Source organism: Paramormyrops kingsleyae, chromosome 25, assembly GCF_048594095.1.
Source record: "Paramormyrops kingsleyae isolate MSU_618 chromosome 25, PKINGS_0.4, whole genome shotgun sequence".
Classification (NCBI taxonomy): Eukaryota; Metazoa; Chordata; class Actinopteri; order Osteoglossiformes; family Mormyridae; genus Paramormyrops; species Paramormyrops kingsleyae.
Window position 1 is genome coordinate 9,228,557 of NC_132821.1, and position 72,089 is coordinate 9,300,645.

At 42.9% G+C, this 72,089-nt stretch overlaps 1 protein-coding gene and 3 long non-coding RNA genes across 15 annotated transcripts; 3 read left to right on the plus strand and 1 right to left on the minus strand.

Annotated features, from left to right (window-relative positions):
* The first annotated feature begins 687 nt into the window (after window positions 1-687).
* On the plus strand, window positions 688-4,867 carry LOC140582861 (pantothenate kinase 3-like). Its single transcript, XM_072707264.1, has 7 exons — window positions 688-936; window positions 1,069-1,313; window positions 1,395-1,571; window positions 1,877-2,000; window positions 3,720-3,845; window positions 4,258-4,387; window positions 4,468-4,867. Exons 1-6 carry the CDS (start codon window positions 763-765, stop codon window positions 4,306-4,308), a joined length of 897 nt encoding a protein of 298 aa, XP_072563365.1. The 5' UTR covers window positions 688-762; the 3' UTR covers window positions 4,309-4,387; window positions 4,468-4,867.
* Window positions 4,868-11,858: 6,991 nt separating this feature from the next.
* On the plus strand, window positions 11,859-31,281 carry LOC140582714 (uncharacterized). Of its 6 annotated transcripts, XR_011985544.1 has the most exons (8): window positions 12,847-13,112; window positions 13,334-13,451; window positions 14,032-14,118; window positions 27,602-27,792; window positions 28,030-28,122; window positions 28,204-28,359; window positions 30,833-30,933; window positions 31,163-31,281. It is a non-coding gene; the product is annotated as an uncharacterized lncRNA (long non-coding RNA). The 6 variants fall into 6 exon arrangements; XR_011985541.1 differs by lacking the exons at window positions 12,847-13,112; window positions 14,032-14,118 and adding an exon at window positions 11,859-12,368; XR_011985543.1 differs by lacking the exon at window positions 14,032-14,118 and having other exon boundaries at window positions 13,331-13,451.
* Window positions 15,256-23,518, minus strand: LOC140582715 (uncharacterized). The gene is made up of 2 exons (XR_011985546.1): window positions 23,242-23,518; window positions 15,256-17,473 (listed from the first exon to the last, which is right to left on the minus strand). It is a non-coding gene; the product is annotated as an uncharacterized lncRNA (long non-coding RNA).
* Window positions 31,282-43,228: 11,947 nt separating the features above from the next.
* Window positions 43,229-53,006, plus strand: LOC140582713 (uncharacterized). Of its 7 annotated transcripts, XR_011985535.1 has the most exons (10): window positions 44,398-44,484; window positions 44,706-44,823; window positions 47,662-47,730; window positions 48,303-48,373; window positions 48,652-48,738; window positions 50,113-50,303; window positions 50,541-50,633; window positions 50,715-50,870; window positions 51,024-51,196; window positions 52,408-53,006. It is a non-coding gene; the product is annotated as an uncharacterized lncRNA (long non-coding RNA). The 7 variants fall into 7 exon arrangements; XR_011985537.1 differs by lacking the exons at window positions 47,662-47,730; window positions 48,303-48,373; XR_011985538.1 differs by lacking the exons at window positions 44,398-44,484; window positions 47,662-47,730; window positions 48,303-48,373; window positions 48,652-48,738 and adding an exon at window positions 43,229-43,738.
* The last annotated feature ends 19,083 nt before the right edge of the window (window positions 53,007-72,089 follow it).

A 72,089-nucleotide genomic window follows, 5' to 3' on the forward strand; every position in this document is an offset into this window, starting at 1 on the left:
GATATTCAGATCAAGTTCTAGGTCAAACTGGTTTGTTCGACTTTCAAGAAATTCGAGTTTTAGTGAGTTCGAGAACTGAGGTACTACTGTATATACATTTCGCATTGGATAAAAAAAAACACATTTTTACACACGTATGCCCTATACCCTTGAAAGAGTAATAAATAATATGTCCACAGATCAACACTTAAAACAATAATAATTTGTTTTGATTAAATATATGTTTAGTAACATATCACTTACACTTAACAACGGCAGTGCCCAGAGAGCCAGAGGAGCCGACCAAACCCTGCACATCGCCCAGCCCTGCCGGACACACAGCGGAGCTGCCAAGGTTGAACAAGCCACGTAAGTGTCCCCACCACTCCCATCCAAAGGCCTTTCTCATGTTATTTCCCAGGTTTCCCATTTTTATGTAATGTAAGAGATGCTGGTCCAGACCAATAAGCAGATAAGTAAGCTATCCAATGGATGGATGGATAAATTCTTTGATCGTCTTTAGTTATTCTGGTAGTAATTGTTGATCTTCAGATTTATGAATATCAAACAGGAAAGTAATTACTTCCCTTTTTTCTTGCTAAAGCCTTTCCCTGGTTCGGAATGGACATTGGTGGGACCCTTGCAAAAATAGTCTACTTCGAACCAAAGGACATCACAACAGAGGAGGAACAGGAAGAAACGGAAAACCTTAAAAACATCCGCTCCTGTTTGACCTCTAATGTGGCTTATGGCTCTACCGGCATCCGGGATGTCCACCTGGAAATGAAGGGTCTGGAGCTGTGTGGCCGAATGGGGAACCTGCATTTCATTCGTTTCCCCACCCAAGACCTCCCTGCCTTTCTGCGAATGACCCGTGACAAGCAGTTCTCCAGGCTCCATAAAACACTCTGTGCCACGGGTGGTGGGGCCTACAAGTTTGAGGCTGATTTCCAAACGGTGAGTTCAGCTGATGTTTCTGACTCAGATTTTTACAATGTAATGTGATTCACTTTGTCTTTGAAAAGGGGAAATTTCCAGAGGAAATCACAAATCCTATTATCAGTTTTGTTTTCCCCCTAACCCCTTCAGATTGCTGGTCTACAGCTCGTGAAACTGGATGAGTTGGATTGTGTCATCCGTGGGGCCCTGTACATGAACTCCAGTGGACCCTCCGAGTGTTTCTACTTGGAAAATCCAACTCATCCAGAGCAGTGCTTCCTCAAACCTTACCCACTGGAGAACCCTTACCCATTCCTTCTTGTCAACATCGGGTCTGGGGTCAGCATTCTCACAGTCCATTCCAGAGATAATTTCAAACGTGTCTCTGGAACAAGGTGAGCTAGGCTCCGATGATAATTTTTATATCTTCTAAAGCTAACATTGATATAACAGTTTGATTAATGTCTGGCTTTCAGTCTCGGTGGAGGGACTTTCCTTGGGCTGTGCTGTCTGCTGACGGGTTGCTCCACGTTTGAGGAAGCACTGGAGCTGGCCTCACGTGGGGAGAGCACACAAGTAGACAAACTTGTGCGGGACATATATGGGGGCGACTATGAGAGGTTTGGTCTCCCAGGCTGGATTGTGGCCTCCAGGTAGGATGTGGTCATATAATATAGTGTAAGTCAGCCTAGAATGACCTGCAACGCCGGCCCTGATACAAGGCTTAAAATTGTGCTCAAGCAATGTAATACTGTAAGAAGTCACAAGAGCAAGGAAGGATGCCTGGAGGTTTTGGGTGCTGAGTAATCTGAAAAGCAGATTCAGTAACCCTCAGTCATATTTAAACCTAGAGGTATTAGCAATAACCTGCATGATACCTGATGCTGCAGGATTAACCAAGACATGTCAGAGAAGAAAAAAATAGGGTTTATTTATTGCTGTGTACTCTTTGTTTCAGTTTTGGAAACATGATTTATAAAGAGCAGCGCGATTCAGTGTCCAAAGAAGACCTGGCCAGGGCAGCATTAGTTACCATCACGAATAACATCGGCTCCATCAGCAGGATGTGTGCCTTGAATGAGGTAAGCCTTTGTCACAGCTTACACACTAGGGTGGGGTGAAAAAATCTAAATTTCCAATAGCAATTTCCTATAGTGCGGAAAAGTTGTCACTGGACCTTGTTATTAAACGTGCAAAATATCTTTGAAATAGGTTAATATTTTCAGGCTCTGCAACGCGATCGAAGTTTTCACCTGTCACATCAATGCGCAGATCCACGCTATGTATCATCCATATCATAACGCGATGTAAATTGTTACAATTTAATACAAGAACCTAACAGTCAGTGACAATGAATAAGTGGGGAACGACTCATTCAGAAATGTGGAGCATGCTTACACTGACATACTGGCAATATACACTATCCATTATCTATACCATCCATCCATCCATCCAATATTTATACCGCTTTATCCATCTGGGTCTTACCAAAAATATTGGGACGCCACTCCAAATCATTGAATTTGGGTGTCCCAATATTTTTGGTAATATAGTGTATCTGTCATGATCCGCTCCTGATGTGTGCCACGCCCACCTCGTTACCTCGTGTTCAGCCCTGATTGTGATCACCTGAGTCCTGTTATGTCTAGCTTGTCTTCTGTATTTAGTCCGCGTCTGAGTACGTTACCCCAGATCCGTCATTGTAACGTTTGTGGATGTCTTTGTCCTGTCCGTAAATAAACCCGGTTTACCCGCATTTACGGCTTACCTTGCCTGTTTCCTGGCTCGCTCGCTCACCTATCATAACAGTATCTAACCATTTTGACTGTCATGCTTAATACTTTTCATTTTGGTGGCACTGAGGAACAATTTTACATTGCGTTATGATATGGATGATATGTAGCATGGATCTGTGCATGACAGGTGATTAATCGTAATGCACGTAGAGCCGCAGAGCGACGTTATGTATGTGTATGGCTGATACCCAGTAAAAATCTGCGTTACCTGAACGTTGGTATTTTGTAGTGATTATCACCTGAAAATATTAACCTTCAAAATTTCAAAGAAATTTTGCACGTTTAATAACGAGGTCCAGTGACAACTTTTCTGCACTATTGGAAATTGCTTTTGGAAATTTTGATTTTTTTCACCCCACCCTAATACCCACAAACTGGTATTTTGTAGCGATTATCATGTTGTGAAGGTGCACAAACACAACATCGATGAGTATAGATAATGGATAATGTATACTGCCCATTGAGGTGACAGGTGAAAACTTCAATCGCGTTGCGGAACCTGAAAATATTAACCTATTTCAAAGTTACTTGGCACGTTTCATAACGAGGTCCAGTGACAACTTTTCCGCACTATTGGAAATTGCGATTGGAAATTTTGATTTTTTCACCGCACCCTATTACACACACCGTGCCTGTGTACTCTGTTCACATATGATTCACATACGTGATACAGAGTGGGATGAACCGCATTACTAAAGAAATTTCCCACTATGTAGAGCAAAACCATACCTCCAGAACAAAGACTTCTGGCTTATCCCTACTAAACAGCCCTGCTCTCTGTTTTGTTAAGATATTAAAAATTTCTTACTGTGTTTTTGTGTCTAGCAAGTCTCATAAGGCAGTTTCTCTGTAATGTCTCCCATGATGCAAAACCCAAATTCCAGTAGTAGTAAAGGCCTTTCCTTCATGCTGTTCAGTCACCACTGGGGCAAGAAGTATATTTTTGTTTTAAAATGGGGAATTTGTTTAAAACTGCTTGCTAGCTGCTTTCTTTATTCTCTGAAGAACATCGAGAGAGTGGTGTTCGTGGGCAACTTCCTGAGGGGTAACATGCTGTCCATGAAGCTGCTGGCCTACTCTATGGAGTACTGGTCTGCTGGACGATTGAAAGCACTGTTTCTTCAGCATGAGGTATGAGTCATTTTAACCTCAAGCCTCCCTTAATGTTTTGTAATAGCCAGAGGTGGAAATTTCAGGTCCAGAAAGTAAAAATCCAGACCTGGATTTTGTTTCAACCAACCAATTGTGTATGAAGAGTCAATGTCACAGAGTACTCAGCTGGTTGGTTGAAACAAAATCATGGTCTGGATTTATACTTTCTGGATCTGAAATTTCCACCTTTGGTAATAGCTAATTAATGTTAATGGCCGTTAGCTTATGAACTTTTTGTATATGCTCTAAAGAATCAGCCATTTTGTTGATGCACAGTTTTTCATTTCGTTGTTCATGTTTTTTTTCCTCATTAAGCAGTTATTTGCTTGGAGCACCACATAATGAATGTATACTGTTTATAATGTGTATAATGGTTTTTATTTTTTTACAGGGCTACTTTGGAGCTGTTGGGTCACTTCTGGAGCTGTTAAAATCCTCCTAAGCCCAGAAGTATAAATGACCAGAGTGATATTCTACCGCCCTCCTGTACCTCTGCAACTCCATCTTTGCCATGTGGCCAGGTAGTGTATTCTAGTGTCTAATTCAGTTACTGTGTATTCTGTTTTTATTTTTGTCTTCTAAGCTTTTCTTTCTAACGTAGGTCCATCCATCCATCCATTAACTTCCGCTTATCTGGAGTTCGGGTCACGGGGGTAGCAGCTTCAGGAGAGATACCCAGACCTCCCTCTCCCTCTAAGGCGTTCCCAGGCCAACCGAGAGATATAATTCCTCCAGCATGTCCTGGGTCTGCCCCGGGGCCTGTAGGACATGCACGGAAAACCTCTCCGGGTAGCCGCCCAGGAGGCATCCGCACCAGATGTCCAAACCACCTCAACTGGCTCCTTTCGACGTGGCGTGACGTGGTCTCGGACTTAGAGGTGCTAATCCTCATCCCCGCCGGTGTGACCTCACCAAACTCCTCCCACGCCCGGCTACCAGGCGCTGGCAAACGGGCCCCTCCCCCATGCCGGGCTCCAGGGTGGGGCCCCGGTGACCCTAGTCTGGGCAAGGGAAATGAGACCTTGATAGAATTCTTTGTCATAAGGGTTTTTTTGGATTGCTCTTTGTCTGGCCCCTCCCCTGGGTCCTTTTTGCCTTGGGAGACCCTACCAGGGGCTATTGCCCCCGACAACATAGCCCCCAGGGTCACTGAGGCACGCAAACCCCTCCCCCATGATAAGGTGGCAATCCAAGGAGGAACGTAGGTAATGGAGAAAAAGAGAAACAGACCCAAGAAGTTATTTCATAATAAAAACCTTTAAAAATATTTATGAGAGTGTGTTTTACCACTTTTCTAAATGTTTAGTGTCAATAGTAAATTCCATGGTGTGCAAAAAGCTAAAAGCACATGCATTTACACATAGTAGTAATTTGAATTATTTGTTTCTGAATCTATGTTTTTTTTCTATTATAGAAATTACAGCATGGAAATAATTGCACTGTGTTGTGAATACTGTAAATGTAATGAAAATTTCTGTTTAAATCAGTACCATGATCGTCCTGTTACATGGAAACTACATGAAATACTATTTTAAAATCAAGCAAGACCTAAACTGAAAGTCAAAACTGCTGGAGAGCCAACAGGGTCATGCAGATTGGGACTGGAGTGGTGCCGAGGTGTTGACAAGCATAGTGGATAAAAATGGCATGTATGGCAGTACCAGCAGCCATAGTTTCAGTGTGTAATATGTTAAGTTGTGGATAGGCTAAGTTGAAGTAATAGGTATCCAGTTCAGATGTGAAGACTGAGCCTGATTCAGTATCCCAAACATAGGCCGGTAAACCATTCCATAATATAGGGGCCCTGTAGCATGATGCTTTGCCACCAAATGTCACATTATTTATATGTGGAACAACAAGAAAGGATGTTGTTTGACTTTGCAAAACATCAGGGTTTGCGGGTCTCTGGATCCTGGTTCCAGCACCCTCAGCTGCATCGTCAGACTGGGTACCCCTATACTGGTGGTGCAGTGAAGGAGATTGATCACATCCTTGTGGGCAGACACTAGAGGTTCCTACAGAACTGCAGGGTCTACTTAAGTAGCCAGTTGATGAATTCTGAGGACAAACTTGTTGCTACTGAGAGGGTTCAGCTTAGGTCCAGTAGGCTACAGTACCACGTACTAGGAGAATGAGGCTGGAACTGGCCAGACTCTGAGATTAGGCTGCTTCTAATGAGTTTGCCTGCAGCTTGTCTGAGGAAATTACAGACTTTGGTGTGGCTGCTGAACCTCACGTTACGTGGGAGATCTTCCGTGATAAGATCCTGAAGGTTGTGGAGGGTGCGACACACGACAAACAGTACCATGACAGACAAAAACAATGAACAGGTCACTCAATGAGAATGAATGACGCAACCGACTGGCTGCTTCTGGCACCGAGGTGGGTAAAATGGTACGGTCCACATTAGGGGTGTCTGAAATAGTTTTACATAAACTTTTCCTACAAGGTGAGGTTATCGTTTTTTTTTTTTTTTTACAACAAAAGAAAAATGTTAAGACCCCCCCCCCCCAAACTGCTATTTTTGTCTGTTTGGGGGGGGTCTGGGATTTGATCGGGGGGTACAGTACCCCCCGTAATTTGAACCATAAACAAGACCCTGAGATACTTAAACTCTTCCACTTGGTGGAGGACCCCATCTCCGACCCGGAGAGACCATTCTACCCTTTACTGTGGTAGAAAAATTATAAATCAAGCACTTATAATAAAAGTCTGGACGTCTTAGTTTGGTGAGTAAAGAAAATCTCTTTTATTCTAGCAAGTTCAGCAAAGTGCTCCCATCACACTCTGGCCCTTGGTACCAAGTCACCCCCGGCACACAGAGCAACCAGTAGATAAACCATAACTCCCAGGACTTCTAAGTCCTGATTGGTCATGAAACAACAACAAACTAAGCTGAAACTTATAACAAACACAATTCTCCTGCTCCATTGGTTCACCTTGATAGCAAGGTAAAGTTCACCCATCCATCCATCCATTTTCTCCCGCTTATCCGAGGTCGGGTCGCGGGGGCAGCAGTCTCAGCAGGGAAACCCAGACTTCCCTCTCCCCGGCCACTTCCTCCAGCTCCTCTGGGGGAATCCCGAGGCGTTCCCAGGCCAGCCGAGAGACATAGTCCCTCCAGCGTGTCCTGGGTCTTCCCCGGGGCCTCCTCCCAGTGGGACATGCCCGGAACACCTCACCAGGGAGGCGCCCAGGAGGCATCCTAATCAGATGCCCGAGCCACCTCATCTGACTCCCCTCAATGCGGAGGAGCAGCGGCTCTACTCTGAGTCCCTCCCGAATGACCGAGCTCCTCACCCTATCTCTAAGGGAGAGCCCAGCCACCCTGCGGAGGAAACTCATTTCGGCCGCTTGCACTCGCGATCTCGTTCTTTCGGTCACTACCCACAGCTCGTGACCATAGGTGAGGGTAGGAACGTAGATCGACTGGTAAATCGAGAGCTTCGCCTTTTGGCTCAGCTCCTTCTTCACCATGACAGACCGATGCAGCGCCCGCATCACTGCGGACGCCGCACCGATCCGCCTGTCGACCTCCCGCTCCATCGTCCCCCCACTCGTGAACAAGACCCCGAGATACTTAAACTCCTCCACTTGGGGAAGGATCCCATCCCCGACCCGGAGAGAGCATTCTACCCTTTTCCGGCTGAGGACCATGGTCTCGGATTTGGAGGTGCTGATTCTCATCCCAGCTGCTTCACACTCGGCTGCGAACTGTCCCAGCGAGAGCCGAAGGTCACGGTCTGATGAGGCCAACAGGACCACATCATCTGCAAAAAGCAGAGACCTATTCCTGAGGTCACCAAACCAGACACCCTCAACGCCCTGGCTGCGCCTAGAAATTCTGTCCATAAAAGTTATGAACAGAATCGGTGACAAAGGACAGCCCTGACGGAGTCCAACCCTCACCGGAAACAAGTCCGACTTATTGCCGCTCATGCGGACCAGACTCTGGCACCGGTCATACAGGGACCGAACAGCCCTTAAAAGGAAGCCCGGCACCCCATACTCCCGGAGCACCCCCCACAGGACTGCCCGAGGGACACGGTCGAATGCCTTCTCCAAGTCCACAAAACACATGTAGACTGGTTGGGCAAACTCCCATGAACCCTCCAGAACCCTGCGGAGAGTATAGAGCTGGTCCACTGTTCCACGGCCGGGGCGAAAACCACACTGCTCCTCCTGAATCCGAGGTTCGACAATCCGGCGGACCCTCCTCTCCAGAACCCCCGAATAGACCTTACCAGGGAGGCTGAGGAGTGTGATCCCCCTATAGTTGGAGCACACCCTCTGGTCCCCTTTCTTGAAGAGGGGGACCACCACCCCGGTCTGCCAGTCCAGAGGCACTGCCCCCGATGTCCACGCGATGCTGCAGATGCGTGTCAACCAAGACTGCCCTACAGCATCCAGAGCCTTCAGGAACTCTGGGCGGATCTCATCCACCCCCGGGGCTCGGCCACCGAGGAGCTTTTTAACCACCTCAGCGACCTCCGCCCCCGAGATAGGAGAGTCCACACCCAAGTCCCCATACTCTGCTTCCACATCGGAAGGCGTGTCGGTGGGATTGAGGAGGTCTTCGAAGTATTCCTTCCACCGACCCAAAACGTCCCGGGTTGAGGTCAGCAGCACCCCATCCCCACCATAAACAGTGTTGATGTTGCACCGCTTTCCCACCCGGAGCCGCCGGATGGTGGACCAGAATCGCCTCGAAGCCATCCGGAAGTCGTTTTCCATGGCCTCACCAAACTCCTCCCAAACCCGAGTTTTTGCCTCAGCGACCGCCGAAGCCGCATCCCGCTTGGCCTGCCGGTACCCGTCAGCTGCCTCTGGAGTCCCACAGGCTAAATAGGCCCGATAGGACTCCTTCTTCAGCTTGACGGCATCCCTCACCACTGGTGTCCACCAGCGGGTTCGCGGATTGCCGCCGCGACAGGCACCGACTACCTTACGGCCACAGCTCCGGTCAGCCGCCTCCACAATGGAGGCACGGAACATGGCCCATTCAGACTCAATGTCCCCCGCCTCCCCCGGGACATGGGAAAAGTTCTGCCGGAGGTAGGAGTTGAAACTCCTCCTGACAGGGGATTCAGCCAGACGTTCCCAGCAGACCCTCACTATACGCTTGGGCCTGCCAGGCCTGGCCGGCTTCCTCCCCCACCAGCGGAGCCAACCCACCACCAGGTAGTGATCAGTTGACAGCTCCGCCCCTCTCTTCACCCGAGTGTCCAAGACATGCGGCCGCAAGTCCGACGACACGACTTCAAAGTCGATCATCGAACTGCGGCCTAGGGTGTCCTGGTGCCAAGTGCACATATGAACACCCTTATGCCTGAACATGGTGTTCATTATGGACAATCCGTGGCGAGCACAGAAGTCCAACAACAGAACACCACTCGGGTTCAGATCGGGGGGGCCGTTCCTCCCAATCACGCCACTCCAGGTCTCACTGTCATTGCCCACGTGAGCATTGAAGTCCCCTAGCAGAACAAGAGAGTCCCCAGAAGGAATGCTCTCCAACACCCCTTCCAGAGACTCTAAAAAGGGTCGGTAAAAAGGGTCCGCTCGGCGCATAAGCGCAAACAACAGTCAGAACCCGTCCCCCCACCCGAAGGCGAAGGGAGGCTACCCTCTTGTCCACCGCGGTAAACCCCAATGTACAGGCGCCCAGCCAGGGGGCAATAAGTATGCCCACCCCCGCTCGGCGCCTCTCCCCGCAGGCAACTCCAGAGTGGAAAAGGGTCCAACCCCCTTCAAGGAGACTGGTTCCAGAGCCCAAGCCGTGCGTCGAGGTAAGCCCGACTATATCTAGCCGGAATTTCACAACCTCGCACACCAGCTCAGGCTCCTTCCCCATCAGAGAGGTGACATTCCATGTCCCAAGAGCTAGCTTCTGCAGCCGAGGATCGGACCGCCAAGGTCCCCGCCTTTGGCCACTGCCCAGCTCACAATGCACCCGACCCCTATGGCCCCTCCTACGGGTGGTGAGCCCATTGGAAGGGGGACCCACGTGCCTTGTTCGGGCTGTGCCCGACCAGGCCCCATGGGTATAGGCCTGGCCACCAGGCGCTCGCCATCGAGCCCCAACCCCAGGCCTGGCTCCAGGGGGGGGCCCCGGTGACCCGCGTCCGGGCAAGGGAAAACGTGTTTCCAAAATCTTTTTCATCATATGGGGTCTTTTGAGCCGAACTTTGTCTGGTTCCTCACCCCGGACCTGTTTGCCTTGGGTGACCCTACCAGGGGCATAAAGCCCCGGGCAACTTAGCTCCTGGGATCACTGGAACACGCAAACCCCTCCACCACGATAAGGTGTCGGCTCCAGGAGGGGTAAGTTCACCCATTTTACGCAATTTACTGGAGACAGCCTCGGCTTCTAGACTCTACTTCAGATATGTATATAGATATTAATTATATGAATCACTATATTATTCAATATATAAAATATTATATATTGAATCACTGTTAATGTTTGGGTGTTCCATTGATAAATGATTAACATATTGACGTATTGTCCCTGAATTGCTGAAAATACATGGTTAACATATGATTAGTATGATTAACATAAGTATGACTAACATGATGCAATCAATTGCGTAACATATTATATTGACTACTACAACTACTTTAATAAGCTATAACTCTTTGTGCACCAGTTGGGGCGGCTTCGAGTCTCTTCCTGCAAGTGGTTTCTCCCCCCCTTTGCTCCTCTGTCTGCCTCTCCAAGGTCCGAGCTTCTGCGGAGCCAACTGCAGGCAGCTGTCACAAAGCGAGGTCACACAGTATTCAAAATAATCTCTTCTGGCCTAAGGCCTAAGACATAACAGACCCAATATGCCTCCCCTCCCGGGCCTACTAATGTCCAATTTTGCTTCCACATTACGAGAGCCCAACCTTCACTGGGAACGCGTCAGACTTATTACCAGCAATGCAGACCAAGCTTCTGCTCCATTCAAACAGGGACCGAATCGTCCACCATAGTGGACCATGAACCACATACTCCTAAAGCACCTCCCACAGGGCACCTCGGGGAAACCGGTCGTAAGCCTTTTCCACGTCCACAAAACACATGTAGACTGGACAGGCAAACTCCCATTTGCCTCTCCTGGAGCCGACACCTTATCGTGGTGGAGGGCTTTGCGTGTTCCAGTGATCCCAGGAGCTAAGTTGCCTGGGGTTTTATGCCCCTGGTAGGGTCACCCAAGGCAAACAGGTCCTGGGTGAGGAACCAGACGAGATCCCTAATGATGAGAAATATATTGGATCCACGGCTTCCGTTGCCTGGACGCAGGCCACTGGGCCCCCCCCTGGAGCCAGGCCTGGGAATCACGATTTGAAACAACGCGATTAGCAAGTCGCAAAAATTGCGATTTAGGATATACATTATACAGCACGGCGGACCCAGGTTTTAAAACTGCTGTGAGAACTGAGAATAGTTTTACAAATTCATGCTGTGCTCCCTGCCTGACAGTCATTCTCACCAATCACGCGCCGTGCTTCTCGCATGCCAGTCATGCTCATGCACCAATCAGAAGTGGCCCAAGAAGGCGTATAGGCCCACAAACAGCAAACACGTGAAACCCAAGGAAAATGTTACGTTCGCGGTAGTGGTGTGCGATACTACAAGATTTGGTATCGATGCGATACCAAGTAAATACAGGGAAAGTATCGCCGATACGATACCGATATCGATACTTCTTAATAATTAAGGTGGATGCATCATCAAATTGCTAAAACTGAATTAATTTTCATTACCTTTAGGTGTTTTTGTGATTTTTTTTTTATTAATTAGGTAAAACCCAGGACAGAATTTGGGCAAAGTTTATATGTAAATAAATACTGCAGCGCGGAGGTACCGGGCGGTAGCGCGGCATGTTGGACTGATGCCAGCTTGTAAATAGTTCTCAGTAATCCCTTGTGTGATTATAAATGTGCTGTGTGTTATGTCATGTATAGCGGTTAATGTTTATTGTTGTATGTAGTGTGTGTGTGTGTGTGTGTATGTGTGCGTGCGCCAACCATGTGTATGAGTAGTAAACGGGGCGACGTGCACGGTGAGCAGTGCCGGTGTGTGCGTTGTAGTAGTGCGGGTGTAATAAACGCCATCTGATGATTAAACCCCGAACTATCCCTGCTGTTTAATTATTGCGAGCATGACTCAGCCACCCACTATTATAATACTTTATTATAAATATTATAGTGTGTGTCCGCCCGCCTGCGCCTGTTTGCTAGCCTGGCCCGCTGAGTCACGTGACAGCCGGGAGCGGCAATTGAGAGCAGCAGCGCGAACACAGACAGCCGCAGTGCATTCGGGAGAGAGATTGAAACTGAAGTATCGATCTCATTGAACTGGTATCGATCAATATCAATACCAACATTATTATCCATATTATCGATACTTGGATCGATCCGCCCACCACTACAGGAGTCTGCATTTGGTCCACCCTCTCAGTTCACTGGTTTATTCTGGCTGTATACAGTTGTGAACATGCAAAGGGGATATAGTAGGTATGTGAAGAGCGCGACCAACATGGCCGCCTTTTTTGTTCCAGATTCCTGTTCCACCATCGGGTCATCTGAGCGCTGGGTATACCCCGGAAAATACGCATTCTTATTGTATCGCATTGAGGAATTCCGCGGTATTCCCACTGATAACATAGATGGGGAACCCCTCTTCGTCCTCCGTTTTGAATTTTCCTTTTCCGGAAACGTTGAAAAATACACTCGATTTCAACATACAAAAACCACTTCAAAGGATTAAGTGACGCTTTTGAAAGCTAAATTGACATATTGTTTATCATTTCATCTTTCTAATCCTGCAGTTTCATAGCTTTCTATGAATCAGAAAAAAAGTTTACTGACCCGGACCGGCAGCATACAGGATCGTCACGGGTCAAAAATCCTGAAATCTGCTGTATGTTCATCAGTGATTTGTTGCATCAATATGCCATGATATTAGGGAAATAGATGTGAAAAACCTGCGAGTGCAAATTCACACTTCTGACTACTATCTTCCCGTAAATACACCTTCATCTTCTTCAGCATGTTTTTTTACTGGAAGGCCAGGATTGGTTGTTACCTTACCTGCAGCTTTATGATTGGCTAGAATATGAATTAATTTGATTGGTGGCTATGCGAGCAAATATTTATCTGCAAAGCTAGGCAAGTTAGTGCCAAAATTATTTATATGCGCAAGTGTGAATTTGCACTCGCAGGTTGGTATTTGCAAGAGGACTTGGATTTGCAATACAGGTTTTGTACTTGAAAATCATTCTATCTTTGTAAAAAATATTTTTATGAAGATGTTTGGTTTCGCATTTACAAAAAATATTGACTTGTATTTGCAAAATATTTTTTTTTGCGAATGAAAATTGTGTTCAGTGCGAGCAAATTTCTTTTTACGGGTGCAAATAGGAAAGTACACATACAAGTACATATGGCACTATTCTGACTCCATACAATAATGTCAGCAGAATCAAAGCAGCTGCGGGACGGATCCGCGGGACGAGCGCGCGAAGCTTCATTTTCTGGAATCTGACAGGATCACCACAGCTTACGGTCGAGGAAAACCGAGGAAACCGCTTCATTGAGGTACGTACGAGTCACATAGTGCGATCAAAGTATGCTAGAAGACAACTAGTAGCTTTTTGATAATGGTGGGTCGTTAATTGTTAAGTTAATCTTAACATCTGAGACTGTTAGCTATAGCGATCTTACTAAAATAAGCGTGGGTTGGTTAATAAAAGAAAACTGAGAGTTAATATACTGTGAAATATGTTTTTATTTCAATTAATTGTATTCTTCAGGTGAGTTTAGTAGATTTAAAATGTGCAGAAACATTTGACATTCAATAGCACACTGTCTCCATTTTAGGTTCGGCCACATATCCAAGTTTAAGTATTGTTTTTTTATTCTTATTGTGTAATTCTAGCTATCTGGAAAGAGTAGAAATACCATCGTGTAAAACTGTTGTCTGACAATTATACAATACAAATTGGGGGAAAAACGTTTAAACGTTAATGAGTAAGTCAGAATCTCAGTGCACGGAGGAGTTCATTGCAGTAAGTTTATTTGCTTATATACCTTACTGTCTCATTCTTTTTCCCATGTAATGTTTCTCAGTAAATTTAAGAAAACCGTTTTGTAGCAACACAGTTTATTATATTTTCAGGACCCGAACTCGAGCAGCCGCAACTTCAGTCTTTTCCTCTTGATAAAACAATCCCCGTGAGTGTGACTACTGACACCTAGTGGTCAGGTTAATACTGGCAACTCAAATACATTCTATCACCACATCCCCTTTCCTTTAGATGTAAAGAACAAGTTATTCCAAGGAGTTATGCAAACGTATCGATTGAATAACCATTAAACAAACACTGTATAAATTGTAAGACTTAATACAGAAAATGACAGCCTCCAGAATTATTGAGCAGTCACAATCAACAAACCGCATTTTTTTTTTAAACTCAAATGACTCTTTTATGATTAGGCACTATTTACAGGTCAAGTCTATCAGGGGGCTTTACTGTGCGTTTAGATCTTCGCAGTACAGGTGAATGCATGGCTTCAGCTGGTTCCTTGTCAGCCAGTACTGGAAGCGGTTCAGGGGTTTTTGATGATTCTACACAGTCAGTGTCCTCTGCAGACAAATCCGCTAGCACTGTCTCTTTCGTTTTCAACTGACTCCTCCGATTTCTTCACAGGATTTGACCATCTTCTGTCCTGACAGTGTAAGATCTCGGGTTCACCTCCTCTAGGACTGTGGCTCTGCTAGACCATATACTGCAATCCCCAAGTCTTACTGTGCCATTATTGGAGAGTGGTTCCAATCCTTTTGATGTCTTGTCATAATTTGTCTTTTGTCGCTGTCTCAGGAGCTGTTGTTTCCTCTTTAGATTTTTGTTCTTCTTTGGTGTTGCTAAGCAAGGAAGTGTGGTTCGTAATCTGCGTCCCATCAGGATTTCCGCAGGAGACACACCATGTTCTAATGGTGAAGCACGGTAATTCAGCAGAGCTAAATAAGGGTCTGATCGACTGTCTCCTGCTTTCTTGAGTAGTAACGGCACAATGTGTACTCCTTTCTCCGCGTTCCCATTCGACTGTGGATATAATGGGCTCGATGTCACATGTTGAAACCCATACTCCTCAGCAAATCTCTGAAAGTCTTTGCTACTGTAGCATGGCCCATTATCACTACAAACAACCTGTGGGATGCCGTGTCTCGCAAAGATGGACTTCATCTGTGTTACCACACCCACAGTAGATGCTGTTGGGGAGCTGGAGGAAAGCGCCGTAGCTTTGACCCCCTCTCACCCTCACCTATGTGGAGGAAGCGCTGTCGCTTGCCACTCCACACATGCACTTCTCGGACTCAGGACTTAAAGAGACAGCACACTTCTTATCTTTTACTTGCGCAAGGGTGCCCACTCACTTAGATGCAACAGACAGTATCTGCGCCTCAGTTCAGTGTCACACCGGGCAGTCCCTTGGCTTCTTTATTTATACTTGGCGGGAGGGGCTTACATGGGGCGTAGTTTAAACTGTTAATACTGCTAGTACCTTTACAGACAAAGGTTTATCAGGAAACGCTACACAACCCAGGGTAGGCCTCCTTGGCCATGTTGACAAGCCTATCCCCCACCCAGAGTTATAGTTCCTGTTCTCTCATCCTTTGGCGTCTAGGGACCACTTTGTTCTGCCCTGTCTCTAGACGCAGGGGCTGATACATATATATTACATATTGCTAACACACATACTTAATATGATAAAAGTAATACATTTTCCACTCTAACAGTCCCTCCTGTTTATCATGTTAATTGTAAGAAAGCAGAATCACACTGAGGGTCTCCTCGAGCTTCAGGAGTGGTCCACGCCCTTTAGGTTTTCGGACCGTCCGTCATTGTGAGTTACACCTCTCCGGGCTCTTCTTCCATCTCCATATTTTGGGTAAGGGACAACAACATATTGTCTTGAGCTCGAAACGCGGAATGTAGAGCAGAATTAATCAGCATTTTCAAACATGGAATCACAGTGATACAGCAGCAGAAAAATAATATAAAAAACATCAGAAATGGTGCACATATTTTCATCAGAATGGTCCACCATGCTCCGGTGGTGAACCAGGACAACCACGAGAACCCTTGCTGGCTCTTTTCTTCGGTCATCACCGTCCGTAGATCTTTCAGCTTTTGCAAGGCATTCGTCATGTTGGAAGAATGTACATTGTCAGGAATATAAGTACAGCAGGTTTGATTCAGTAATACACACACCCCTCCCTGCGCCGCAGTGAGGAGATCTAGTGCCATTCTATTCTGTATCACCATCTGCCGGGTTATATCCAATTCTTTATTTTGTTGCTGCTCTATTGTTATGGAAGCATTCATGAACAAACCTAATCTGTAGGTCAGAGTTTCTACGCGGAGCAGTAGTTTTCCTACTCCTACTTGTGGAAACAAGGCAAGTATTACTTTCTTCCCTTCGGACCACAACTTTTGATCGTCGGGGACATCTGTTCCCCACACGCTATCATGTTGTTTCACGGTTTCTTCCGTGCTGCGTTTACGTCGTTTAGTTGTGTCCTCGGTGCTTATTATATAGGTGTGATCTGAAACATAAATGGGTGCACAAACTCCGTACCAGCCGGGTGGTAACACAAAATAAGCACGGCTACCACACAACCAGGCTACGCCTTGCACCCAATAGGACCCATTGCTGGGGCCTGACATGTTGACTGGTGCTCCTTCACCTGAAACAACAATTTGATCACAGTTTGTAGTGTTACCTAGGGGGTTTGTGCCATTCATTTGGTCATAGCACATAGTATGGTTGAATGTTCTCGGGTCTTTATTCATAAGGACCGGGAACGGGAATGAACTATTGGACTTGGTGACCTTGAAGTCAATCCAAAATAGTCGATCACAAGTGTTATTGTCGATCCCTGGGGCATATGGGTTTGTGTCATTTATTTTAATACCTATGTGCTGGTATCCGACGCCTCCGAATGAGGAAGCACATTTAGCCTGGGATCTGTTCATAGGTTTCCCGGTTAAAGTTGGGCCTTCACTGTGGTGTGGCATGACAGAGCAAACATAACAGTTAGACAGATTCTTTTGTTTCACAGCGTCATGTACATATCTGTACCAGTAATTCTGTAGGAACGGATGTTGTACATCTCCGTTTATACGGGTGAGGTGAATCCCATCCGGGGTCCACTTTTTCCCTACATCCACATTCTCATCTCCAAATTGTAATATCAGTATTATTAGTATAACGAAAAGACCTGTGATCAGACCTTTAGCCCACCAAGAACACCCTGTCAGAGCCATCCTAAAGGAGTGCAGTTCAGTTGGTTTCTTCACCGGGTTGAGACAGCGAAAACCTATTGTATTTCGTGCCTTTGTAGCGGACTTCCACTGCTACTCCGCGAGTGAGGCGTCTGGCAAGGGCTTTATGAGCTTACAGTGACTTTTGTGAATCCACGACGGTCTTTCCGCAATCTTCAGTGCGGTGGGTGTTGTCAGGAGTACTTGATATGGTCCGTCCCACCGGGGCGTAGTCCAATCCTTTCGTTGCAGGACTTTTATCAGTACCCAATCTCCAGGCTTCACAGAATCCTGTAACACAGACACAGATGCTTCTGGCAAATTACTAGGATGTTGAGCGCTTTGTTTAGCGAGCAGTCTGCTCATCCAATCCGCAAGCGTTTGCTCATGTCCCGCCTTCCCTACGTCAGTGGTTTCCCCTATCAACGGAAACGGTCTCCCGTATACTATTTCAAAGGGGGTCAGTCCACTGACCGCAGGCGTGATACGCATCCATAGTTTCACTAGTGACAAACATTCTGGCCATGGTCTGCCTGTTTCTTCCCTTGTTTTCTTTAGCCTATTTTTTATTGTTCCATTAGTTCGCTCCACTAGACCTGCACTCTGGGGGTGGTATGCGCAATGATTTTTTAGTGTAAATCCTAGTGCTTGTGAGCATAAGTCTAGTACTTTATTTACAAAATGTGAGCCGTTGTCTGATCGTATTATTTCGGGGATTCCATATGTCGGAAAGAATTGTCCCACTAAGCATTTAGCTACTGTGATTGCATCACAGCGTTTTGCTGGGTATATTTCTACCCACTTTGAAAAGGTGTCTATTATTACCAAACAGTATTTTGCACCTTGTGACCACGTCAATTCTATGAAATCCATGTGTATTGCTTGAAACGGCTGCTCCGGCATGGGGAACTGGCCTCGCTTAGGTCTCATGTTCCCTTGTGCATTATGTTTACAGCAAATCATGCACGCTCTGCAATAGTTTTTTGCAAAATCAGAAAAATTTATTGTGTAAAAGTGTTGTTGTATTATATGTACCATCCCTCCTGTTGAGACATGGGTCTTCCCATGACTCACTAAAGCTGCTGTTTTATACAGACTCCGCGGAAGGACTGGCTTCCCGTCCACTTCATACACATTATCTTTTTCTTGTGCCCCCCTTTTTGTCCATCTCTGCTTTTCTGCCTTTGGGGCATTCTGCTGCGCGTCTCGTAGTACATTAGTTTCTATGAGGAAGAGCCCATCGCTCTCTTCGAGCGGTGCGCTTTGGGCTGCTTCCTTAGCTGTTTGATCAGCGAAAGCATTCCCTTTCGCTTCCTCAGTTTCATTGGCCTGATGCGCTTTGCATTTGCAGAGTGCTAGTAGTTTTGGTTTCTGCACGACTTCTAACAGTTTTAGTAGTAACGCCGAATGAGTTAATGTGGTCCCTTGGGACGTCTTGAATCCTCTCGTTTTCCACACAGCTGCATGATGATGCACTGCTGAGAAAACGTACTGACTGTCTGTGTATATCGTAATTTCTTTCCCCTCATGTATTTCACAGGCTCGGATGACGGCATACAGTTCTGCAGCTTGTGCTGAACAGGTCGGCGGCAACGCCTTTGCTTCTATCACTTTGTCTTGGGTTACTACTGCATACCCTACTCTGTTTTTTCCATACTGATCTTTAGATGCAGACCCGTCCACGAATAGGACTGTAGTCTGGGGTATGGGCGTTTGAGAGATGTCAGCTCGGGGTTTTGTTTGTTCTTCTATTATGGTTTTACAAGAATGCGCGTCTCCCTCTGCCTGAGACGGCAGGAGGGTGCTGGGGTTTAATGGTCCACACCTCTGCAAGGTTATATTGGGCTGTGAAAGCAGAAGTGAGACCAGGGTCAGGTGTCTAGCGTGCGTTAAGAAGGGTAGTGGTGTCTGGAGCAATATCAGCGATACGGCATGTGGTACTTTCAGGGTCAGGGGGTGGCATAACACTAGCTCTGCTGATATTTTCACTGCTTCCGCTGCTGCTGCACATGCCTGCAGGCAGCTTGGAAACCCTGCTGCCACAGCGTCTAGTCTTTTAGAGTAGAACGCTAATGGTCTGTGTTTAGTTCCAAACGGTTGTGTTAAAACAGCTTTCATATACCCTTCTTGTGCATCTACGCATAGGGTGAAAGGCAATTCATAGTTTGGTAAGGCCAAGACTACATCTGTCTGCAGCATGTGTTTCAGTTTCTCAAATGCTGCTTCTCCCTTGCCGGTCCATTGTATTTGGTCTTTTAGTGTCATCTCCTTCCCATATATTAACTCCTGCAAAGGCTGTGCTAAGGTTGCATAGTCTGGTAACCATTCCCTACAGTAATTGCACAGTCCCAGGAAGGACATCATCTGTTGCTTTGTCCTTGGTTTAGGCGCCTCTCTAATCGCTTGCTTACGAGTTTCTAGGAGCGCCTTCCCTTCCCCCGTAAGATAATGACCTAAATATATGACCTTCTTCTGGCAATATTGTAGCTTTTCTTTCGAGGCCTTATGTCCTGTCTTGTACAAATGTTGGAGCACAGCCAAGGTCGTCTGCCGGCAATGTTCCTTAGTATCAGCTGCAACTAGGATATCATCCACGTACAACAATACTTGGCTGTGTTCCAGCACTGGGCACGTTTGCATAGAGAAGCGGAGGGCCATTGTGTACACATGTGGGCTTTCAGAAAAACCTTGCGGTAATCTAGTGTAAGTATATTTCTTCCCTTTGTAGGTGAACCCGAATAAATGTTGCGAGTCCTCATGTAGTGGCACTGAGAAAAAGGCATTACTCAAATCTATCACTGAGAACCACTTCTTGTCTCCCGTAAGGGAGTTAAGCAGTAAATGTGGATTAGGCACATCTGGTGCCGCATGCTGAACTATGTTATTTATTGGCCTTAAATCTTGCACCATCCTCCACTTTCCCGTTTGACCTTTCTGCACTGGGAATATGGGGGTGTTGCAAGTAGCCTCAGGTGCCTCTCTCAAGATCCCTGACCTCAACATGTCCTGTATCACCGGTGCTATTCCGGCTTCAGCTTCGGGTTTCAATGGATATTGTCTCACTATCGGTTCTTGTTGTGTTCGTATCTGTACCTTATATGGTGGGAAGTCTTTTACTAGCCCTACATCAGTGGGGGAGGAAGACCACAGCCCTTTAGGTATTACTGACAGCTCTGGGCTCTCAACCGTAGCTATCAATCAGGCTGGGTCCTCCATGTGTGTGACAGGGGTCACAGGCACTCGCCATCCCAAAGGGAATCTCCATATGTTTTGTGTTTCGTTATAGCTCCACTCTGTCCCTGGCTGCGTCGTATATTTAAGTTTTGGGTGTGATGCGCAGCTCACAAACTGTCCCAAATCTTTCCATCTATGCTTTTTCCCTTTTGAAAGAGAAATGTGTGGTGTGTCTTCTAGAAACAATCTCCATTGCCTATTCGTCAGGGTGACGGATGCTGCTGCTAACCCATTTACTGTGTCCACATACAGATATGGGACCGTAATGCATTTATCAGTTTGTGCATGGAACAAGGCGTCATATGCTGGGTCTGGCCCTGGTACTGTTTTGTACCTTATTGTGACGTGCAGCGCATCACTCAGCATATATTGCGTTTGTGGTGCTTTCTGCTGCTGCCTAGTTTTCCTCAACATTTCTCTAGTTTGGTTCGTGTCTCCTAAATCTAAGGACCAATAATAGGTTGGGGTGTTATGTCCTTGTATCACACAAACATCCTCCTCTATTATGGCCTTCATTCCATTTGGGGTTGGCACCACGCCTATTCCTAATGCTTGCATTACATCTCTCCCTACCAGATTTACGGGGCAAGCAGGGCTTATGAGTACTTGTGCTTCGCACTCTTTTCTGGTCTCGACATCTATTATCAGCAGGGGGTTGGTAAGTTTATGGCTATCTGTTTGGCCTCCTGCTGTTTTCATATTCACTGTAGCCGTTGAAAAGGTAGTTTTAGGAGGTGCTGCTGTCAGCACCGTCCTGCAGGCTCCAGTGTCGCACAAACACTCATAAGTTTCCCCATTTATAGACAATTGTCTGCTTGGTAATTCACACCATTGTTTTGACACTAACAGTTGTTGCACTGCTAGCAGGTCTACTTCCTCCTCTCCCTCTATTCGCACTGTTTCAACTTTACAGCGTCTTAGGGTCACGGGGGCACATTCCTCTGTTTCAGTATTTGAAATAGAGTCCCCCGTGGCTGGGAGTCACTGGGGTGGCTCACCGGAGGTGGACCTCCTATCGGGATTGGTTGTGGGGTCCCTTTTTTGTCTTAGTCTGCAATCCCTTGCCATGTGTCCTATCTTCCCACAATTCCAGCAGTCTATTACTCCTGGTTGGCCTCTTCCCAATCCCCCTCTACCTCTTCCTCTGTTCCTACCCCTGAAACCTCCTCTACCCCTTCCTTGGATCTGCGTATAGGCCACTAACTGATCGCTTTGATCTAAGAAAACAGTTTCTGGTTTTGTCTTCTGGGCTTTTTGAGCGTGTTGTGCATATTCTATTGCTTGTTGCACAGTTCCTGTATTCTGGTGCACCCAGTGTTTATCAATGTATCGCTTTAATTCTGGTCGCAACCCAGTTAGGAAGGCTCTTTTTAATTGTTGCTGATATACCCCGTTCTCATCTTCCGCATGAGGAATTCCTGAGTTCGTCCTGAACATAGGCCGTAATCTGTCCAGGAAATCCTCTGGCTCCTCTCCTTCTTTCTGCTTACACTGCGCTATTTTCCCATAATCAGCTCGTCTTGTGAATGTGGCCTCTAACCTTCCTCTCAACTGGTCTAGAGCCTGCTGTAATTCCATGGAGTCATGTGCTAGGGGCTGGTTTCTTGCTCCCTGACCCTTGCTCCCATAATCAGCTCGTCTTGTGAATGTGGCCTCTAACCTTCCTCTCAACTGGTCTAGAGCCTGCTGTAATTCCATGGAGTCATGTGCTAGGGGCTGGTTTCTTGCTCCCTGACCCGTAAAGTCACCAGCTACCCGTCCCCATTTGTGACTTAGGACCTGTCTAAAACAGCGGAATAATTCTCTCCCATTAAGGTGAAAGCTGGTCTGTAGTTCCGTCATAGCTGTCCAGAACTCAGGCACACCGTCCTCTACGGCAGGGATGCCTTTCAGGGCGGCTGCTCTATCTTCTGCTGTCCATGGGCGGTAAACTAATATGGTGGCTGGTGGGGCTATGCCATCATCATCCAGGGCTATTCTTGGATTAGCCACTTCCACCATCGGGGCGAGGAACTCATCTTCCTCATCTAATTCTATTGCATGCCACTGAACTCTCCGATTTTCAGGGTTTATACGTTTTTGCAATTGTGGATCTGTCGCCCTGGTCTGATGTAACCTTGGTCTCTCTCCCTCCGCTCCCTGAGCCGCTTGCAAAGGTGCAGGCTTATTTTGATTATGATAAGGTGGTGGCTGTGGCCCTAGTGGCGCAGCCACAGGCACATGCGGGGGAGCAGTGGGCGATGTCTCCTCATCTATTTTAACCAATGCTGCTTGTAACTTCTCTTTTTTATTTTTCTGTTTCTCCTTCCTCGCTTTATCTCGGAGTTTGCTTTGCTCTAACCAAGCTTCAGACAGCATGTATTCTCTCTTTTTCTGTATTTTATCTTTCTCTGAACGGCAACTAGCCAGTATATCTAATTTTAACTCGGTCTGCAGTTTTAGAATGTCCCCTGTATTCAGATTTCCAGGAAATTTATATCTTTTCTGCCATTTCCGATTACTCACAACTCCTGCTCCTACTTTGTATGCTTCCATAAATTTCTCGTCTCCCGCCAATTCTACTTTGCTCTGACTCTGTCCCATTTTTTTTCCACAAAAAACAACAACCCCTAGGTGCAAGTCCCTGGCATGAGACCTCAGGAGGACACTGACACGGCCTTCTACTGTCTCCTATGGAGACAGTGGTATCAGTTTTCAGGGGTGAAACCCGTCCTTTCTCCCTTGGTCACCAGTATGTTGTTGCACCCAGGCCAGACGTGCAGACCTTCTACTAGTCTCTTAATACACGTCTGTTCTCATTCACGCTGCAGCGTCGTGCTTCTCACCTGATCCTTTCGCGAAGTGCTTCTAGTTCTTGTCCGGAGGCCCATCAGACGTCGCCCCAGCCGTCGGGAACGGTCCTAACCACCGGCCTGTAGACGAATTCACGTCACAGGTCTTTCACACACTCTCTGTGAGTGAGACTGTCGACAGTTTTCGGTGTTGTTCGTCGGCGGACTGGTCGGCGTCTTCTGGTTTCCTCTCGGATCCGGCTCGAAGGACCAAGTTTTATGTTGGGGAGCTGGAGGAAAGCGCCGTAGCTTTGACCCCCTCTCACCCTCACCTATGTGGAGGAAGAGCTGTCGCTTGCCACTCCACACATGCACTTCTTGGACTCAGGAGTTAAAGAGACAGCACACTTCTTATCTTTTACTTGCGCAAGGGTGCCCACTCACTTAGATGCAACAGACAGTATCTGCGCCTCAGTTCAGTGTCACACCGGGCAGTCCCTTGGCTTCTTTATTTATACTTGGCGGGAGGGGCTTACATGGGGCGTAGTTTAAACTGTTAATACTGCTAGTACCTTTACAGACAAAGGTTTATCAGGAAACGCTACACAACCCAGGGTAGGCCTCCTTGGCCATGTTGACAAGCCTATCCCCCACCCAGAGTTATAGTTCCTGTTCTCTCATCCTTTGGCGTCTAGGGACCACTTTGTTCTGCCCTGTCTCTAGACGCAGGGGCTGATACATATATATTACATATTGCTAACACACATACTTAATATGATAAAAGTAATACATTTTCCACTCTAACAGATGCACTGGTAAGCAACGCAATCTCTGGATAGTTTGACAGATAGTCTATCACAAGCAAGTAGTTTTGTCCATCCAGGAAAAATAAGTCAGTCCCAACTTTCTGCCATGGTGCGTCCGGTGGGTCATTGACAATCATTGGCTCCTTCTGTTGCTTAGCTCGATGCTTCAGACACGTATCACAGGTTGACACCATCCTGTGAATGTCGCCGTTTATTCCAGGCCAATAGATTGCAGTTCTAGCCCTTCTTTTACATTTTTCTGCTCCAAGGTGGCCCTCATGTAGCCTTTTCAACATCTCTTGATGCAGTGACTCTGGGATGATGACCCTGTTCTGTCTCAGCAGAAGTCCTTTGACCACACTCAGCTCTGTTCTGATATTGTAGTACTGGGCACATTCTCCTCTAGACCAGCCATCATTCAGATGCGTAATGACCTGCTGCAAGCAACTGTCTTTCTCAGTCTCCACTACAATTTGCTTGAGCTTTGCGTCTGTGACTTTAGGACATCCATGAGCCTTTTGTTGTGCTGTTCTATCATGGAGCCCCACAGTACAATATCATCCACATAAACACGCACACCCTCAATGCCCTCAATTATGTGTTCCATAGTTCTGTGAAACACTTCAGGAGCGGAGGAAATTCCAAATGGCTTCCTTAAAAAGGAGTATCGGCCAAAGGGCGTGTTAAATGTGCAATACCTTGTGCTGCCCTTATGTAGTTTCAGCTGCCAAAAGCCTTGGGATGCGTCCAGCTTTGTAAAGAACTTGGCTCCTGCCATCTCGCTTATGATTTCTTCTCGTGTCGGAATTTGATAATGTTCTCTCTGAATGTTGGAATTTAAGTCCTTTGGATCCATACACACGCGTAGCGCACCATTTGCTTTTTTCACACACACCATTGAATTGACCCACTCAGTAGGCTCTTCCACTTTTTCGATGACTCCCATCGATGTCATTCTCTCCAATTCTTGTCTCAGTTTCTCACGAAGAGGTGCAGGAACCCTTCTTGGGGCAAGGACTACTGGCTGTGCATCTTTTTTCAACTGTATTTTGTAGGTGAAGGGTAATACTCCAAATCCTTCAAAGATGTCTGGAAACTGTGCCACTATATTTTTCACAGTGTCCTTTGTCTCTCCACTATTTATGAGGTATACTCTTTTCACCAGACCTAGGTCTTCACATGCCTTGTCTCCCAACACAGAATCATGTCCACCTGGAACAACCACAAACTTGAGGTGATGTATTTTGTTTCTCATTTTTACCTGTAGTCTGCATGTTCCTTTTGTTGGGATGTGCTGTCCATTATAGGCTTTGAGTCGCACTGTTTTTGGGCCTATTCGTGGCTTAATTTTTATTGCTCTGACATCAGGCTCTGAAATCAGATTGACTTTTGCTCCTGTATCTAGCTTGAGTGACACGATAACTCCATTAATTTCCAGAGCTGTCATCCACTTGTCCTGCGCAACAGTATTTACATCAGTCTGTTCTGTTATTTCCTGACTGGAATCAGCCTGCTCCACCAGGCCAATAAAAAATTTGTCACTGAGATCTGTTTCCTCCACTGCATGGACACGCTCCTTTTGACCCTGTTTGGCTTTGGAAAAGCACTGTTTGGCAAAATAATTCTGCCCTTTACATTTAGCACAGACATTGCCATAAGCTGGACACTGCTTTGGGAGGTGTCTTCTACTACATCTCTGGCAATTAAACAGTTCTTTCTCCTTTTGTTGCTTCATTTTACTCATCACACATCTCTGCATCTTCCCTGTTACTGCAGCTACAGCTGAACTGTCAATTCCACTTGTCTTTGCAGTTTCATAAAATGTTTTAGCATGCTGAAGTGCTATTTCACTGGCATGACATATACGCATAGCACCATTCAAGGTAAGCTCCGTCTCTCTCAAGAGCCTCTCCCTTACTTTTTTATCAGTGATGCCAAACACAATTTGGTCACGAATCAGAGTCCTGCAACTGTCTGAAGTTGCATGTTTTTGCTTTCAACTTTAAATCCATTAAGAAACTGTCAAAAGTCTCCCCCTGTTGCTGCAGACGAGAACGGAAAACATACCTTTCAAAAGTCTCATTCTTTTTCCCATGTAATGTTTCTTATTAAATTTAAGAAAACCGTTTTTGTAGCAACACAGAGTTTATTATATTTTCAGGACCCGAACTCGAGCAGCCGCAACTTCAGTCTTTTCCTCTTGATAAAACAATCCCCGTGAGTGTGACTACGGACACCTAGTGGTCAGGTTAGTACTGGCAACTCAAATACATTCTATCACCACAGTAGGCTATATGCATTGATTATTATGACAGAATTCTGTGGTGGTGTGAAATTGATCTGTGCACCCGCGCAGAGATTTGCGCACTTGTATTTCAATCTTGTACACCCCTGCAACAAAAGGCAGACTCTGCTTGTAATAGAATTCATCACAGAATGTAAAGACATGAAATGACTATTGAAGGATTCAAAAGTGTCAAAAAAGGTAGCAATATTTTATGGATTATGTATTTAAATGTATAACAATTTCTTTAAGATGTTTTTATAGTCGTTGAATTTCTGGAAACCAAGACTGTTAATGTTATTGCTGAGTCATGGTTTGAGGATGGTGTCACTTGGTGGCCAAATTATACTAGTGATGAATGCATAAACAGAGCTGTACAAAAATGTGAGGAACCAGGGACTGGCTTGTCTCTTGTAGAGACAAAATTCAACTCAACTGTGTTCTGAAATATACAGACTGCATAATGAACATAATTAAAATTCTAATTATCAATTTGATTTACCAAGATTTGCTTACTTGATGTATACAAATGCCTGTTACTGTGTCAATAATGTATTCCTTAATTTACATAAATTTAAGTCAGTACTTGGTTGAGTTGGAACACTTGTACTATTTTTTTTTTTTACATTTGGCATTAGTTTCTTTTCAAAGAAAAGGACAGCAGTGTAAATTATTGCTGAAATGGAATCTTAAAAATGTACTCTGCTTAATAAACTACTTAGCTAGTATAGTGACCAAAAGGAAATAATAGTTCAACTAGAGCTCAGTGTGTAAACAATGTGCTTTGTAAGACACAACAGCAGGTAAGGTTGTAGCCTTGCTGTTGGAGTTTGCATGCATGAAAACAGCATTACTTAAAGGATCAGATTATGCCACAAAATGGAACTGCTTGTGTACTTTGTGTAAAGTGATACATTTAAGCATTTCTTACGTGTGAGTTTGCATTTATTGATATTTTGTGAATTCTGATCAGGTGATTATGGAAAGGCAAGAGAGAGCACATACTAGGTGTTGTGCTGCTATGGTAATATTCCATAATTATCAAATAGTTAAGTAAAAGGTAGTTTGTAGTGTGGCTATTAGTCCTGCACAACTTCAAAGGTCAAATGACACAGGGATTCATTGATAAGATCTATAGTGTAGACTAATTGAATGTTTAGTGTCTGGTTGAATTTAAGCAATTCTTACTCATTTTAATGCAGTTTATTGATGTAGTTTAAACAAACTGAACAAGTCTGATACAAGGAGTCTCTGTCGGTTTTGACTGTTTTTACTCATGCCAAAATATTGACTACGCTTGACTGTGATTTGTTTTGTTTGTTAGGCAAGTTTTTGGTGATACAGACTCAGACAATGAACTAGAAGTGGGTAAAAAGAGGAGATGCAGCAATATCTCCTCTGCACCAGCACCACCTATTCCTCCACCTACTCCTGACATACCATCTGATTCAGCTTGCCAGACCTCTACTGGACCTCTGCTAAACCTGAGGCATACTGAATATTCTTGTTTTACGAGTATGTTCCTTTGTTTTCGTTGAATCATTCTGTAAGCACCGGTTATGCTAATATCCACCTATTAAACATTAATATAACTATTCAGTCAGCTTAGTTCCGAAGGACTGACAGTTACTGTAACTACATGTGCTTAGTAGAGCTCAGCCAGATGAGTCATTGAAACTTGTTTAATTTACTGCTATGATAGTGAATTCTTTTATATGGCTGTTTATTTCTAATCATTGTCATTTTTCACAGCTGTACCACCTGCCCCCATTACGACATTTGGCATGCCTTCCAGTCCTCTGCACCACTTCTCCATTAGACATTCTGAACACGGTCGTTACACAGGTACTATACTTTTACGATTACTTTATAAAGCTTTGCTCATCAAAGCGATCACTTGCATGCATTCTACTTGCCTCTCTCCAGCTCCAGTGCCTGCAGTTGTCACCCCCATCTCTCACATGCCCTCAAGCTCTATGAGCCAGGTCTCTGCTACACCTCATTCTGATGAACATCAAGACCATTCATTTAACCCCAGGTTTAGACTGGGGAGGACAGGCACTGGACCTATTCCTTGCTCTGGTAAAATTCTTTCAATTTTCTGGGATTGCTGTAGAGGCTGCTGGGATTGCTGTACTGTGCGGGAGTGGTGTAGTCGCTGTGTGCACTTGTGTTGTGTTGTGCGCCTGTTGAAGCGGTTGATTTGATTTGAATTATCTGTAAAGTATATTTGAGTGTTTGTGTGCCAGCACGGTTACGTGGGTGGTTGTTGTTGTTGTTTCATTTTTAACTTTTATTTTTACGTGTGTACTTGTCTGTCCTTGTTAATTGACAACGTGAGTGTTACCGACAGCTGCGGGCGCGAGTGGCGTTTCTGTCTGCGTCCTTCGCATCAAACACCCGCGGGTAATATTATCGAACATCGGTAACATTAACTCTAAAAGGACAGTTGCTCCTGAGCTTTGCTCGGTCGCCGGTCAGGGCCGGGAGGACATTTTCCACTTTTTTTCCTGCTCCGGCAGTAGCCTGCTTTGAGAGGGGTTTTTTTTGTGGTTTTTTGGCCTCCCTAGAGCAACTTCGCTTTAGTTTAGCTAAACGTGGTTCAGCAGGAAGTTAGTCTCGGGTAAGTAATTGTTAATTTGGTTATTTTAAAAATTTAATTTAAAGGTTGTTATCGCTGACGCTGCCGGATAATTTATAATAAAGTACCGATTTAACGCAAGTGTTAATTTAGTGTTTTAGTGTACTCGGCACTTTGTTTTAACTATACGTTAATTAGATCAACTAAAAGTTTAAATACTCTATATTAATATACTGGGCTGGGAGTAAAGGACGGGGACATAGTGAGTTAGGTAATTATGGGGCCAGCTCAGTGTTGTGTTTGCAAGATGTTTGCCCTTCTGGATGCTTGCGTCCAGTCGGACTTCGTCTGCGAGAGATGTAGGTTAGTTGACTCACTCATGGTCCAGGTTCGTGACCTAGAGGAGTGACTGGCTCTCATCCAACATAACAATGAGTTAAAGGAGAGAGTTAATACGCCTTCTAGGGAGACTGTGTGTACGTCACAAGCGGGGAGGGGGGAGAATGGTGAACAGGTAGGTCGAGAGAGCTGGGTGAACGTAGGTCGTATGCGAAGAAAAGGGCGTACACAATTCACAGAGGTGGCATCACCTGAAGTAACGGTGTCTAACCGCTTTCAGGTGCTTCCAGCTTTAGAGCCGGAAGAGACTGGGGAGGCAGGTGAGCCCTTGGGCACCAAGGAGCCGCCTAACCCCAGTAGGAGGGAGGTTGTGGTAGTAGGGGATTCAATTATAAGAGTGCACCCGTGATAGAGGGTCCCGTACGGTGTCTTGCCTGCCTGGTGCCCAGGTAGGGGACCTTCCAGATCGAGTGGACAGGCTTTTGGCCCCAGCCGGGGTGGATCCAGTGGTCGTGGTGCATGTTGGCACCAATGACATAGGAAAGGGCAGGAGGGCTATTCTGCAAGATACATTTATAGAAGTCGTGGATAAGCTTAGAAGCAGAACATCCACGGTGGTGTTGTCTGGAATACTTCCCGTGCCACGTGCAAGTCAGGCTAAGTTAGCTGAGATAAGAGGATTAAATGTGTGGCTAAAATGGTGGTGTAGGAAAGAGGGGTTCAGGTTTATGGGGCACTGGAAGACCTTCTGGAACAGGTGGGACCTGTTCAAGCCGGACGGGTTACACCTGAGCCATAGGGGAACCAGTGTATTGGGGAGGCGTATGTGCAGAATAGTTGAGGAATGTTTAAACTAGGGACTGGGGGGGCAGGGAGGTCAGTTATGAATTTATGTGGGGAGAGACAGAAAGCCCAAATAAATATTGAAAGTAGACACTGTAAAAGGCCTACCATTAGTGGTCTGTATTTGAATGCTAGAAATGCTCGTCTACAAAGTGACATTCTTCCATTCAGTTCCAGTCCGTTTCCAAGAAGATCTTGGAACAGTAGTTTACGTGCATAAGCTGTTGTTTACGTGCATAAACAGTTGCTTACGTGTGTAAGTTCTAGAACCCAGAGTAGAAATTTGATCGTTGTCGGACGATCATCTCAGTTTGACATTTTCTGCAACACGCATTAACTGCAAACTTCTTTTAGTCACCAAAATGTGCAAGGTTAAGAGAGTAGTCTACCGTGTGGAGGTCTTTTATGAGCAGGGGGGCGTTACACGGTGTATCGAGTTCACCATCACAAAGGGCAGAAAAAGGTGCTTTGTCAAATATGACGCACCAAATGCCATCGTGAAAGCAGGGTCTGAGTGGAAGTTTGCTGGGCAGTACTTTGTGAGAAGTATTGTCCAGAATTTTCTCTCATTGGACCACACTCTGCATCAGTGCCTGGAAGCATGCAGCCCTCCTGCTGACGATGATTTCTGCAGCCCAGCTGCAGAGACTGAGACAGGTAGGCCTACTGCATCACCTGTAGATCACACACCTTTCCACTGAGTGACTAGCCTGTGCCCATGGGCTAAGCTGAGGAAGGAGGTAAAGAAAAGTGGAACAAATGCCTGTTCTCACCATGCAGTATTGTTTTCAGGTGTGGGACCTGAGGCAGACAGTGAGGGAGACGCCACTGAAGCTGTGGGTAACAGACGTGAGAGTTCTGTCCTCGTTGAGGTCCCAGAGACCAGCATCAAGGTACTGAGTTTAATCTTAAGGGGGCAGTTTCCCAGACACGGTTTAAATTAAGTCAGGGGTTGGCCTTAATCTGGAATAGTTAATCATGGTTTTAAAAATGGCTTTCTGAATGACTAATTACTGATTACTGCACTATGGAGTCCTGACATGCGGTAGACAAGATCAATTTAAAATCACCTATACTAGTCTGAATTAGCTGAACTGAGGTTGTCTTATTTGCAATTTATAGGCAAATGAAGAACCCGATCAGTTGGATGATTCACGGCCTGGAATAACGGAGAGCCAGCCAATGTTGGAGAACATCTCAACTGACGACCATCCAGAGGGTTCAGATGAGGTGTCACACACATCTACCTCAAGTATGTGAGAACATTTCACTTTGCCTTTTCTTTCTCTACTTTAAAACTTTCATTTACTTCTGTGTCACCTGATATGAAATATCTCTTCATGCAATCTGCATTTATTTGACCATACATATGGACTTTTCTTGTTTCAAGGACAAAATGATGTGGACAGTACTCAAGACCTGCAAGTTGATTCACCGCTCACATCTGCAGGAGCAACGGTGGCAGTGTCAGCCAGTACTGCTCACCAAAGACTCTCTTTCCAGGAAAGGCTGGCAATTGAATTTTATGAGCAAAAGCTAAAGTATCTGCAGGAAGAGCATGATATTAAAATGAAGATTCTTCAGTTACAATTGGAAATGCTGATGGAGAGAAAGATGCAACCGTCTCAGATGTCTCATCAGTACCAGAAACAAAATAAATAAATATTGTCGTCTTAACTCATGTTGGATGTTATGGCTGTTTCTGTATCATACCAGATAACATGTACACTTCTGCTTTTAAAATGTATTTGCTCATTGAATAAGAAAATTTATCTGATCCGAGTAGAACGATGAAAATGTCACAAAGCTCTTTACGTTTAACCGGCCAGAACCTCAGCAAGCAAGCCTGAGGTGACAGTGGCAAGGAAAAACTCCCTCTAGCAGGAAGAAACCTTGAGAGGAACCTAGACTCGGAAAGGGATCCCATCCTCCTCTGGGCGACCGGGGAGCATGAAACTGTATTAACATTGATATTAATTTGAGTCCATATAGTTTTAAAGTCCCAGTTGGTTTCATGTAGTTATCTCCAAGGAGTCCAGGTGAGGGTTCAAGCGGTGTAGTGTCGGCTCGCGATCAGCTCGGAAAAGAGAAGATGGAGAAGAGTTATTGCCCTACATCTAACCTAACCTCCGGCAGTACTGAAGTAACTATGACAGCCTGGCTAAAAGGGAGACCTGGAAGGAAGCACAGACATGAAGGTTTCCAGGGTTTTTGCCGTCAAGCCAAACTACCATCAACAGTTAAGGTGTTATGGTCACCAGCCCATCACAGGGCAGGGAATAACCCAGGAGTGGGCGCCAACACATCCACCTCGTAACACAATCCTAATTGGCTGCCTACCTGCAAGGATCTATCTGTAGGGGTATGTAGGGTACGCTGAACAATCAGGGCACAGCAGGCTCATCACCCAGGCGGGATTAAAAGCCCTAATGGAGCATTTCAGGCAGAGGGTGAATAGAGATGTATATTATGAGAAAAAATATGTGCTTTTAGAACATTGAAGCATGTACATATATTCTTGTAGACCCTAAAAATTGAATTATGAACAGTGAATATGAGCATAATAATGGCCTTAGGTTATTAGGTTGCTGTCCATGGTGCTGAAAACCTGAATTGGCAAGTTTTACGTGAATTTTTTACCCTCTTTAATTGTGACCCTCTTATTTTGTTGGCAGTGATGCTCTGTGAAGTCTACAGGGGTGGGTATAGAATGGATTACAGTGGGTAATAGGTGATTTACATTAACTTTTTACAATTAACAACCAAAATGGTTTGGACAATCAGTTTAACTTTGAACAATAACACTTCCCAAAAGTTTCTCTCTGTCTCTCTTGCCAGTTATTTATCGTTATACCCAAATCAAGGAGGAATCAACTGCAAAACGCATTGTAGGAGATATAAGATGCAAACCCATTAAATGTTCTTTTTGTTTAAACATTATAAAACAGACTAATATACATTAAGCAGTTTGAAACTTTACATTTAGTCCTACATCACTTAGAAAAAGCAGGCGATGACCAGCCCAACCAGCAGTTCCATCTCTGATTTTGCAGAATCCCTTGTCAGGATAACTTTCAAAGTCATGACTTAACTAATTTTCAGCTCTGTCTTTAACTTCATCATTTAGATTAAACTGATCTTTGCAGAGGGAAATGCAATGAAGTCACGAAACATACTGAATGTATACATTTTGACATGCACAATATGGACAAAAGTATTGGGACACACCTTTCAATCACAGGTGTTTCATTCAGACCCATTGCCATGGGTGCATAAAGTCAATCACCTAACCATGCATTCAGGTTTACAAACGTTTGTAAAAGAATGGGTCGTTCTGAAAAGCTCAGTGAATTCAAGCAGGCTATTGTCATAGGATACCTCCATGGCAATAAGTCAGTTTGTGAAATTCCTTTCCTGCTATATATTCCAGAGTCAACTGGAAGTGGTATTATTGAAATGTGGAAGTGTTTAGGAACAACAAAAGTGACAGAGTGCTAAGGTGCATAGTGCGGAAAATTCGCTAATGTTTTGTTGACTCAATAACTGCAGAGCTCCATACTTTCTCTGGCATTAAGTCTTATGCCAGAAGATTCATGGAATGGGTTTCCATAGCCAAGCAGCTTCATGCAAGCCTCACATCACCAAACGCAATGTCAAGCATTGGATAAAGTGGTGTAAAGCAGCATGTCATTTGACTCTAGAACAGTAGAAATGTGTTCTGTGGAGTGACGAATCAAGTTTCTCTGTCTGGCAGTCTGATGGATGAGTCTGGGTTTGGCAGATGCCAGGAAAACGTTACCTGTCTGACTGGATTGTGCCAAGTTTGATGGAAGAGGGGTAATGGTATGGGGTTGTTTTTCAGGGGTTGGCCTAGACCGTTTAGTTCCAGTTCCTCTGCCCTCCCTGCTGGACACCTACAATAAACACTGCAGGTCCAGAGGTACCAAGATAATTAAGGACTCCTCACACCCCGCAAACTGCCTATTCTGCAGGCTGAACTCAGGCAGACGGTTCCGTTGCCTGATGTCCAGGACTGAGAGACTCAGGAAGAGTTTTTTCCCCCAAGCCATAACGCTTCTCAATTTAAACTAACTCTGGCCTTTCTGTACACTATGTATGTTTGCACTGAATGCACAAATACTGCACATTTGCACTATATTCAGATTTTTGCACTGTATTTTAGATTCTTGATTTTAGGTTGTATATATTGCACTGTATATTTTAGATTATATCTTGGTTCCATAGTATTTATATAATGTAATTTCTCTTTTTACTCCTACTTTACTTCTTACCTTTTTTCTTTTTTTCTCTTCTATTTCTATTTTTGCACAGCCAAATAAGGGTGACACAGAGATACATTTCACTGCATGTTGTACTGTATGTAACAAATAAATCTCTTGAATCTTGGTGTCAAGGTGTATCCAGAGGAGATGCCCCTGGAGTGTGCAGAGTGCTGCCTTGTCCTCTACTACCTGGAGGCCACGGTTATTCTGAAGCATCTCCAGCGACCAGGCGTGGTGGAGCACATGACCGTAACCCATAATGTTTTATCAAAAAAAAAAAACAATGTCCAAGACAATTTGGACAATTCTATGTGTCCCTATTTGTGGGAAAAGTTTAGGGAAGAGGCCCTTTTCTATTGTAGCATTCTGGTAGTAAAATTATAAATTAACCTCTCTGATAACTCTAGTTGAGCCACTTAGAATAAAACTCAGGGCCTCTCACTTGGTGAGCAAAGGTATCTCTTTTATCCAGCAATCCAGCAAAGCGCTCCCATCACACTCTGGCACCAGGTACCAAGGACCCCGAGCACAAAGAGAAACCAGTTGATAAACCATAATTCTCAATTCCAGATAAGGACTTCTAAGTTCTGATTGGTCACAAAACACCAACAAACCAGGCTCAAACGTATAACAAACACAATTCTCCTGCTCTATTGGTTCACCTTGGTAGCAAGGTAAAATCCACCCATTTTGCTCAATTTACCAGAACATGTCTCGACTGCTAGGTTGCTACATGAAATATGAATATACACTCACCTAAAGGATTACTAGGAACACCTGTTCAATTTCTCATTAATGCAATTATCTAATCAACCAAACACATGGCAGTTGCTTCAATGCATTTAGGGGTGTGGTCCTGGTCAAGACAATCTCCTGAACTCCAAACTGAATGTCAGAATGGGAAAGAAAGGTGATTTAAGCAATTTTGAGCGTGGCCTGGTTGTTGGTGCCAGATGGGCCGGTCTGAGTATTTCACAATCTGCTCAGTTACTGGGATTTTCACGCACAACCATTTCTAGGGTTTACAAAGAATGGTGTGCAAAGAGAAAAACATCCAGTATGCGGCAGTCCTGTGGGCAAAAATGCCTTGTTGATGCTAGAGGTCAGAGGAGAATGGGCCGACTGATTCAAGCTGATAGAAGAGCAACTTTGACTGAAATAACCACTCGTTACAACCGAGGTATGCAGCAAAGCATTTGTGAAGCCACAACACGCACAACCTTGAGGCGGATGGGCTACAACAGCAGAAGACCCCACCGGGTACCACTCATCTCCACTACAAATAGGAAAAAGAGGCTACAATTTGCACAAGCTCAGCAAAATTGGACAGTTGAAGACTGGAAAAATGTTGTCTGGTCTGATGAGTCTCGATTTCTGTTGAGACATTCAAATGGTAGAGTCAGAATTTGGCGTAAACAGAATGAGAACATGGATCCATCATGCCTTGTTACCACTGTGCAGGCTGGTGGTGGTGGTGTAATGGTGTGGGGGATGTTTTCTTGGCAGACTTTAGGCCCCTTAGTGCCAATTGGGCATCGTTTAAATGCCACGGCCTACCTGAGCATTGTTTCTGACCATGTCCATCCTTTTATGACCACCATGTACCCATCCTCTGATGGCTACTTCCAGCAGGATAATGCACCATGTCACAAAGCTCGAATCATTTCAAATTGGTTTCTTGAACATGACAATGAGTTCACTGTACTACAATGGCCCCCACAGTCACCAGATCTCAACCCAATAGAGCATCTTTGGGATGTGGTGGAACGGGAGCTTCGTGCCCTGGATGTGCATCCCACAAATCTCCATCAACTCACCTAAAGGATTATTAGGAACACCATACTAATACGGTGTTTGACCCCCTTTCGCCTTCAGAACTGCCTTAATTCTAAGTGGCATTGATTCAACAAGGTGCTGAAAGCATTCTTTAGAAATGTTGGCCCATATTGATAGGATAGCATCTTGCAGTTGATGGAGATTTGTGGGATGTCAAAAGTCAAAGTTGCTCTTCTATCAGCTTGAATCAGTTGGTCCATTCTCCTCTGACCTCTAGCATCAACAAGGCATTTTCGCCCACAGGACTGCCGCATACTGGATGTTTTTCCCTTTGCACACCATTCTTTGTAAACCCTAGAAATGGTTGTGCGTGAAAATCCCAGTAACTGAGCAGATTGTGAAATACTCAGACCGGCCCGTCTGGCACCAACAACCATGCCACGCTCAAAATTGCTTAAATCACCTTTCTTTCCCATTCTGACATTCAGTTTGGAGTTCAGGAGATTGTCTTGACCAGGACCACACCCCTAAATGCATTGAAGCAACTGCCATGTGATTGGTTGATTAGATAATTGCATTAATGAGAAATTGAACAGGTGTTCCTAATAATCCTTTAGGTGAGTGTATATGCACAGCAGTAAAAACGGTGGGTAACCATTTATATCCTTACCTTTTTTATCACTAATGTTAAGTAAACGCTGTTTTGTAAATTTAAAAGGTGCGTAAATGGCGTTTGTGTGCATTTACCCTCCACTACACCACTGAATGAAGGATTTGCGTTAAGTAATCTGAATAATTGCATAAAATAATCCAAAAACTCCACAACGTCACATAATACATCAGTGTCTCTCCGACCTAATTTCAGCTAATTATCATCAAATTCTGGCTTCTAAAACAAGATTCTGCTGTGTCCGCCTCCGCCATTTTTAAACTTTTTTTTCAATTCTCCCAGAATTCATCACGTAAGCTTCTCAAGGCACGCCATTGGTTCTCGTCACCTTTTTCCTTTTATGGCGATCGGCATCCAGCTTAATGGTACTTTACTGCCACCGCGGCTTTGGTTAGCTTACTGCTCCCAAATTAGGAGGTAACCACTGTACTTGCGTGTGTAATAACGTAGACCCAACTAATCGATTATTAAATTAGTTGGCAACTATTTTAATAATCGATTTTAATCGATTAGTTGTTGCAGCCCTAGTTTTGTACAAACAGCATGATATCATCTGCACAGATTATTTTGTGTTGAGGTATCGGTATGAATTCCATTTATTTCACTTTTCTGTCGTATTGCTGCCGCATGTGGTTCTATGAAGATGCCAAACAATGAAGGAGAGAGTGGGCAGTGATCCCATCTGTGACCACTGTAGCTTTGGATGAGGTGTACGGTCAGTGATGGGCGGTAGCCATGTAGCGAAGCTATTTGTTTACTTACATTTTCTAGTAGCTTGCCTGTAGCGTCGCTGATTTCTGAATCAAATGATTTTCCAGTAGTTACGTTATTTTTTTGATAAAGTATAGCGACCTAGCGTCCATAAAAGCTACAATTCCCAGGACATGTCTGAGAAAAGCATCTTTGGGATGTGGTGGAACGGGAGCTTAATGCCCTGGATGTGCATCCCACAAATCTCCATCAACTGCAAGATGCTATCCTATCAACATGGGCCAACATTTCTAAAGAATGCTTTGAGCACCTTGTTGAATCAATGCCACGTAGAATTAAGGCAGTTCTGAAGGCGAAAGGGGGTCAAACACCGTATTAGTATGGTGTTCCTAATAATCCTTTAGGTGAGTGTATATGATGTTATTTATCAAAGACATTGAGCACTAAACAATGGAGATGACAACTGGAAATTCAACTAAAAGTAAGTGATAAGCAGAAGAAAACAAGGGACAGGGAACAGACCACACAGGCAAGTTAGCTGTAGTTGTGAGCAAATTACAATGATGCAAATATTTTTAATCCAACTATTTAGTTACAAATTCCTCAGCCTGGGAGTCATCAGCATTTGAATCAAGCAGGTCAGTTACTCAAGCCGTCAACATCAGCTTCTGAGATGAGGGGACAAATACCTGGATTGGGCTTGCCAGCCTAGGGCTATTGTTTCCTTGATTGCTGTTTTGCACTTCTCTGCGATGCACATGCAGGGCTACCCATCCCCCAACAATCTGCCAACGTAACAATTAGGCTGAGATCACGTAAACATCAGGTCACGTAAACAAACAGGGTGACTCAAATAAATGTATTAAAGAACCAGTAATGCCGAGCAATATACCAAAATATTCGGAACATTATACATTGAGCCTATCCTGCTAATATTGGTAGTCACTGTATGTCATGTCTGTGTCACAACAGTACGGATTAGAACAATTATGTGGTACCATCAATAATGCGATCTGGGGGGTATTCCAGAAAGCTTGGTTAACTTACCATTTGGTAAATCTTAACCTCTGGGTTGATATACCCCAAACCCGCATACCATGAGTATGTCGGTTCCAAAACACCTGAGAAGAGTAAGTTCAATCAACCTCCTATTGGTTACCCAGAGTTAATGCGCGTGCACCGTGCATACATAAAGACGTTTTCAATTGATCGCCGATTTCACGAGTCAGAATGGAAAATCAAAGTGAAAAAAAAGAGAGCGGCATACTTCACAGAGGCGGAGTTGGAAGTTTTAATGCACGCATATGAGGAATTCAAGCCAATAATAATGAAAAAAAGCAATACGGCTGCATCGGCTAAAGAAAGAGTTGGCTTGGCAAAAAATAACGGACAGAGTAAATGCGTGTGTATTAAATTGCAAATTTGACATCGCCTCCCCTTTTATTATAATGCAAAATAATTAAACACATAACCCTTCCGCATCCTTTTTACTGTTAAATCACTATGAAAGCATTTACTTTTCCTGCCATTCATTTCTTTAGGTTAAAATAACAATGTGTATCGACTAGGAATATATGGTTTCTTATTTAATAAGGTGTAATCCTTCTGGAGACAGAAGAACTTTGAGCCAAGTCAAAATGAAACACAAAAACATTCTGCAAAAAGGTAATTGATTACACGATCACTTAACTATTTATTAAACACGATTTAGTATATTCTTTCTGTCATGTAGCTAATAGAAAAAAGGCTGAAGCCCGTCTAACTGGCGGGAGCCGACCACCACCTCCCCTCACCCCATCTGAGGGCAACCAGTGGTAACCAGCATTGTACTGTCCTGTAATGATTACCTATAGTTAGTGGAAAAAAGTAATGAGTTTGATGATTTTAACAAGGCAAAAAATTAAGGATACAAAATCAAGTTACCTGCACATTGATACTATGAATAGATTTCCTCCGCTATCTCGCTGTACTTGTATAGTGACAATAAAAACATCTATCTATCTATCTATCTATCTATCTATCTATCTATCAACATAGTCTCCCTCATTTATTGAAGGAGCTTTAATAGGAATGTAGGTGCCATCAATGCACCCAATTATGAATGAATGAATGAATGCCTTTTATTGTCACTATACATGTATTACATGTATTCCAAATTACATTTGGAAACCCTGAAATAGAAAGTCATATAGGGAAGTATCAAGTGTGTGTGTGTGCAGGATGAATACATGTAGGCTATAGATATAAATAGTATGACTATATATTAAATATGCATCATAGATTTTACTACAAAGGACAAACCTACCATACCTCTTTAGTAACACGCAGAGCTTTATGGACAGGGAACTGTATAAACGTGTGTAAGAAGCGTTAAGTACCAGACATACTGTGCGAACGGCTCTACACACAGTTGTCTTTCCCACATGCTCTGCGTCGCCCATATTGTACAAAAAATGCCCTGACGCAAAAAACCGAAGTGCTATGCACAGAATGTTTTCTGTGCTAAGCGCAGACCCGCGGTTTGGGTTTGTGACATTTGCAATATGCGGTTTCAAGAGATGTTAAGTAAATGAACGATTCTTTTGAAAACTGATAACGCTTTTTCAAATAATCATTAGGAAATGACAAGACATCAATACGCGGTCTTATAACTCTCTCCCGGCGAAAAAAACCTTGTATAATTTATGCCTCCACGTTCACAGGATCGTCATCAAAAGGGCACGCCATGCTCAGTAACCTTCTGCAACAAACTTACCCTGGAACATAACCTGCTCAGTAGCAGGTTATCTTCAGAGAGTAAGCTGCTATGGTTACGTACATACCCAGAAAGTTAACCTCCGTTTTTGGAACCGAAAGTTGAGGTTATCCACTAACTTACCCTTAAACTTACCCGGGTATGGGTAAAAGGCTGAAGCCCGTCTAACTGGCGGGAGCCCACCACCACCTCCCCTCACCCCATCTGAGGGCAACCAGTGGTAACCAGCATTGTACTGTCCTGTAATGATTACCTATAGTTAGTGGAAAAAAGTAATGAGTTTGATGATTTTAACAAGGCAAAAAATTAAGGATACAAAATCAAGTTACCTGCACATTGATACTATGAATAGATTTCCTCCGCTATCTCGCTGTACTTGTATAGTGACAATAAAAACATCTATCTATCTATCTATCTATCTATCTATCAACATAGTCTCCCTCATTTATTGAAGGAGCTTTAATAGGAATGTAGGTGCCATCAATGCACCCAATTATGAATGAATGAATGAATGAATGCCTTTTATTGTCACTATACATGTATTACATGTATTCCAAATTACATTTGGAAACCCTGAAATAGAAAGTCATATAGGGAAGTATCAAGTGTGTGTGTGTGCAGGATGAATACATGTAGGCTATAGATATAAATAGTATGACTATATATTAAATATGCATCATAGATTTTACTACAAATGACAAACCTACCATACCTCTTTAGTAACACGCAGAGCTTTATGGACAGGGAACTGTATAAACGTGTGTAAGAAGCGTTAAGTACCAGACATACTGTGCGAACGGCTCTACACACAGTTGTCTTTCCCACATGCTCTGCGTCGCCCATATTGTACAAAAAATGCCCTGACGCAAAAAACCGAAGTGCTATGTACAGAATGTTTTCTGTGCTAAGCGCAGACCCGCGGTTCGGGTTTGTGACATTTGCAATATGCGGTTTCAAGAGATGTTAAGTAAATGAACGATTCTTTTGAAAACTGATAACGCTTTTTCAAATAATCATTAGGAAATGACAAGACATCAATACGCGGTCTTATAACTCTCTCCCGGCGAAAAAAACCTTGTATAATTTATGCCTCCACGTTCACAGGATCGTCATCAAAAGGGCACGCCATGCTCAGTAACCTTCTGCAACAAACTTACCCTGGAACATAACCTGCTCAGTAGCAGGTTATCTTCAGAGAGTAAGCTGCTATGGTTACGTACATACCCAGAAAGTTAACCTCCGTTTTTGGAACCGAAAGTTGAGGTTATCCACTAACTTACCCTTAAACTTACCCGGGTATGTCACATAACCTGCTTTCTGGAATACCCCCCTGCTCCATTGGTTCACCTTGATAGCAAGGTAAAGTTCACCCATTTTACGCAATTTACTGGAGACAGCCTCGGCTTCTAGACTCTACTTGAGATATGTATATAGATATTAATTATATGAATCACTATATTATTCAATATATATAATATTATATATTGAATCACTGTTAATGTTTGGGTGTTCCATTGATAAATGATTAACATATTGACGTATTGTCCCTGAATCGCTGAAAATACATGGTTAACATATGATTAGTATGATTAACATAAGTATGATTAACATGATGCAATCAATTGCGTAACATATTATATTGACTACTACAACTACTTTAATAAGCTATAACTCTTTGTGCACCAGTTGGGGCGGCTTCGAGTCTCTTCTTGCAAGTGGTTTCTCCCCCCCTTTGCTCCACTGTCTGCCTCTCCAAGGTCCGAGCTTCTGCGGAGCCAACTGCAGGCAGCTGTCACAAAGCGAGGTCACACAGTATTCAAAATAATCTCTTCTGGCCTAAGGCCTAAGACATAACAGACCCAATATGCCTCCCCTCCCGGGCCTACTAATGTCCAATTTTGCTTCCACATTACGAGAGCCCAACCTTCACTGGGAACACGTCAGACTTATTACCAGCAATGCGGACCAAGCTTCTGCTCCATTCAAACAGGGACCAAATCGTCCACCATAGTGGACCATGAACCACATACTCCTGAAGCACCTCCCACAGGGCACCTCGGGGAAACCGGTCGTAAGCCTTTTCCACGTCCACAAAACACATGTAGACTGGACAGGCAAACTCCCATTTGCCTCTCCTGGAGCCGACACCTTATCGTGGTGGAGGGCTTTGCGTGTTCCAGTGATCCCATGAGCTAAGTTGCCTGGGGTTTTATGCCCCTGGTAGGGTCACCCAAGGCAAACAGGTCCTGGGTGAGGAACCAGACGAGATCCCTAATGATGAGAAATATATTGGATCCACGGCTTCCGTTGCCTGGACGCAGGCCACTGGGCCCCCCCCTGGAGCCAGGCCTGGGAATCACGATTTGAAACAACGCGATTAGCAAGTCGCAAAAATTGCGATTTAGGATATACATTATACAGCACGGCGGACCCAGGTTTTAAAACTGCTGTGAGAACTAAGAATAGTTTTACAAATTCATGCTGTGCTCCCTGCCTGACAGTCATTCTCACCAATCACGCGCCGTGCTTCTCGCAAGCCAGTCATGCTCATGCACCAATCAGAAGTGGCCCAAGAAGGCGTATAGGCCCACAAACAGCAAACACGTGAAACCCAAGGAAAATGTTACGTTCGCGGTAGTGGTGTGCGATACTACAAGATTTGGTATCGATGCGATACCAAGTAAATACAGGGAAAGTATCGCCGATACGATACCGATATCGATACTTCTTAATAATTAAGGTGGATGCATCATCAAATTGCTAAAACTGAATTAATTTTCATTACCTTTAGGTGTTTTTGTGATTTTTTTTTTTATTAATTAGGTAAAACCCAAGACAGAATTTGGGCAAAGTTTATATGTAAATAAATACTGCAGCGCGGAGCTTGTAAATAGTTCTCAGTAATCCCTTGTGTGATTATAAATGTGCTGTGTGTTATGTCATGTATAGCGGTTAATGTTTATTGTTGTATGTAGTGTGTGTGTGTGTGTGTGTGTATGTGTGCGTGCGCCAACCATGTGTATGAGTAGTAAACGGGGCGACGTGCACGGTGAGCAGTGCCGGTGTGTGCGTTGTAGTAGTGCGGGTGTAATAAACGCCATCTGATGATTAAACCCCGAACTATCCCTGCTGTTTAATTATTGCGAGCATGACTCAGCCACCCACTATTATAATACTTTATTATAAATATTATAGTGTGTGTCCGCCCGCCTGCGCCTGTTTGCTAGCCTGGCCCGCTGAGTCACGTGACAGCCGGGAGCGGCAATTGAGAGCAGCAGCGCGAACACAGACAGCCGCAGTGCATTCGGGAGAGAGATTGAAACTGAAGTATCGATCTCATTGAACTGGTATCGATCAATATCAATACCAACATTATTATCCATATTATCGATACTTGGATCGATCCGCCCACCACTACAGGAGTCTGCATTTGGTCTACCCTCTTAGTTCACTGGTTTATTCTGGCTGTATACAGTTGTGAACATGCAAAGGGGATATAGTAGGTATGTGAAGAGCGCGACCAACATGGCCGCCTTTTTTGTTCCAGATTCCTGTTCCACCATCGGGTCATCTGAGCGCTGGGTATACCCCAGAAAATACGCATTCTTATTGTATCGCATTGCGGAATTCCGCGGTATTCCCACTGATAACATAGATGGGGAACCCCTCTTCGTCCTCCGTTTTGAATTTTCCTTTTCCGGAAACGTTGAAAAATACACTCGATTTCAACATACAAAAACCACTTCAAAGGATTAAGTGACGCTTTTGAAAGCTAAATTGACATATTGTTTATCATTTCATCTTTCTAATCCTGCAGTTTCATAGCTTTCTATGAATCAGAAAAAAAGTTTACTGACCAGAACACCGGCAGCATACAGGATCGTCACGGGCCAAAAATCCTGAAATCTGCTGTATGTTCATCAGTGATTTGTTGCATCAATATGCCATGATATTAGGGAAATAGATGTGAAAAACCTGCGAGTGCAAATTCACACTTCTGACTACTATCTTCCCGTAAATACACCTTCATCTTCTTCAGCATGTTTTTTTACTGGAAGGCCAGGATTGGTTGTTACCTTACCTGCAGCTTTATGATTGGCTAGAATATGAATTAATTTGATTGGTGGCTATGCGAGCAAATGTTTATCTGCAAAGCTAGACAAGTTAGTGCCAAAATTATTTATATGCGCAAGTGTGAATTTGCACTCGCAGGTTGGTATTTGCAAGAGGACTTGGATTTGCAATACAGGTTTTGTACTTGAAAATCATTCTATCTTTGTAAAAAATATTTTTATGAAGATGTTTGGTTTCGCATTTACAAAAAATATTGACTTGTATTTGCAAAATATTTTTTTTTGCGAATGAAAATTGTGTTCAGTGCGAGCAAATTTCTTTTTACGGGTGCAAATTGGAAAGTACACATACAAGTACATATGGCACTATTCTGACTCCATACAATAATGTCAGCAGAATCAAAGCAGCTGCGGGACGGATCCGCGGGACGAGCGCGCGAAGCTTCATTTTCTGGAATCTGACAGGATCACCACAGCTTACGGTCGAGGAAAACCGAGGAAACCGCTTCATTGAGGTACGTACGAGTCACATAGTGCGATCAAAATATGCTAGAAGACAACTAGTAGCTTTTTGATTATGGTGGGTCGTTAATTGTTAAGTTAATCTTAACATCTGAGACTGTTAGCTATAGCGATCTTACTAAAATAAGCGTGGGTCGGTTAATAAAAGACAACTGAGAGTTAATATACTGTGAAATATGTTTTTATTTCAATTAATTGTATTCTTCAGGTGAGTTTAGTAGATTTAAAATGTGCAGAAACATTTGACATTCAATAGCACACTGTCTCCATTCTAGGTTCGGCCACATATCCAAGTTTAAGTATTGTTTTTTTATTCTTATTGTGTAATTCTAGCTATCTGGAAAGAGTAGAAATACCATCGTGTAAAACTGTTGTCTGACAATTATACAATACAAATTGGGGGAAAAACGTTTAAACGTTAATGAGTAAGTCAGAATCTCAGTGCACGGAGGAGTTCATTGCATTCATTGTTTATTTGCTTATATACCTTACTGTCTCATTCTTTTTCCCATGTAATGTTTCTCAGTAAATTTAAGAAAACCGTTTTGTAGCAACACAGTTTATTATATTTTCAGGACCCGAACTCGAGCAGCCGCAACTTCAGTCTTTTCCTCTTGATAAAACAATCCCCGTGAGTGTGACTACTGACACCTAGTGGTCAGGTTAATACTGGCAACTCAAATACATTCTATCACCACATCCCCTTTCCTTTAGATGTAAAGAACAAGTTATTCCAAGGAGTTATGCAAACGTATCGATTGAATAACCATTAAACAAACACTGTATAAATTGTAAGACTTAATACAGAAAATGACAGCCTCCAGAATTATTGAGCAGTCACAATCAACAAACCGCATTTTTTTTTTAAACTCAAATGACTCTTTTATGATTAGGCACTATTTACAGGTCAAGTCTATCAGGGGGCTTTACTGTGCGTTTAGATCTTCGCAGTACAGGTGAATGCATGGCTTCAGCTGGTTCCTTGTCAGCCAGTACTGGAAGCGGTTCAGGGGTTTTTGATGATTCTACACAGTCAATGTCCTCTGGAGACAAATCCGCTAGCACTGTCTCTTTCGTTTTCAACTGACTCCTCCGATTTCTTCACAGGATTTGACCATCTTCTGTCCTGACAGTGTAAGATCTCGGGTTCACCTCCTCTAGGACTGTGGCTCTGCTAGACCATATACTGCAATCCCCAAGTCTTACTGTGCCATTATTGGAGAGTGGTTCCAATCCTTTTGATGTCTTGTCATAATTTGTCTTTTGTCGCTGTCTCAGGAGCTGTTGTTTCCTCTTTAGATTTTTGTTCTTCTTTGGTGTTGCTAAGCAAGGACGTGTGGTTCGTAATCTGCGTCCCATCAGGATTTCCGCAGGAGACACACCATGTTCTAATGGTGAAGCACGGTAATTCAGCAGAGCTAAATAAGGGTCTGATCGACTGTCTCCTGCTTTCTTGAGTAGTAACGGCACAATGTGTACTCCTTTCTCCGCTTTCCCATTCGACTGTGGATATAATGGGCTCGATGTCACATGTTGAAACCCATACTCCTCAGCAAATCTCTGAAAGTCTTTGCTACTGTAGCATGGCCCATTATCACTACAAACAACCTGTGGGATGCCGTGTCTCGCAAAGATGGACTTCATCTGTGTTATCACACCCACAGTAGATGCACTGGTAAGCAACGCAATCTCTGGATAGTTTGACAGATAGTCTATCACAAGCAAGTAGTTTTGTCCATCCAGGAAAAATAAGTCAGTCCCAACTTTCTGCCATGGTGTGTCCGGTGGGTCATTGACAATCATTGGCTCCTTCTGTTGCTTAGCTCGATGCTTCAGACACGTATCACAGGTTGACACCATCCTGTGAATGTCGCCGTTTATTCCAGGCCAATAGATTGCAGTTCTAGCCCTTCTTTTACATTTTTCTGCTCCAAGGTGGCCCTCATGTAGCCTTTTCAACATCTCTTGATGCAGTGACTCTGGGATGATGACCCTGTTCTGTCTCAGCAGAAGTCCTTTGACCACACTCAGCTCTGTTCTGATATTGTAGTACTGGGCACATTCTCCTCTAGACCAGCCATCATTCAGATGCGTAATGACCTGCTGCAAGCAACTGTCTTTCTCAGTCTCCACTACAATTTGCTTGAGCTTTGCGTCTGTGACTTTAGGACATCCAAGAGCCTTTTGTTGTGCTGTTCTATCATGGAGCCCCACAGTACAATATCATCCACATAAACACGCACACCCTCAATGCCCTCAATTATGTGTTCCATAGTTCTGTGAAACACTTCAGGAGCGGAGGAAATTCCAAATGGCATCCTTAAAAAGGAGTATCGGCCAAAGGGCGTGTTAAATGTGCAATACCTTGTGCTGCCCTTATGTAGTTTCAGCTGCCAAAAGCCTTGGGATGCGTCCAGCTTTGTAAAGAACTTGGCTCCTGCCATCTCGCTTATGATTTCTTCTCGTGTCGGAATTTGATAATGTTCTCTCTGAATGTTGGAATTTAAGTCCTTTGGATCCATACACACGCGTAGCGCACCATTTGCTTTTTTCACACACACCATTGAATTGACCCACTCAGTAGGCTCTTCCACTTTTTCGATGACTCCCATCGATGTCATTCTCTCCAATTCTTGTCTCAGTTTCTCACGAAGAGGTGCAGGAACCCTTCTTGGGGCAAGGAATACTGGCTGTGCATCTTTTTTCAACTGTATTTTGTAGGTGAAGGGTAATACTCCAAATCCTTCAAAGATGTCTGGAAACTGTGCCACTATATTTTTCACAGTGTCCTTTGTCTCTCCACTATTTATGAGTTATACTCTTTTCACCAGACCTAGGTCTTCACATGCCTTGTCTCCCAACACAGAATCATGTCCACCTGGAACAACCACAAACTTGAGGTGATGTATTTTGTTTCTCATTTTTACCTGTAGTCTGCATGTTCCTTTTGTTGGGATGTGCTGTCCATTATAGGCTTTGAGTCGCACTGTTTTTGGGCCTATTCGTGGCTTAATTTTTATTGCTCTGACATCAGGCTCTGAAATCAGATTGACTACACACTTCACTGTATCTAGCTTGAGTGACACGATAATTTCCAGAGCTGTCATCCACTTGTCCTGCGCAACAGTATTTACATCAGTCTGTTCTGTTATTTCCTGACTGGAATCATCCTGCTCCACCAGGCCAATAAAAAATTTGTCACTGAGATCTGTTTCCTCCACTGCATGGACACGCTCCTTTTGACCCTGTTTGGCTTTGGAAAAGCACTGTTTGGCAAAATGATTCTGCCCTTTACATTTAGCACAGCCTTTGCCATAAGCTGGACACTGCTTTGGGAGGTGTCTTCTACTACATCTCTGGCAATTAAACAGTTCTTTCTCCTTTTGTTGCTTCATTTTACTCATCACACATCTCTGCATCTTCCCTGTTACTGCAGCTACAGCTGAACTGTCAATTCCACTTGTCTTTGCAGTTTCATAAAATGTTTTAGCATGCTGAAGTGCTATTTCACTGGCATGACATATACGCATAGCACCATTCAAGGTAAGCTCCGTCTCTCTCAAGAGCCTCTCCCTTACTTTTTTATCAGTGATGCCAAACACAATTTGGTCTCGAATCAGAGTCCTGCAACTGTCTGAAGTTGCATGTTTTTGCTTTCAACTTTAAATCCATTAAGAAACTGTCAAAAGTCTCCCCCTGTTGCTGCAGAAGAGAACGGAAAACATACCTTTCAAAAGTCTCATTCTTTTTCCCATGTAATGTTTCTTATTAAATTTAAGAAAACCGTTTTTGTAGCAACACAGAGTTTATTATATTTTCAGGACCCGAACTCGAGCAGCCGCAACTTCAGTCTTTTCCTCCTGATAAAACAATCCCCGTGAGTGTGACTACTGACACCTAGTGGTCAGGTTAGTACTGGCAACTCAAATACATTCTATCGCCACAGTAGGCTATATGCATTGATTATTATGACAGAATTCTGTGGTGGTGTGAAATTGATCTGTGCACCCGCGCAGAGATTTGCGCACTTGTATTTCAATCTTGTACACCCCTGCAACAAAAGGCAGACTCTGCTTGTAATAGAATTCATCACAGAATGTAAAGACATGAAATGACTATTGAAGGAAAATGTTTACCATAGATTCAAAAGTGTCAAAAAGGGTAGTAATATTTTATGGATTGTGTATTTAAATGTATAACAATTTCTTTTTCAGATGTTTTTAGTCGTTGAATTTCTGGATACCAAGACTGCTAATGTTATAGCTGAGTCATGGTTTGAGGATGGTGTCACTTGGTGGCCAAATTATACTAGTGATGAATGCATAAACAGAGCTGTACAAAAATGTGAGGAACCAGGGACTGGCTTGTCTCTTGTAGAGACAAAATTCAACCCAACTGGGTTCTGAAATATACAGACTGCATAATGACCATAATTAAAATTCTAATTATCAATTTGATTCACCAAGATTTGCTTATTTGATGTATACAAATGCCTGTTGCTGTGTCAATAATGTATTCCTTAAATTACATAAATTTAAGTCAGTACTTGGTTGAGTTGGAACACTTGTACTATTTTTTTTTTACATTTGGCATTAGTTTCTTTTCAAAGAAAAGGACAGCAGTGTAAATTATTGCTGAAATGGAATCTTAAAAATGTACTCTGCTTAATAAACTACTTAGCTAGTATAGTGACCAAAGTGAAATAATAGTTCAACTTGAGCTCAGTGTGTAAACAATGTGCTTTGTAAGACACAACAGCAGGTAAGGTTGTAGCCTTGCTGTTGGAGTTTGCATGCATGAAAACAGCATTACTTAAAGGATCAGATTATGCCACAAAATGCAACTGCTTGTGTACTTTGTGTAAAGTGATACATTTAAGCATTTCTTACGTGTGAGTTTGCATTTATTGATATTTTGTGAATTCTGATCAGGTGATTATGGAAAGGCAAGAGAGAGCACATACTAGGTGTTGTGCTGCTATGGTAATATTCCATAATTATCAAATAATTAAGTAAAAGGTAGTTTGTAGTGTGGCTATTAGTCCTGCACAACTTCAAAGGTCAAATGACACAGGGATTCATTGATAAGATCTATAGTGTAGACTAATTGAATGTTTAGTGTCTGGTTGAATTTAAGCAATTCTTACTCATTTTAATGCAGTTTATTGATGTAGTTTAAACAAACTGAACAAGTCTGATACAAGGAGTCTCTGTCGGTTTTGACTGTTTTTACTCATGCCAAAATATTGACTACGCTTGACTGTGATTTGTTTTGTTTGTTAGGCAAGTTTTTGGTGATACAGACTCAGACAATGAACTAGAAGTGGGTAAAAAGAGGAGATGCAGCAATATCTCCTCTGCACCAGCACCACCTATTCCTCCACCTACTCCTGACATACCATCTCATTCAGCTTGCCAGACCTCTACTGGACCTCTGCTAAACCTGAGGCATACTGAATATCCTTGTTTTACGAGTATGTTCCTTTGTTTTCGTTGAATCATTCTGTAAGCACCGGTTATGCTAATATCCACCTATTAAACATTAATATAACTATTCAGTCAGCTTAGTTCCGAAGGACTGACAGTTACTGTAACTACATGTGCTTAGCAGAACTCAGCCAGATGAGTCATTGAAAGTTGTTTAATTTACTGCTATGATAGTGAATTCTTTTATATGGCTGTTTATTTCTAATCATTGTCATTTTTCACAGCTGTACCACCTGCCCCCATTACGACATTTGGCATGCCTTCCAGTCCTCTGCACCACTTCTCCATTAGACATTCTGAACACGGTCGTTACACAGGTACTATACTTTTATGATTACTTTATAAAGCTTTGCTCATCAAAGCGATCACTTGCATGCATTCTACTTGCCTCTCTCCAGCTCCAGTGCCTGCAGTTGTCACCCCCATCTCTCACATGCCCTCAAGCTCTATGAGCCAGGTCTCTGCTATACCTCTTTCTGATGAACATCAGGACCATTCATTTAACCCCAGGTTTAGACTGGGGAGGACAGGCACTGGACCTATTCCTTGCTCTGGTAAAATTCTTTCAATTTGAAAACTGAGTCTGTGACTAAACGATGTTTAAAAGAACTTGGTAGATAATATTGTCCTTCTGACCACATTATGAATATATATGTAATAAACCTAAATCAACAATTTTAATTAAATACTTTCCCAACTCTTTGTAGCCGCTCAACTGCACATCCTAACACTGTTGGAACATATCAAGGTACAGCAGATGCAGCTTGCTGCTGCCATTAGTAATCTCACTGCACGTATGGCGACAGACACCATGTCTGAAGTTGAGGAGTTGGAGGAGTGGCTTAAAGATTCAAGAAACTCGCATGCTAAGCAAACCATGGTATTGTAACCTTTTTTAATTTAAATAATTTTAAATGTAAATAAAACTGCATCATTACTGTGCCAATATACTGCTTATATTGTATCAGATCTCTGAATATTGACTACTTTCATCGTTTACCATTAACATAGTTCATGAAAACGGCAAAACCGAATAATAAATTAGGTTTAACGTTCAGATAAACCCTGAATTGTTTGTATGACATGATTTGATGCACAATCAGGAGCTCCTACAGTTGGTTTTCACAGTTTGTATGTACAGTCGAACCTCGTTACAACGTACCCCGTTTATAACGTTTACACCAATACGACGTTCAAATTTCTATGTCCCGAATTCGCGTAATGCATTATTCCATTTGCCGGTATCGCTTAGAACATATACCTTTACAGCGTAAACTTCGATATAACGTATGATTTTCAGAGGAAAATAGGCAAACTGACCTTCGTTACAACGTACAGCCTCATCTTCCGAGCGTGCGCACAATTCAGAATCGGCTGTTGCCGGCCATCTACATCGCTTAGCAACGCCTAACTGTATGAACCTATCCTCACGAAGCATTCCACGCCAGCCGGACTCCTTGCATGCAGCCCCCGTTTTTTCATGGTTTTGCATGGTGTCATGCTGCCGCATATCAAGCAAGATGCCTGCTAAAAGGAAACGGATTTCGCTGACCGACAAGGTGGAAATAATTCAGAATTATACATGGCAGACTTATACTGCCGATGCGAACTAAGTTCTGAAACTGTGTGGTTATTGGGGTAGTTGTGTGACATATAGTGAAAGAAATTAACAAAAGACAGATGTCTAACACATGTATCGAAATTTATTTCAGCCAATTGAATCATATACAGGTGCATAATTTCGGTTTGACATTAGGTTACAGTAAGGCGATTTGAACGATAACGCAAAATCCACTGCCAGCTTATGTCGGCTGTCTATGAGTAACTGATATTAACCTAGTTTGAAGAATATAGTTCCTATTATATTCTTCAAACTACACAAGCTGTATGTCATAGTGTCAACTTGAGGGGCGTTTTCTAAAAGTTTTTTTTATATACATTTTGTGTTCTATCATTCATTTTGAGGGACTTGGTTACAACGTATTATGGTTATAACGTACAAATTCTTAATGTCCCCCGAGGTACGTTGTAACGAAGTTCGACTGTATACTTATCTTTGCCTTTTTATATGAAATATTTTTCTCTTCTCAGATTTCTGCTCTGGGTACTACAGGAGGACAAACACTAAGTCACATGGAACATACTTTCAAGGTTTTTCTCAGATGCAGTAGCCAAACAAATAAACTGTAAAGGAGTTAATGGGAAGAAGTGCTTTAAAGAAATACATACAAGAAGTTTGTTGATCAGTAAGTATGGTATATACACAGAAGCTGGGTATTAGACACCTTTCCTGCAGGGCTGTTTATTTTATGGTACATAGGGCAAAGATACTACTTTTTTTTTTAATCAGTTTTTTTTTTTTTAACTATGTGAGTTTGTGTTTCTTTTAAACATTTCAACATTGCAAGAACTCAGAAATAATTGGACAATTGGCTATGAATGTTTCTTGGGCAGCTATGTTTTATTTCAGCATTAGGTCACGCATGTCTTTGAGTTGACTGATAGTTGAGAGTTTCTATTTAGATTATACACAACAGGTAAAATATAATGCAAAAAGTCCATACACCTCTAACTCCGTCCCTGCAAACAGAAAGGCACAGCATGTAGTAATTCATCATGTGTAGTAATTCCTCAAGTTATGCCTCACGTGACCAATTTTGATCAATTAAAATTAATATTTTAATCACTGACATAGCTGTTTTTTCCTTAGCTGATCTGCATTACACCAAAGCTTTCAAAATACAGTGTAGCAGATACTGAGAGAGATTCTTACGCCGTCCATTGGTTTAACCGGGCATCTGACTGGAGGTGGCCGGAAAGAACGTGCAAGAGCCAAAGAGGCTTCAACTGAGGTCAAATTTAGAAGGAAGAAGCATTATGGCTGTGTGTGTTTTTTAGCTTTGAAGATTTTTGCACTTGGTTCAATTTTAAAAATGTGACTTGGGTTGTCTTGGTTAGTCTGAGGCTTGACTCGTGTTCACAACATAGTAAGTATGTGGAATCGTATTTTCTGAGCAATAGCTGCTAACCTCCAAAAAGAAAATGGGACTGAAAGAGATAGGTACATTGGGTTTGCATTTTGAGGTAAAGATGGTGACATTTTAAGAATATCAAGTCTGGGAGCCCAGGGGGGTATTCCAGAAAGCAGGTTATGTGACATACCCGGGTAAGTTTAAGGGTAAGTTAGTGGATAACCTCATCTTTCAGTTCCAAAAACGGAGGTTAACTTTCTGGGTATGTACGTAACCATAGCAGCTTACTCTCTGAAGATAACCTGCTCAGTAGCAGGTTATGTTCCAGGGTCGGTTTGTTGCAGAAGGTTACTGAGCATGGCGTGCCCTTTTGATGACGATCCTGTGGACATGGAGGCACAAATTATACAAGGTTTTTTTCGCCGGGAGAGAGTTATAAGACCACGTATTGATATCTTTTCATTTCCTAATGATTATTTGAAAAAGCGTTATCGGTTTTCAAAAGAATCATTAATTTACTTAACATCTCTTGAAACCGCATATTGCAAATGTCACAAACCCAAACCGCCTGTCTGCGCTTAGCACAGAAAACATTCTGTACATAGCACTTCGGTTTTTTGCGTCAGGGCATTTTTTGTACAATATGGGCGACGCAGAGCATGTGGGAAAGGCAACTGTGTGTAGAGCCGTTCGCACAGTATGTCTGGTACTTAACGCTTCTTACACACGTTTGTACAGTTCCCTGTCCATAAAGCTCTGCGTGTTATTAAAGAGGAATTCCACAGAGTGGTAGGTTTGTCCTTTGTAGTAAAATCTATGATGCATATTTAATATGTAGTCATACTATTTATATCTATACATGTATTCATCCTGCACACACACACACTTGATACTTCCATATATGACTTTCTGTTTCAGGGTTTCCAAATGTAATTTGGAATACATGTAATACATGTATAGTGACAATAAAAGGCATTCATTCATTCATAATTGGGTGCATTGATGACACCTACATTCCTATTAGGCTATTAAAGCTCCTTCAATAAATGAGGGAGACTATGTTAATAGGAAATCTATTCATAGTATCAATGTGCAGGTAACTTGATTTTGTATCCTTAATTTTTTGCCTTGTTACAATCATCAAACTCATTACTTTTTTCCACTAACTATAGGTAATCATTACAGGACAGTACAATGCTGGTTACCACTGGTTGCCCTCAGAAGGGGTGAGGGGAGGTGGTGGTGGGCCCCCGCCAGTTAGACGGGCTTCAGCCTTTTTTCTATTAGCTACATGACAGAAAGAATATACTAAATCGTGTTTAATAAATAGTTCAGTGATCGCGTAGGGAGTTTTTCCTTGCCACTGTCGCCTATGGCTTACTCACTGGGGGCTTTGGGTGGGGATGCTGTAAAGCGCTTTGGGACAATGTAATGTTGTGATAATGCGCTATACAAAAATAAATTTGTTGTTGTTGTTGTTGTGTAATCAAATATTACCTTTTTGCAGAATGTTTTTGTGTTTCATTTTGACTTGGCTCAAAGTTCTTCTGGCTCCAGAAGGATTACACCTTATTAAATAAGAAACCATATATTCCTAGTCGATACACATTGTTATTTTAACCTAAAGAAATGAATGGCAGGACAAGTAAATGCTTTCATAGTGATTTAACAGTCAAAAGGATGCGGAAGCGGTGTTTAATTATTTTGCATTATAATAAAAGGGGAGGCGATGTCAAATTTGCAATTTAATACACACGCATTTACTCTGTCCGTTATTTTTTGCCAAGCCAACTCTTTCTTTAGCCGATGCAGCCGTATTGCTTTTTTTCATTATTATTGGCTTGAATTCGTCATATGCGTGCATTAAAACTTCCAACTCCGCCTCTGTGAAGTATGCCGCTCTCTTTTTTTCACTTTGATTTTTCATTCTGACTCGTGAAATCGGCGATCAATTGAAAACGTCTTTATGTATGCACGGTGCACGCGCATTAACTCTGGGTAACCAATAGGAGGTTGATTGAACTTACTCTTCTCAGGTGTTTTGGAACCGACATACTCATGGTATGCGGGTTTGGGGTATATCAACCCAGAGGTTAAGATTTACCAAATGGTAAGTTAACCAAGCTTTCTGGAATACCCCCCAGGTGTCTGAGACATTAACCTTTTGTCTTTATGGACTTCCTGACCACTGGGTAGGGTCCCAAAGTAAATGTGAATGCTAATCTTTGTCGCTATGATAATGTGAAGGTCTGGGTGATACTGTCAGGCTGATTAGATTAGCACCTATGCATTTGAAAGGCACTGCTATGCTGATGAGATCAGGGCTGGGGAACTTCCAGGCTGATGCCTGGACTATACTTTGAGAGAATGTAATGTTGTGATAATGCGCTATACAAAAATAAATTTGTTGTTGTCGTTGTTGTTGTTGTACTATGCTTTGTTTAGATTGTCTCCACCTCTGTGTATCCCTCCGCCCTTCAAACATATAAACTCTCCCGAGCTGAGTTTTAGTCAGACTTGGATGACTACAGCGACACACGGCAAGTTCTCAATAAAGAGTAACTTCTGCTTGAAAGATATCCCAAGGTCTCCTGGTCTCTGCTTCGACAAAGGAAAAAGTTTCCAACATAAGCAACAACGGACAGGTTTGCCAATGGCATTCCACACAAAAATAGGCTTAAAAATAAAGGAATCATAAGAACATAAGAACTATACAAACGAGAGGAGGCCATTCGGCCCATCAAGCTCGCTTGGGGAGAACTTAACTAATAGCTCAGAGTTGTTAAAATCTTATCTAGCTCTGATTTAAAGGAACCCAAGGATTCAGCTTGCACTACATTATCAGGAAGACTATTCCATACTCTGACTACACGCTGTGTAAAGAAGTGCTTCCTTAAATCCAGTTTGAAATGTTCTCCCGCTAATTTCCACCTATGGCCACGAGTTCTTGTATTTGAACTAATGCTGAAGTGATTATTTGGTTGAACAGCATCCAAACCTGTTAGAATCTTATATACCTGGATCGTGTCCCCCCTCAGTCTCCTTTGCTTGAGGCTGAACAGATTTAGCTCAACTAACCTTTCCTCGTATGACATTCCTCTAAGACCAGGAATCATTCTTGTGGCCCTACGCTGCACCTTTTCTAAGGCCGCAATGTCCTTTTTAAGATATGGTGACCAAACCTGCACACAATATTCTAGGTGAGGTCTCACCAAGGAATTGTATAATCTTAGCATTACCTCCCTTGACTTAAACTCCACACACCTGGAGATATACCCCAACATCCTATTGGCCTTTTCTATTGCTTCCTCGCACTGGCGAGAATGAGACATGGAAGCATCAACATATATACCAAGGTCTTTCTCATAATCAGTTACCTTTATTTCAGTAGGTCCCATAAAATACCTGTACTTTATATTTCTGCTCCCTACATGGAGTACCTTACATTTGTCTATGTTAAATTTCATCTGCCAGGTATTGGCCCAGTCACTAATTAAATCAAGATCTCGCTGTAGCTGCTGAGTCGCTAGTTCAGTATCTGCTACACCACCCACCTTGGTGTCATCTGCAAATTTCACCAGTTTACTGTATATATTGGTGTCTATATCATTTATGTAAATTAGGAACAATAGTGGTCCTAAAATTGAACCCTGCGGCACCCCACTATGAACGCAGGCCCACTGTGACATTGTGCCTCTTATAACTACTCGCTGCGTCCTATCTGTTAACCAGTTATCAATCCAGGTCGCTACAGTTCCTAAAATACCTGTCGCTTTGAGTTTAAGTAAGAGCCTCTTGTGGGGGACAACATAAATCAGTGGGCTTAATAGCATAAAGAATAAACAGGCTAAGCATCCACGTTTTAAATTCCTCATTTTTTTCTGTTGATGCTGCTGCTGCGTCTCTATAAAATAAATTTTCACTGACAGCATTACGTGAAATTAAAAAAATCCTATTAGACCTACTTTGAATGAATTTTTTGATTACCAATATTTACTTTATTTAGGAATAAACTGGTGACCTGCAACCTCTCCACGTGTCAGCTGTGAATCTCTTCACCTGGTGGAGACGGATTAAAGTAAAGCATTTGTAGTCCACAAAGAGCCCAGACACATGCTTATAGCCCCAGTAGTTTTAGAGTAACCCTTCAAAATATTAGGAGCATTATACACTGGGCCACTACCAATCTGATGCATGGCACACTGACCTGTAATAGATTGGAAATACACCAACGCACATTACATACTCAAACACACACCCCGTCTGCTCAAGGAATCATGCTTTTATTTTACAGTTTGCAAAGGAATTAGCAAGATAACCATAGCAAAATCACAGAGGTCAAAACAATGCAATCAGTGAAAATAGCCTAATTGATCAGGCCTGATCTGCAGCAGCATCACAGACAATATAAAATGTACTCAGGCAAATAAAGCTGAAAACCTACAGTATCTGTGGAGCATAAAAACATGATGACTAATGGGACCATTTAAGGAAGCCTCAAGAATTACCAGTGTGACCCACAGGACAATCGTTCACATTAACATCTGGGATGAGGGGACACATACCTGGGATGGGCTTGCCAGCCTAGGGCGATTGTTTCATTGATGGCTGTTTTGCACCTCTCTGCGATGCACATGCAGGGCTATCCATCCCCCAACAGTCTGGGAACACAACAATTAGGCTGAGATCACGTAAACAGCAGGTCACGTAATAAAGCAGAGTGAGTCAAATAAATGTATTAACACTAGAACTATTGAGCTTTTTATTTTCTGGTGAAAAATACCTAGAACTACTAAGGCAGCACAGATTTCCACAGAGCCATCAGCTCAGACTTTGAAACAGACAGACAGACAGACTGTGAGGGAGAGTAACCACTGAGACAAAAGACAGAATGAGCATGTTATCAACCATGGAGCATGACTTCACTCAGCTTATGACATTTGGAGTGTGTGGAGTTTAAGTCAAGGGAGGTGATGTTACATTTATATAATTCCTTGGTAAGACCCCACCTAGAATATTGTGTGCAGGTTTGGTCACCATACCTTAAGAAGGACATTGCTGCCTTAGAAAAGGTGCAACGGAGGGCTACGAGAATGATTCCTGGTCTTAGTGGAATGTCTTATGAGGAGAGGTTAGCTGAGCTGAATCTGTTTAGCTTTGAGCAAAGGAAACTAAGGGGGGACATAATCCAGGTCTATAAGATTTTAACGGGTCTGGATGCTGTTCAGCCAAATGGCTATTTCAATATTAGTTTAAAAACTAGAACTCGTGGCCATAAGTGGAAATTAGCTGGAGAACATTTTAAAACAAATTTGAGGAAGCACTTATTTACACAGCGTGTAGTTAGAGTATGGAATAGTCTTCCTGCTAGTCTAGCGGAAGCTAAAACCCTGGGTTCCTTTAAATCAGAGCTAGATAAGATTTTAACAACTCTGAGCTATTAGTTAAGTTCTCCTCAAACGAGCTTGATGGGCCGAAAGGCCACCTCTCGTTTGTAAATTTCTTATGTTCTTATTACTTTTGTGTACAAACATACATTGGAGACTGATGTGTAAGCATGTTTTCACTCTATTCATTTCATTCTATTAGCAACTTTTCATTTCATTTTCACTCTTTTTTATAAATAAAACAGACTTGTGTTTCCATATATTTTGTGAATATGTGTCTTTCATATTTGCAGGTCAGTCAGTGTGTGGGATATTTTGTATAGATATGGCAGGCTTTTGTGAAGGTTTCCATGTCACACACAAAGGTTTGGGCTACCAGTCTGAGTAAATGCAAATGTTTCAGGTTTCACAGGTAATTGGTGTGTTTGCACAACAAAAGCAGGAGGGCAATGAAGCTAATGGCTCAGCGAGAATCAGTGGCAGGCCTAGTAGTGCTAGAACATTTACGCAGATTTGTGCAGGTTTAGTACTTCTAGCGTTAATGACATATTTTGGAAGGTTTTTTTCTTTTAACCAGTAATGCCGATAGCCCCATTGGATGAAGAGCAATACACCAAAATTTTAGGAACATTTTAGACTGAGCCTATCCTCCTGCTAATACTAGTAGTCACTGTATGTCAATTTGTCTGTGTCAGAACAGTACGGATTAGAACAATCTGTGGTACCATCTGTAATGCGATCTGGGCCCTTTAAGGCTGGCTCGCTTCAAATAGTGAGTGAGTGCGAGTGTGCGTTAGAGCAAGACGGGGGCGGGGTGGCAATTTCAGGCAGAAATTTCAGGGTAAAAACGGGGAAATCGAAATTGGATCATACTGGCAATGTTGCTCAGAATCGCTGTAGCTTTCCGATGGTATGCGCGGCGTTGCCGTGACCGACACATAAGAAAACAAACATTCATTATTACATTCTATTTATGTTAAATTGCGATCTTCCACATTAATCAAGAGGTAAAACTGACATAATTACAGCTCCGATAGCTTATATTAAAATCACCCCACAACATGGTTTTGAAATGGCAAAGACAGACACAAATCAAATGTATATGAGCAGCAACATAAGGGATCTGTTGTTTGGGTAAATTATATTATAGTATACTATATACATATGTGGTGTGGTGGCGAATTCGTGCAGAAGTTTTAGAACTGCACTCTATTTAGAAATATAAATTCGGTTCTTATCCTTCTTAAAAGTTACTTTGTTTCACATTTGAAATCGTCTTTCAAAGTGTCCCTCACAATGCCACTGGGGGTGGGGTGGGCGGGGCTACGTGGGGGGGGGGGGGCGGTCAGAATGGTATATTAAGAGGAGACCTCCACATGTACTGTTACTCTACCTCTGCTTCCAGCGAGACAAGAGCTAAAGACTCTGTAGAAGATTTCATCTATTGTTGAAGAATTTATCAAGAATGGCTTCCAAATTGTAAGTTATGATCAATTTATTATTGCATTTGAATCTGTAAAAACTGTGGATAAATTTGTTCTTCCTTGTATGTACTTTACTGACACTGTGTAAAAGTCTGACTATTTATTGATTGTTAAAATTTAAACTGCATCCATTACAAAACTAAAACAATTTTTCGAAGCAATTTAAGGGTAGAATACTATTTTTTCATTTGACTAAATAGTCAACATGATTATGATTAAGAAATTTATTGTCAAATGCATGGTAAAAACAGTCAGTTACACCGTACAATGAAAATCTTACTCCCACATGTTCCGTTGCATCGCCCTAAACATAGAACAGTAAACACAGAGTGACAATACAATGTGCATTACAAAAATAAATAATATTTAGACAAAGGCTATTGTGCAAACACATAAACATTCAGAAATAATTTACAATATTGTGCAAAAGAGCAATTAAATGAGACCTGAAGTGAATATAAAGTTCACTGACTGGTCCATGTGTTGTACAGAGTCTGCAGAAATTGTTCTGTATGTGTGTGCATGGGTGGAGAGTGGTTATGGTTCTCCTTGTTCACAGGGTAATTGACCTGACAATTAAGTCAGTGTTATGGGGGGAAGGGATAGTGGGTGTGAATCATTCACCAGCCTGATGGCCTGTGAATAAAAACTGTTCTTTAATCTGGTGGTTCTTGATTTCACACTTCTGTAGCATCTGCCTGAAGGCAGAAGTGTGAACAGTCTATGCTGAGGGTGGCTATTGTCTCTAATGATGTTACGGGCTTTCCTGATGACTCTGGGGTGATAGTTGTCCTCCAGTGATGGTAGAGCGGCTCCAATAATGGTTTGGGCAATTCTCACCACCCGCTCCAAGGCTTTCCGGTCCTTTGCAGTTGAGTTCCCAAACCAAACTGTGATGTTGCTGGTGAGAATACTCTCAATAGTACTTCTGTAGAAGTTTTTAAAAATTCTGGTTGCCATTCCAAATTTCCTCAGCCTTCTTAGGAAATACAAAAGCTGTTGAGACCAGCTGATTGATGTTGTGAGACCAAGTGAGGTCATCACTCAAGTGAACACCAAGATATTTCACTCTCTCCACCTCCTTCTCTTCAATATGCAGTGGTGTGTGTTGTTTTTCTTTCTTCCGTGGGTCTACAATCATCTCCTTGGTTTTGTCAGCATTTAGGGGGAGATTATTGTCCTGACACCACTCCACTAAACTCACCACCTCTCTCCTATATGCTGTCTCATCACTACCAGTAATCACTCCAGTGACCATTGTATCATCAGCATATTTGATGGTACTGGTGTTGTTCTGTGATGCAGTACAGTCAGAAGTAAAGAGGGTATAAAGCAGGGGACTAAACATGCAACCTTGAGGAGTCCCTGTGTTAAGAATTTGTACAGCAGAGGAGCGGCCCCCAATCCGAACTGACTGCGGTCTACCTGTACTTGTTTCTGTAGTTGTGATAGATGTAGTTAACTAATTACTTTTCTCAGTCTGGGACTCATCAGGATGAGAATAAATATGCAAATGTTATTTATCCAAACCAGAGAGGAATGAACAATGGAGAGGATGACTGGAATGTTTACTTATTCAACTAAAAATCATCAATCTAATCTAATCTTAAGTAACACTTCCATGAGCTAACTGTAAATAAATAAATGTTTGTTTTTTTTTTTTATCCCAAGTGCTTCCAACAGGCATTTCCTGCTCTGCCCCATGTGCAAGAAGACACAGGCAAGCCTCTCAGTGCATCTGACTAGGGTGTGCATGAAAAGGTCTTCAAAGAAGGACATCCGTGAAGTAGTGGAGAAGGCGAAGCAGGATTCGCTTGAAGTTCTGCAGTGTGGCAGGGTGTTCAGCTACAGGCACCTGCAAGACATTTTGGATGATGCTAATCCTATGAGCAGGTTGGTGGGAAAACCCTTCAGTCTTTTTCACACATCTCACGTCGTTTCTTCTGTATGACATTTACTAACAGTTTTTTATTTACTTATTTATCTGAAAGGCTGATCCAGGAGCTGGAGCGTCGGCACATGGTGGTGACAGACACACCCTCCCCAGCAGTGGTGGCGCAGACCAGCAGTGTTCCTGTGGTGGCTGGTACAGTCACAGCCGGGCAGCGACCGGAGAGCGCTGAGAGTGAGCAGTCGGAAGACCTTGTCGGTGTCAGCAGTGGCGAGACCTTTCAAGTGTGAGTATGAGTATCTCGGCTTTACAGCTTCATTGATACTCTTTGCTTTTGTTTGTGAGCCAATTTAATGTGCAATTTTATGACAAAATATATTTTCCACATGGCAGTACCCGGGAGGTGCAGTGGCCACAGACCTCCAGGCGCATGATGCAGGAGAAGGGACTGTACAGGAAACATTCTCTGGACCATCCCCTCCTGAAGGGCTTCGCCACATACTTGGAGAAGGATCTCCTGAATGAAAATTTTAAGCAGGAGGTGAGGATTCCCTTAGAATGCACTCTTCTTTTAGCTTTAGTAAGTAATATATTCATATATTCATTCATTCTCATTCTGTTTTTTTCTTTTTAGGTGGAAAATGTCAGCAGGTTCATGTTTTATATGAACCCTCTGAAGCCTTCCCTGGAATTTGTCAGGGAGAGGGAGAAGGCCAGGCTCTTCTTCCGGGAGCTGAGTGAGGCCGGGCTGTCCGGGCAGACCCAGGCGAACTACCTGAAGAGCTTGAAGAGGTTGGTAGCATGTTTTGTATATTTTTTTATAGTATTTTAATGCGTATTTTATATATGTGTTTAGGTGTATATGTATATATGTGCATATGAACATGTGTGTATATCGTACATATGAATACTTAGATACCCGTACTTCCTTTGACAGATTCCTGAAGTACCACACTGTCATCACCGACCTCCGGCACGACAGCAGAGGACTGTGGAACAACGCCAAGTTCTTCATGGAGGAACTGAGCTCACTACAGCTGAGCTGTGCTAAGCTGGTGACTAAGGAGATCAGCCAAAGGAGGTAAGTTCAATTGTTATAACCTATTTCATTTGACATCGTGATTTGCTTATAAATTCTGCCCATAGTCCCCTCCGTGTGGACTGTATAAATCAGGATTGAGAATAATTGATTTTTCTATAGGCATGCCATTCTGACAGAGAAGAACCCTCTGAATCCAGAAGATTGCTGGGCCGTGCTGAGGGCTGCCAAGCACGACTTCTTGGCGATCGTCGGAAAGGTTTATCCAGAAGAAACACCCCTGGAGTTGAAAGAGTGCTGCCTCCTGCTCTACTACCTGGAGGCCATTGTCATCCTGAAGCATCTCCAGCAAGCAGGCGTGGTGGAGCACATGACTGTAAGTACTGTACTCTTTTTTTTGTCTGTCACTGTCACTTTTGCCGTTACCTTTATTAATCAGTGTGACGTCCTTGTTTTGTTCAGGTCCAGGAGTGGATGAAGAGGACCAGAGACGAGTCGGGCTACACAGTCATTGGGGTAAAGGAGCACAGATCGTCCACACGACGAGTGGCTGCGTTTGCCTTATCCTCTGAGGAGGAGAAGGTAAGTTATTCAAACTGGTCCAGATTTATTTCATATTTCCTGCCCGAACCAAACAGCACCTTTTCAAAATTAAATCCTTGTTCATGTTTTTCCTCTGTCGACAGTGGTTTGAGACCTACTTCAGTCACGTGCGTCCGCAGCTCCTGGCCTCCAATTGGAGCAAAAGAACCACCAATCAGCAGGGGGGAGATGAGAGGTTCTTTGTCTCCACCTCAGGGAGGCCGATATACAATGCATCAAACGACCTCCACCGGCTGCACCAAAGGTAAGCTAACCATCGTGATGCATTTCCCCCACAATATGTTCTGAATACTAGTTATCAGGCGTCATGTGAGAAGTTTTAATAAAGGCCATGTTAATTTTGAACTTTAGATACCAGCTGGACCCAGTGACCAGCCAGACTGCCCGGCAAGTGTTTGGGACAGCCAGCAAGAACATGACCGACTCTGAAAAGACTTTGGTGGCTGATTATCTCAGTCATTCTGCTGCGACGGCTCAAGATGTGGTGGCAGCCAGTAAGCTGCTGAGCAAGCTGGCAGGTGACTTAAGGTAAGCATGATTTATGTTTGCTGTCGGACTTTCAACACACACAATCAAAGCCCTCATAACTGAACACTAATCTTAAACTGTTTGTATTTCAGTGCCTCCTCTGCAGAAGAGGGAACCATCCGTGCTACCCGTGGCGCTGTGCGGAGTGCTGCCCCCGGATCAAATCAACGGACCGACGTCCAGGCAGCATATGACCGGCTTCTGCAGACTCATCCGGTGACCCTGGATGGAGACGTGCCAGACAGGACCGTTCGTTCACAGACGTCAGGCCAGTTCCAGAGGCAGCTTTACGAGCGCTGGCTGAAGGCCCAGATGAAACTGCGCGTGAAGCATGTCCTCTGTTGAGTATTGTTATTGACACTAATTAATGACCTTTTTACTGAGAAACTATCCTATGTACACGATTCACATGGTCTTCTTGACTAACCAACCAATTTCATTTGCTTTTGACAGCACACTTTGGCAGACGGGAACCCACAGAGTCGAGGGTCAACGCTTGGATAAAGAAGCAAGGTTGGAAGAGCAACGTCCCCAGCGCTACCAGGATCCTAAAAGACTGGAAGCCCACCGGATCTGTCAAGACGGCGATGGACTCGAGGCGCATCCAGAAGCTCATCACCACACAAAAGTGGAAGGGACTGGTGGTGGTGGACATTGTGGGGAAGGGCAAGGGCGTCTGCACGACCCGGCATTTCCAGGCTGGTGAGGTGGTCTGTGACTATCATGGGCGGGTAGTCACAGCCACAGAGGGCTGGCAGATCCACCAGGCTACAACTGAGGAGCAGACTGGGTATATGTTTTTCTTCAAGAACAGTAAAAATAATCACATGTGCATTGATGCACACGCACCTCAATGTGAGTGCCACCCCAAGAAGCAAACTTTTGGACGGCTAATTAATCATTCCAGGAAGAAAGCCAACATTCGGCCCAGGCTCTACACCGTGGAGATGGACGGGAAAGAGCAGGACGTCATCCTTTTCTTAGCTCAGGGGAAAATTGATCTTGGTGAAGAACTTCGTTTTGATTTTGGTGTAGAGCGAAAGTCATTCAGAGGAGAGGGTTTAGACCTATGCTGGTTGTGAAAACCTGCATGGGGCTCTGTACATGTGTGGGTTCATGTACAAGAAGTTCTCCACTGACCTCAATATATAGTTAGATAATGTATGAATTTGTGTGACATAATGTAAAAATATGATCTTCCACATTAAACTAGAGATTGTGAAGCCAAGTGAGTCCAGCTCTAATAGGGTACGTTAAAGATGCTGCAGTTATTCATGTTACACAGTTTACATACCGCTGACACCAATGCCAACTGAAACCAACCATGATGGAGAGAATAAAACCGCTATCAGTCCTACAGCAGAGTCCGAATCCTATGGATGAGACTTTTATGTTGTAGAGAATCAATATGTAAAAAGCATTTTCTCATATGAAAGGTAAGCTTCAGTGTCTGGAGCTTATCCCAGAAGCTACAGGCACGAGGTGAGAAACAACCCAGGATGGGGGGCCAACCCATCGCAGGGCACACTGACACTCACATGCACACCTATGGGCAATTCAGTAACTCCAATTAGCCTCAGCATGTCTTTGTTCTGTGGGGGGAAACCAGAGTACCTAGAGGAAACCCCACGACGACATGGGGCGAACATGCAAACTCCACATGCATGTAACCCAGGGGGAGACTCAAACCTGGGTCCCAGAGGTATGAGGCAACAGTGCTAACCACTGCACCAACATGCCACCCCAGGAGACATTTAATAGTTATTTAATTAACGCAACATGTTTGAAAAGCATTCAGAATTGCAAGAATGTTTTTATTTTAGTTACAACTAGTAAGTAAACAGTCTAACATCACACAAAAAGGAATAAAAAATATCTAATCATTCATTTCATTACCTAAGACACTGTTAACGAGTCAAAAGACAGACCAAAAGCTATTGCATTTGTTATCACACACATGTCACATTGGGGGAATGCATTATTTTCGTGGATTTCCATTATCTCAAAAACTAGAACCAATTCAGCAATTTTTTTTATTTCAGCACCCTCAAAATACCCTAAATCCATTCAAAAAACCATGGCACCTGATTTTTTTTTGTTGACCTGTATAATATATGCTCACATACAGCAAAGACTCTTAATGTTAATGCTTCTTAACATGTAGTTGTTCTTCATCCAACTAGTTTTAGAGCAACACATCAAAATGTTAGGCACATTGTAGAAAGAGTCTGTCCTCCTGCTGCTGCTAGGGCTTTTGTTTCCTTGATGGCTGTTTCACACCTCTCTCTGATGCACACACAGAGGTACCCGTCCCCCAACACACTGGGAACACAGCCATGGCTGACCTGCAGGTCGCATAAACAAATAGAGTGAGTCAGATAAATGTAATAAAGGTCTTTATTGCATTTTTGCTATAAAATGTGCCTATACTTTTTTTTTTACCAGTGAGATTCCTGTCTTCTCAAAGTTACACCCTTCTAAGTCGTACTGTTAAATTCATATGTCTCTGTCTGTGTCAACACATGCCTACACACGTGCCTACACATATAAGAACACAAACATATAAGAAAACTAGTCTGAAGTATTACAGCTCAGATACTCAGGTCACTTCCTTAAGCTGAGAAGATCTCCATGTGTGCTGAAAGCACCTACACTTGGGTAGGCTCTTACAGTCTGTAAGCATTGAGTTTGGACCACTACAACAGGCCACACAGGTCACATATGCTGTTCCCTTTATTTTAGCTTAATCACAAAACCTGTCTGCTCAAGGAAGTGTGCTTTCATTTTATTGAAATTAGCAAAAAAAATAAAACATAGCCGTATCACAGAGGTCAAAGCAACGCCATCAGAGAAAATAGCAGGCTGAATCTGCAGCGACATTACACAAAAAACATACAATGTACATGGGGAATCAGGGTTCGATTCTGCAGAGGGAGTCTGAGAAACGGCTACCACATCCAAGGAAGGCAGCTGCTGAATTTTTTCTGTTTTCTTCTATGTACAGTCATTGACAAAAGTCTTGTCACATAAGGACATAGTAACTTAAAAAGGCATATAACTTTATTTCTAATCAATCAATTGTTACATTGAATGGATCAATTTAATGCCAAGGGCTTTCACATTAATAACTGGGTACAAAATGAAACAGTCAAAAAGTGTCCTGATGTTCACAGCTTGTTAAAGTCCATAACACCTGTTTTTGCAAGGACAAAAGTCTTGTCATGTCTTTTAATTATTCAACCAATCACAAATTAGAGGTTCACCTGTGACAAATATTGTAATTAACATAATCCCAGGTGTGTATAAAAAGAACCCCAGCACACCAGACCTTCACTTGAAGTGCAACCTAACTTCTGACAACATGCCAAAGATTCAACCACAGACCAAGTCTGCTGCTGAGGTGGCAGACATCGTTAATGTATCCAAACATCAAGTGGAGAGGATTAAAAAAAGATATGAAGAAACTGGTGATGTTCATGACAAGCCCAGGTCAGGCAGACCCCGTAAGACAGCTCTTTGAGAGGACCGTTTGTTGCTTTGAAAATCCAGGGCCAACCCTTTTTCAACTGCAGCAGAGCTACATCAGAACTGGTCACCAGAAACCACTTTGTCTACAAGAACAGTTTCTCGAATTCTCGCATGCAGTGGTCTCCATGGCCAAATTAGTGCTCAGAAACCAGCATTAACAAGAACACAACAAAAAAGCATGTTGAATTTGCCAAGGCCCACAGCTTGCAGCAAGGATGGACAGAGGCAAAGTGGCAGAAGGTTGATTTTTCTGACGAATCTTCCATTGAACTACATACCAAATGCCGCAAATACTGCAGGAGACCTGTTGGAACCCGCATGAACTCAAAATTCACCCAGAAAATAGTCATGTTTGGTGGAGGAAAAATCATGGTTTGGGGTTACATCCATGGGGGTGTTCGAGAGATCTGCAGAGTGGATGGCAACATCAACAGCCTGAACTATCAAGATATTCTTGCTGCCCATTACATTCCAAACCATAAGAGAGGGCAAATTCTGCAGAAGGATGGCGCTCCTTCTCATACTTCAGCCTCCACATTGAAGTTCCTGAAACTGAAGAGGATCAAGGTGCTCCAGGATTGGCCAGCCCAGTCACCAAACATGAACATTATTGAGCATGTCTGGGGTAAGTTGAAGGAGGAGGCTTGGAAGACGAAACCAAAGAATCTAGAGGAACCCTGGGAGTCCTGCAAAACTGCTTTCTTTGCCATTCCAGATGACTTCATCAACAAGTTATTTCAGTCATTGCCAAGACGTATGGATGTGGTCCTCCAAGCTCATGGGAGTCATACACATTATTAATTTTTTTTTCCAAGGCACCATGACTTTATGTTCTGATGTTATTGTAGCATGTTTGTGTATTCTAAATGAAGTATATGTATAATTTCTACATTATTTTTGCATATGACAAGACTTTTGTACAGGCAAAAGTTGACCTTTCTGTCCTAATTACATGACAAAACTCAATGAATGATGCAAAACTTTATTTTGGTATAATAAGCATAATCTAGAGGGCTTTGCCTTTTCTTATAAGCCATTTCTGATTCCAACTGATTAACTACAGGTCAAGTTATTATTTGTTGTTCCTACAACTTGGTTAAGCGACAAGACTTTTGTCAGGCACTGTACTATTTTCTTGTATGCAGTTTTAATGTGAAATAACTCTTTAAATGTGAAATAAATTGACATCCAGTGAAATAAAGTGACATTACATTCTAGTAACATCCAGGTATACAGTATGTTTCAGTTCTGAAAATTGGTCAGCAATGGCAAAAGATTATTTGGAGATTAGTCAGAAGCAAATAAAAAGTGGCTAAAGACAGTGTGGAACCAAAACAGGAACAAAGTAAAAGACAGAGTTCTGGAGCATCAGACAGTGTTCTCAGGCCATGCAGAAATGAATCTCTCAAGCTTATCAAAACTTTCCTTTCCATCACAAGATCAGTATGTCCAAACTCCACAAGAAGATGATCCCACAGACAGCAAACAATACAGTCTATTAACAGATCACTCACCATGGAGTAATTATGAGAATTTTGTTGTTTCCACTGCACACCAGGAAGAAAGACGTAATGTAGACTTTGAGGATGCTACAATTGAGTATGAAGTCTGTTCCATTTCTTCAGTTTCAGATTAAGAGCAGTCAGTAAAAAAACAACCCTCCTTAATTATTGTTTTCTTTTTTGTTCAATGGATAAATGCTTAATGCTAATGTATTAAATGTGACGAAACACGTAATCAAGCAATTCAGCTGCGATACTTTTGCTTTGTCCCACGGTGCACTGCCTAATTCACACTTTACAACTTACTTATGGATAAATTTGTGTTATCAATTAACTGTCAATATGTATGAAATGGAGCAATGGCATGTAATATGGATGCGATGTAATAATTAATAACTGCTAGACAGAAAGTGATCTTGAAAATCCAAGGGGTGTGCATTGTCCCCCAGACTCCACTGATGAAAGCACACTCAATTGGACATGGCTGTCCCATTTTGTTTCAGAGCTATTACCCCTTTAGTGTGTTGCCCCATTGCACTTTAATTGGATGCAATATATTAACAAATAACTATTACAGACAAAAATAATCTGAAAAGGCAAGGGGTGTGCATTGTTCCCTGTAGTCCACTGATCAAGGCACACTTTATGGGACATGGCTGTCCCATCTTGTTCCAGAGCTATTAACCCTTTAGTGCATTGCCCCTATGCCATGTAATATGCATACAATGTATTAATTAATAACTGTTAGAGTGAAAGTTATTCTGAAAATCTAAGGGGTGTGCATTGTTCCCTGTAGTCCACTGATCAAAGCACACTTCACTAGATGTGCCTGTCTCGTCTAGTTTTAAAGTTATTAACCCATTCATGTATTGTCCCATTGCACATTATACGGATACATTCGAACATTCAAAAATTAATTAAAAATCGTACGTAAAGTAATCTGGGAAACAAAGGGGTGTGCAACAGTCACCATGAGCCCAAAATGACCATGTCATTACAGCTGACAGGACCTATTTTATTAGCTATTAACACGATTTTGCACAAATCACGAAATGGTTTGAAGCGAAAAAATAATCGGTGTGTATCGTTGTCTGTGGACTGGACAACGCGATTTTATCACTAAAAACGCCCCACCTTACTTCCGTGAAAAGTTATTGAAGCTAGAAAACTGAATATCGAATATGAGGCTAACTTAACCGCAGTGTACTGTCTTACAACTGCCGTGGCCTGCGTTTAGGGGATAAAGCTCGGCGTTCAGTTGTTGACAGTTTGCTGACATAATGTGACATCTTATGTTTACAAGAGACATTTTAGCTAAACAAGACTTAGAAAAATTGAACTGTATTGATCAAAACTTCCTGGGTGTGGGGGAGTCAAATATTGGTCTTAGTGAGACGATAGTTAGAGGTAGAATTCCAGGAGGGGTAGCTGTGCTCGGGGATAAAAAGCTCGATGGTGTGATAAAGCCGATTAGGCTCGATGTAGATTGGTGTATTGGTATACAATATACTCATGAATATAATCATTTTGTCATTCTAAATGTGTATATGCCATATGAGTCTCGTGAAAATGAGGATGAATATCTCAATAAGCTGGCTTTTATTAATGCATTTATACAAGACATATAGCACCTACAGTGTTTATGTGGTGGTAGACATGAATGCTGATATTACAGATAGTAACTCTATTTGCCAGTCATTTGATCCCCTTTTGTGGAGATAATAATTTTATCCTTTCAAGTAAGGTGTTGCTGCCCGCAAAAAGTTACACATACATATCTGTTCAACCAAATAGTTACTTCAGCATTAGTTCAAATACATTGACCATACACAAACCATTAACAATGTTAATGGTTTGTGTATTCAACTTGGTTTACCTTCTCAAATGATGTCTTAAAGAAAAAAAATGCAAGAAATTTGGTTTAGTTGTGGATTTTTTTCACATGTGGAAATGTATTTTTTAAAATAGAAATCACATAAAATTATATTTAAACCTGTTAAATGAAATTTTCACATGTGTAATTCCCAGGCATTATTAACATATATACAGAAATAAATACATGAAAAAATGTGGGAATACAGAAATAAACGAAGATGTGTATGAAAATAGAAATGTAGAAAAAGAGAAATTAAGTGTATAGAGCTAATTATGGCATTTTCAGGGTTGCCTACTCTCACACATCTGGCACGACGCTCGCTTTCAGACTCTCACACTCACAAAAGAAATCTTATAGCAAATCAATTTTATTCCATTATTAACCTAAAGTGAGTTTTATCAAAAACATTGGGGTAGTTTGCAAACTCTTCTGACTGTTTACAAAGTAATTGAACTGTTACATACATGGAAATGCATGTGCATGTGTGTGTAGATTTGCCTTCAATCGGGGTTTGTTCCTGTCATGTTATATGCACAGTCCTCATCATTAATGTCATTAGGTTCTCCCTCCCTCCAGTAACTGAACAACAAACAAGAATACACAACATTAATAACAATCATAATCATTATCATCAAACAAAGGTGATTCATCATTTTACCAAAGACCACACACACGTTATTAAATAAGCACAAAACCTGTCTGCTCAAGGAAATTAGCAATAGCAGTTGCATATTTGTGTAAGTTAATGAGGGATTTACTGCTGCTTATCGTTATTTTGGTCATGTTACTAGGGCTGCAAGTAATGATTATTTTGGTAGTTGACAAATCGCTCAAATTTTTTGTCGATTAGTCACGATTATTTCATGCCTATGACCTGTGGTTACACATCCTGTTCTGGGCTCCAGTGCATGTCTTACCTCATCTGCTCACGTCTGTCCCCCTGTGAATGTCCCCCTGATGTGT

Bases quoted from the DNA above. Each gene is read 5' to 3' on its own strand.
- LOC140582861 (XM_072707264.1), top strand. From the start codon at position 763: ATGAAGGGTCTGGAGCTGTGTGGCCGAATGGGGAACCTGCATTTCATT. The intron at 937-1,068 runs GTGAGTTCAGCT...TAACCCCTTCAG, and splicing joins TTGAGGCTGATTTCCAAACG to ATTGCTGGTCTACAGCTCGT. The intron at 3,846-4,257 runs GTATGAGTCATT...ATTTTTTTACAG, and splicing joins CACTGTTTCTTCAGCATGAG to GGCTACTTTGGAGCTGTTGG.